Source organism: Lycium barbarum, chromosome 1, assembly GCF_019175385.1.
Source record: "Lycium barbarum isolate Lr01 chromosome 1, ASM1917538v2, whole genome shotgun sequence".
NCBI classification, from domain to species: domain Eukaryota; kingdom Viridiplantae; phylum Streptophyta; class Magnoliopsida; order Solanales; family Solanaceae; genus Lycium; species Lycium barbarum.
Window position 1 is genome coordinate 101,634,745 of NC_083337.1, and position 72,089 is coordinate 101,706,833.

Sequence of the window (72,089 nt, forward strand, 5' to 3'; positions counted from 1 at the left end):
AAAGTCCTGTGGCGCAACAATAATCGGGAGGAGATGACTTGGGAGGCGGAGGACGAGATGAAGAAGAAATATCCCCACTTGTTTCCGACATCCGCAGGTAATCTAATTTCTTTTTCAGTTTATTGTGTTGATTGATAAAATGAATTATGTATGTCATCATTTTAAAAGGGACACTCCTGCCTTGATCATAAGACCTTATAAGATTAGTTTAACATTCGGGGACGAATGTTCTTAAGGGGGGAAGAATGTTATGTCCCGTGATTTCGTATAATGGGAAACTGAGAAAACAATTACGACTTGTGTGTTATAAGGACATAATTTGATTTTAGTGAATATGACTATGTTGGTTATGGAATTATTAATGTTAAGACCCCGGGGAAGGCCGAGGATAAATTTGGAATTTCGGAAATTAGTTTCGGGAATTACAAAACGGGACTTTTCTCGAATTGGGCCAAGAAAATTCAATACAAAATAAGCCCAAGAGTTGTAGGGTGGCCGGCCCCTTGTCATTGGCCCAAAACCCATTTTAAAAGGGTCATGTGCTATGCACATGACCCCTAAGTGGATATATATGAGAATACACTTAGTAATATTCAAGGAAAAAAATCACAAATCAAGAACACCCCAAAGAAGGGCTTCGGCCGAACTCAAGGAGGAAGAGAAAGAAAAATATTCCAAGCTTGTGTGGTTACTCAAAAATCCTAGTTTCTATATATTTGTGGAGTACTCAAGACGCTCTCCGACGTGGTATAATTAGTTTGGCACGAGGACGACGTTTTCGACAAGTCGGGTTTTCAAGAGAAGGTGAGAATTCATACCCTTTTATGTTATAGAATTGATGGGAATGTGTTAAGCATTGGAAGTAGATGGAGATCCCGTAATTTTTAACGTAAATAGAAAGTCGTGGGTGTGTGTGTATAGTGTGTTGGGCCGTGAGCCATAGAGAGGAAAAAATGATGTGAATTGATTTTGTTTAAGTTGGTATAATGTGTTGTTGTGACCCTTATGTCGTAAATGATTAATTGGTGAATGAAATTGGCGTTGAAAAATGATTTTGGATATTATCGGAAAGCGTATACCCTTGGTATCATTATGTATATCATTGTATATTTAGGGTGCTAGATACTTTAGATATGAACTTATAATGATGTTAATGAATTCGGAATGAAACGACGTGAGTTCGTCGTGAACTTTTGATTGTTTTGAAGAATTATGGAACATAATGGATTTTGGTGTAATTTCGGGTATGGCTTGAATTGTAGTTAGGTTGTGATTGTATAAGTTTGAATGTGGAAATGAATACAATTATGTAGATGTAGAATTGGAGTTTTGAAAGTTTGAATGGAAGTTGCCAACTTAGATAACAAAGTGGAATTTTGAAGCTAGAATGGCTTGATTGTTGTTTGTGTTGTTTGTTGATGTGTGGGCTGTTGTTGTTGTTGTATTTTGAGCCGAGCTAAGTCTCGGGGATGTTAGATTTATAGGGGAAGTGCTGCCGAAATTTCGGTAGGCAAAAATTGGAGTTAAAGGCATTTTTAAGCCTAAGAATCTCAATTGGTAACTTTGACCATTTGCAGATTTTTGACGAAACGGGACTGGACTTTTGGAAGGGCTTACGACGTCTGTGAGGTATGTAAAGCTTCCCAATTCTTTATTTGGCATATCTTAGTGTGTTAGTTGAATATGAGACCTTCCGGAGCATTTCTGCTCCTCGAAACCCGTTCCACAGGAAAGTTACTATTCATTCAATTCGATTGAAGCCTAAAGGCTCCCTTTTGGCTAGAATGCCATTATTCGTCCGAAACCTATCGAAATGTGGTCGGGTAACCTAGAAATGATTATGTATGACCCTTGGCATATTACTGCTCGAAAAAGAATATGTTCGCCACCTCACTTCGACTCGAGGTGGGTCCGCTACCCCAAAATGCCTGATTTGCCCTTCGGGCCATCTTTGAGAATAGAGTTGAACGTACCACTTCTGATCTTTGGAACATCCTTCCACGGGGTATGTTTGGACTATTCGATGCACTAATCCAGGTTTTGAACTATATGGACCATTTTGGAATCGTTTTGCAAAATGAAACCTTATGTCGACTAAGTATTCGACTATTTTGTAATAGGATATGATTTATGAGTTTACTTTGTTTTGAAACACTATTTTGAAATACGATTTGCATTTGTTTGCTCACGACTCCGCTCGTGCCTTATTATGACTTCGTTCACCGGTTCCCGGGCCGGTTTTGATTCGTGCGCCTTATGACAATTCGGCCGTATGCTGTGTTACGGTTCCCGAGGCTTCGCCATAGGGCCGGGTTCCGTTTGGAGTTATGCTGTGATATGGCTCGTGATGCGATACGCTCACCGATGATTATGATTATGTTCGGGGATGTACGGAGATTTGAAACCTTCTGGTGTTATGCTGTGTGTGGCGCCAGCGTCGGAGTGGCGACCACGTTCTTAAGCGTTTGCATGATTTTGTTTGCATAAAATACATGTATATGATTTCGATACAGATTCTGACATACCAGTTTGTACCCCACTTTGACATTTGATTTGCTTTCGGTTTTGCTCTATAATTCTGCACTCCGTGCTTTACATACTCAGTACATATTTCGTACTGACCCCCTCTCTCCGGGGGCTGCGTTTTATGCCCGCAGGTGCAGACATCGGTGATCCTCCGCAGTAGGCTTCACTTCTTGCTTTTCGGAGTACTCTTACTGGGTCCGGAGTCCACTCTTGGTACAGACTCCTCTACTCTGTATATACTTTGTATATTTGACTATCCGGGTACGGCGGGGCCCTGTCTCGCCATATGTTTTTGTTTTGAGTTCGTAGAGGCCTGTAGTCATATATGTGGGGCGAGGGTCCTATGTGTTTATTGTCTGATTTTGCTTTCGGGTCTTAAAGCGGTTTGTTTGATATGATGGCCCCAAATGGCCCTTTTGTATATATTTGTATTTTGACCGGCGATGTCTATTCCGCCGCTTTGTTTGAGTTTGATTTGATATGACCGCTTAAGACATATTCTCGATATAAATTATGTTTGATATAACTTCGTGAAAATTCTGAAATAAGTTTGGATTCGGAAATGAATATGCGATTTGGTCTGGGTACCCAGGTAGGGTGCCAGCCGCGGCCCATGGGGCTGGGTCGTGACAGTTTGGGTGTGTTTTAGGGTTTGAAATGGGTGAAGAATGAACCCAAATGAGAGAAAAATGAATATAAAGCTTCACTTAAAATTCCACCGACATAAAGTACGCCCTACATGTACGGGCCGTACATTTTTGTACGTCCCGTACATTCATCCCGTACCTGGGATGTCAATTTTTCAACTTTCTGCCAACTTATGGAAAATGAGGTACGGGACGTACAATTTTGTACAGGTCGTACATCATCCCGTTCTTCTCAGATTTGCGATCTGTTAGTTGCATCGAAAAGAAGACTTGCTGAACTTGAATTTAAATAGGTTATGCATTTCATAAATCTTCATATTCTAGGAGATATACTTCTCTCAAGTTGGGTGAAAAATCATGTCCAGAAATCTGCCAAGTTTTCTCAAAGTTTCGACAAATTTAATTTCTTTTATTCGATTGATTCCGAAATCTTTAGACACTTGCTTAGCACTTGTTAAAAGTCTTCCTTAACCTTATAAGGGTCCCATGACGGGCACCCGGAGCTATCACACCGAGCACCTTCAAACATGCATCTCATAATCATTTTTGGGTGGACCACTAAGATAGCTCATAGATATCATAATCTATAAGGACATATATAAAAACATAAAGACACATCTCTATAAAATCTTCAACAATTATGTCCATCACACCAGCCGACAAGGCTACTAAAATATTATACAACAATATGAACCGGTAGGTGTCACGACCCAACTAGGGGCCGCGACGGGTACCCGGAGCTAGATACCGAGCACCGCTCACTCTACTACTCATTTTACTCATTTAATGATCTTTTGCCAGTTTTACGCATGAAAGAATAGGAAACATAATTTGTATCAAAACATAAATACTTTATATACATATGTCTCTTGGCCATCAAAATAATATACATATAATAATAGCATCTTTTGAGACCACCTGACCCACACTACGTATCTACGAGCCTTTACTGTCATAATGAATACATAGACGGAACAAGACTTCGTCGTGCCCAAAATATATATACATATATACCAAAGAGAAATCATAAGCACCTCCGAACAATGGAGTGCTCTCAACAGCTGACAGCTCCTAAGTATCTGGATCAAGCTCGCCTCCCGGTCTACATGTGGGCATGAACACAGTGTCCAAAGAAGGGACGTCAGTACGAATATTATACTGAGTATGAGAGGCATGAACAATGAAGAAAGGCATCAATAATATAATGAGAGCATCAATATAAAGCATATGGATCTGACCGATAATCATAAATGGAATAATGCATGCTGTCTTACTCATACTTATCATCGTAACATGTATGCATCATATGCAAGCTGCCCGCCCATGTCGGAACGGTGTGATAATCAATAATATAAGCTCGCGTCCAGGCCTCCCGCGTCCGGGGTACCATCTCATGCCGCCCACTAGTGGTGTCTGCCCACGCCCGAAGGTCGTGGTGTATCCGTATCGCCTCCCGCCGAAGCGGTGTCTGCCCGGCCAACTAGGCCCGGTATGCAATGCTCATGCCATGCTTATCATAAAATAATCATAATAATGTACTCATTGTAAAATACTTATCTTATCATAGCACATGCGTAAGGTTTGAGAACAACTTTACTCTATCGGGGTGACGTAAGGTCGTGACCCCCCGCTTACTTTATGGAGCAATTACGGACATTCTTCCTCACCTTGAAAGGACTAGTACATAAGGTGAGTGTAGGCAAGGAGTAACATCATCATCATCCTAGCATCATCATATCGTATAACTTATCTCATATAGGTTTTTAACTTTTTGGAATGTAGGAGCTCATGGAAAGATGGTAATTCGGACTATAAGATTCATGCCATTGGAAAGAAAGGACTAGCCTCACATACCTTGCCATTTAGCTAAGTTTTTGTCCACTTATTCTCCTTCGATACCACGTCGTCACCTTCATGAGAGAATTCGTATTACATTAGTTAATTAACTACAAGAACGGATCGCTAGTTCTAGGAAAATTTGGGCAGTACTTCCTTCGTTTATACTACTTTTCCCATGTTCTATATCTACCCCCAACATTCACAATGCTATTCACAATATCGCAATCAAAATCATCATTTATGCACCATTAGCAAAATCCACCATTTTCCTCCAATTTTCCCATATTTCTCCCTATAGCTCACCTTAGTGCTTTCGTGCATTTACTACTTGTTTCACGTTATAAACATCATTTACATCGTATTTGTACTCACAACACTTCAACATTCATGATTCAATTCCACTATCATTCATTTATGTCACTATTCACTCAATAATGACCCATTCCTATGTTCTTCTACATTTTAAGTATCTAAGCCTTCCAATATCTTGAATCACGTGGTATAGTCATGAAACATACCTTAAATGATGATTGAACAGGCCTTGAGTTGAAATACTTCACTTAGCCAAAACCCTAGTTCCACCCTTTTAAGGATTTCTTGACTTAGATGATCCTTTGATGTGTTCTTACACTTGTTTTCATGAATTTAGTGGTGTTGATCTCGATGTTCCCTTTGATTCTCTTGAATTCTTATGGAGGAAATATTTGGAGAGTTCTAGAGCATTCTTGAGTTGTATGGAAGAAAAATGAAATGAAATGAAGCCTAAGTTCCTTTTAATAATCACAAAACGGATCTTTAATGAAAACTTGTCGGGATGAACAGTGGTCGTAAACCACAGTTTACGGACCGTATTGTGGTTTACGGTCCGTCCTCCATGATTGTTTTTAATCATCCCAGAAACAGAAAGTTTGGCTGAGGGACATGGCAGTTTACGACCGAGGTTTACGGGCCGTCCTCCAAGTCGTGTTTAGCCATTTCAACACTTGGCAGAAACTTTGAGATTTTAGAAGGCTGGAGGACGATTGCACTATACGGTCCGTAAATCACTTTACGGGCCATATAGTGCCCTTTACGACCACTGAGCTGAAAATTTTTCGCAACCTTCTTATTTCCAAAAATTCATAATTAGCCATTCCCGACTTAGTAAAACATCTTACACTCAAGCCCTTCATTGTTCTACTCATCACACAAGTACGGAAAAATTTCCGAGGTGTAACATTCTTCCCCCCTTTTGGAACATTCGTCCTCGAATGTTCGACACTCGGGAATTCTAGAAAATTTTTGCCAGAGTCTCCTTTGTAATTTGACTCTACCAACCTGTCACAGCAACCCACAATATCATGGCCTTACAGGGCTATATCACACTATCAACACATCCATGGCCACACACGACTAAAAGCATAATACTAAAGTGTACATACCTTACATCTTCGACATTTCATCTTGAATTCCCTTCCGGGGGTTGGAATAAATGCGGGTATTTGGATTTTATCTTTTCTTCCGCTTTCCAACTCATTTCTTCCCGGTTGTTGTTTCGCCATCGAACCTTGACCGAAACGACTTCTTTATTTCGGAGTCGTCGCACCTGTCTATCTAAAATGGCAATATGTACTTCTTCATATGTCAGCTTCTCTGTCACCTGCACATCGTCAACCGGGACTATTCTTGTAGGATCCCCGATACACTTGCGGAGCATCGAAACATGGAACACCGGATGGACTGATTCAAGCTCCGAAGGTAGGTCTAATTCATATGCTACCTGTCCCACCTTATGGACAATTTTATAAGGTCCGATGTATCTTGGACTCAACTTCCCTTTTTTGCCAAATCTCATCACCCCTTTCATTGGCGATACCTTCAGAAATACCCAGTCATTTACCTGGAATTCTAAATCCCGTCGGCGGTTGTCTGTATAAGACTTTTGGCGACTTTGAGCTGTTAACAGTCGGTCTCGAATCACTTTAACCTTTTCAACTGCTTGTTGGATCAAGTCGGGGCCTATCAATTGTACTTCTCCGGTTTCAAACCATCCAATTGGAGATCTGCATTTTCTTCCATATAAGGCTTCATACGGGGCCATTTGAATACCGGAATGGTAGCTATTGTTATAAGCAAATTCAATAAGGGGTAAATGCTCATCCCAACTACCCCCAAAATCCAATACACACGCTCGGAGCATATCCTCCAAGGTTTTAATGGTGCGCTCGGCTTGTCCGTCAGTTTGTGGATGAAATGCTGTGCTGAATTTGACTTGAGTACCTAACCCTTCTTGAAAAGATTTCCAAAACTTGTTTGTAAACTGTACCCCTCTGTCTGTAATAATGGTCAAAGGAATTCCATGAAGTCGCACAATTTCTTTTAGATACAACCTGGCATAGTCTTCTGCCGAATACGTGGTTCTAACTGGGACGAAATAAGCTGCTTTCGTGAGCCTGTCCACGATCACTCATATAGAATCGTATCTGCCTCGGGAGCGGGGTAATCCCACAATAAAATCCATATTAATCTCCTCCCATTTCCAGGTAGGAATTTTCATTGCTTGCAATAAGCCCCCTGGCTTCTGATGTTCTGCTTTCACCTGTTGGCAGTTCGGACATTGCGCCACGAAATCTGCTATGTCTCGTTTCATGCCATCCCACCAATATAGCAATTTAAGGTCATGATACATTTTGGTCGTACCTGGATGGATGGAATACCGAGAATGGTGCACTTCCTCTAAAATTCGCTGGCGTAATTTTGCCACATCCGGTACACACAGTCTGTCTCGGTATCTAAGAACCCCATCTCTGGAAACTGCAAATGGAGACTTCTCTTTCCCACGGGATACATCTCTTTCCAACCACCGCCTCTGCCGTAGGTTCAACTCCTTCTGCTTAAAAATATGTTGAAGACTCTTGTGATCTGTATAGATATCGACGTGCACACCGTACAGATAATGCCTGCATATCTTTAAGGCATGAATAACCGCAGCCAATTCGAGATCATGAGTCAGATAATTCTGTTCATGTTTCTGCAACTGTCTCGAAGCATATGCAATAACCTGGCCATGCTGCATCAGCACACATCCTAGTCCCACACCGGAAGCGTCACAATACACGAGATTACTATCCGGCCCTTCTGGAAGTGTTAACACTGGAGCTGAGGTCAATCTATCTTTTAGCTCTTGGAAACTACGCTCACAAGCATCATTCCACTGAAATTTCGCTGACTTCTGGGTTAGCTTCGTTAATGGGGCTGAAATAGATGAAAAGCCCTCTATGAATCTTCGATAATAACCTGCCAAACCCAGAAAACTACGAACTTCTGTAGGTGTCGTAGGCCTTGGCCAAGTCTTCACAGCTTCCATTTTCTGAGTGTCGACTCGGATGCCATCATCTGAAATAACATGGCTTAGAAATGCCACAGAATTTAGCCAAAACTCGCAATTTGAGAACTTCGCATATAATTCTCGGGCTCGGAGAACGCCAAGAACAATTCTTAGGTGGTCTGCATGTTCTGACTCTGTGCGAGAATATACCAGAATATCGTCGATAAATACTATCACGAAGAGATCCAAAAATGGCCTGAACACATTATTCATTAAATTCATGAACACCGCCGGGGCCTTTGATAATCCAAACGACATCACTCGGAACTCGTAGTGACCATATCTTGTCCTGAAGGCAGTCTTAGGAATATCTACTTCTCTAATTCTCACCTGATGATAACCCGATCTCAGATCTATCTTGGAAAACCAGTTAGCGCCCTGTAACTGATCAAACAAATCATCGATTCTGGGAAGAGGATATTTATTCTTTATTGTCACCTTATTCAGCTGCTTGTAGTCGATACTGTCACACCCCGACCTTACTAGGGTGTGATGGGCACCCGACCCTTACTTAGGGCCGAGCGAACCCTCAGACTCTTGCTGCACATAAAGTTACGCCAAACTTTTAAACCAAATCAGATAAAATACATAGCAAATTTTTTTTTTTCAGAAATATTCTTTTCAGAAATTTTCCTTCTCGAATCTTCCAAGCGAACACATCTGTAGTCATACACAATTCAATACACAACACAGACCAACATATCGGCTGATGGAGCCGCTTACAGACTGACACACCATACCCACGACGCTGTCTGCAAAGCCTCTAACATCATACAGAAACCATAACACATATACTATACCCTGACTTGGCAGTCCTCCAGGAGCAAATGGAGTTCGCCACCACTGCTGAAATATCTTTTATAGTGTCCTTATCTCGTCCGGGAGTACCTGCGCGGCATGAAACGCAGCCCCCAAACAACAGGGGTCAGTACGGAATATGTACTGAGTATGTAAGGCATAGAATGCAGAAAACAGAACCATAATCGAAACAAACAGTACCAAGGGTGAGCATATTATCCAGATTGCCGAATTACTTACTTCTCAGGCACAGATCATACAGACCAATATCGACCATACAGACCGACACAGACCATACCGACCAATACAGATCATACAGACCGTACAAATCATACAGAGCGTAACAAAATCATACAGAGCATACCGAATGCCGACATACTTACTTTCCAGACACAGATCGCACATACCGATACCAGATGTCAGAAGGAGTGTGGCAAGTACAGAACGCACAGATAAGGTCATACGTCAGACGGAGTACAGAACGTACTGAATACTCAGATGATGTCATATATCGGACGGTATACAGAACGTACAGATTACTCAGATGATGTCATATACATGACGAAATACAGAACGTACAGATTATTCAGATGATGTCATATATCGGACGGAATACAAAACGTACAGATGATGTCATATATCGGACGGAATACAGAGCGCACAGATGATGTCATAGATCGGACGGAACACAGAACGTACAGATGATGTCATATATCGGACGGAATGAAGAACATACAGAATACTCAGATGATGTCAGAACATACAGAATACTCAGAATCGTATGTCACATATGCGTATAACAGAACCCGGCCCTGTGATAAGGGACGCGGTAAACAGAATCATGATATATCAAATTCATGTATCATATATGCATATATCAGAACCCGACCCTCCAGTGAGGGGTGCGGTAACAGAGCCCGGCCCTCTAGTACGGGACGCAGTGAACAGACAGATCATATACCATCCTGGCCACCACCCCATATCATCATACCATATAACAGAGCCCGGCCCGCCTATGAGGGACGCGGTGAACAATGCAGAGGAATGCGCACAATAACAGAACCTGGCCCGGGACGCAGTGAATCATATCGTAGCGGACACACGAGGACATAACAGAACCTGGCCCGGGACGCAGTGAAAGATACATTGAGTCATGCACGAGCAGAGTCGTGAGAAACCACATGCATAGGAATCAAGACTCGACAGACCAGTATACTTACCGATACCTGGGGGCTCGGAACAGATTTCAGGTCAATCCGACGTAGTATGAGAAAGTTACGTGCGTTCGAAGTACAGAACGCTTTATAAGCGTTTCAGAAGCCTTTTTCGGGGAATCAGAGTCATAGTCATATCAGACACCTTCAGATGTCCTTACGAATCAGATCAAATAGAGATTTTGGAACCATACTTACGTATAAGAAAACTATAGACGTCTTGATACAGAAACCTCTTCGAACATTTCAGAGCAATCCGAGATCGTATACGGAAGTTAGGGACATTAAATCTTACAGAAGTTCTCGAACCAGAATAAACATATCAGAATGCTCTTATCAGGATACTGATTTCAGAATTCTCATATCAGGATACTTATATCGGAATACTTATATCAGCATACTTACATCAGAATACTTATATCAAAATACTCATATCGACACACTTATATCAGAAGACTGATATCAAAATGCTTATATCAAGACACTTATATCAAAATACTTATATCAGAATACTTATATCAAAATACGTATATCAGAATACTTGTACCAAAATACTTATATCAAAATACTTATATGAAATACTTATATCAGCATACTTACATCAGAATACTTATATCAAAGGATGAACTAGGATCACAAACTCAGGTCAAGAAGTGAATTAGAATCATAATCAGACTCAGCATCACAGAACAGAGTTACCCCAAGGCAGCATATCACATTATACCTTACTTGGCTATAGGACATGCCAAAGAAAGAAAGGGTAAGCCTTACATACCTGTGCCGCGACCAACTAGTTACGCTTGTGCATCCAACTTGTTTGCCTACATGCAAGAGAGTTCATCCATTCATTAGTTCCTTCGTCAAGTACTTGCCTCACCCTTTCAATACATTCATTTATATTCTGTCGAAATTTCGGCAGCATCTCCCCTGTAAATGTTCCAACCCCGAGAATATGGCTCGGCCCAATTCAACAACAACCCAACCAACAACCAAGCTATGGCATCAATAATCAATTCAAGAATACATTCTAACATTAAACGCTCTTTTTACATAATCCGACAACGTTCACAATATTCCAACTAATATCAACGTTTATGCATTCGATTACTAATCCAAGACCATTCAAACAATATTCACGAATGCTTTAAACAATTGACACAATTTTTCAAACAACCCAACAATGCACCATGGAACCCGAAATCTTCCAACTTCCATAGGAACCATCACAACACATTTCTTTCTTCAAACTTCACAAACTACACCAACAAACCACACTTTAACAACATTATTATCATGATTACAAGAAACTACATTTGATTCAAATTGGCTTCCAAAAACAGCCCGCAACAATTACGACACCATCTTAGATCATTAAGCTCTCATTTACATCACATAATCCACAACACAACAACCCAAACATACTAAATAAAATTAGTTCATTCTTTGACATGCAAAACAATCCATTTTCGGCCAGCCCTTCAACACACACATTCCATAATTTTCATCCATTTTTTGCACATCACAACAACACATAATCATGCTAAATACACTTAATTCATCATTTCTACACATCACACACACACACGGCTACACACACTAATCTCAACTCCAACTTGAATCATCAAGTTCTCATTTTCATCATAGGATACTTATCAACAACAATCATATTACCATATAAAAAGTATTCCATTTTTTTTCCTACACAACATGTACACACACGGCCAAGCCTCCAACATGCATGTTTTCATGCTTCTCTTCCATTTCCACATACCACAACATACACAAACCATTTATAACATATAAAAGAGGATTAATTCTTACCTTTTCCTCCCAATTTATTTACTCAACCAAAGTGCGGAAAACAATGAAACGGATGGCCTATCTTCCGAAACAATTATACCACGTTGTAGAGGACCCTTGAATTAGTAGGAATACCACAAGAAAATAATTTTAGGAGCAAAATTTCAAGGGGCAAAAATTGGAGAGCTTGGCTGAAATGGCCATGGTGGTGGCTCCCCTTCTTTCTTTGTTTCCTTTTTCTTGAAAATTCTAGAATTAAAATGAAAATTTTGTCTTCCTTTCAAGACTTAATCATATATATATATAAGGTCCCAACATGTGAGGGGCACATGCCCCTCTCTAGAGGTTTCTTTCATTTTCATTTTTTTTTTTTTGAATTTTCCTTTAAAGTTGGTCAAAGAAGACCATTTGTCTTCTTAAGCAAGTTTTGACCCCTTCTTCTCTTTAATTCACAAATAGCCCTTATAGTTAATAAAATTTGGACATGCACCATGCATGTCACACGGCCAACATGGCCATTTCATGAACTTCTTGGACCTTGCAAAATTCCCATTTTGCCCCTATTCTTTCCGCAATATTTCCATAGGCCATTTTGCGAATTTCTCTTCTTGTCCTTAGCCTCTCACAATATTTCCATACTAATAACAGTCATAAATAATATTTATAACAACTTGTGCATTAATATAATTTTGAAATTGGTTTCGCCCTTTACTTCCCACGACGACTCTGAATTATCCAAACGTACAAAGTACGGGCTATAACATCCTCCCCCCCTTTAGAACATTCGTCCTCGAATGTTCAACTGGCCTTTTGGGGACTCGTAGCACTTCGGGAGGGGGTTTCTTTTATAGTTGCCCGTTTCTCCATGCCCATTTCATATAATCGAGTCTCTCCATCCTTATATGGGTCCTTATTCTGTGCCATGAGTTTTCTAATCCGCTGGGCCGGCATATTTTCCTTGTCTTTCTCAGGTCATCTCTTTTCTGTTACTGTTTCATGACCGTATCTTAATAAAAGTCACACTTTTAGATTCTTACTACAACTCTTCCTTAGTCTCTTCTCGTATCTCTCGATACAGGCATACTTGTCTTTGACTTCATGTGGTGACGCTCATTTCATTCATCGCTATTCCTTGTAAGCCTAATATGGCCTCCCCCCCTTTAAGGGGCTCCTTATAAGCCAACAGTTCTTCTTCTCAACTCCGTGCACAACATAGCAAAATTCCTTATCATAAGTTTTCCTTTCATTTTCCGTCGATATACTGACATAGGAGATACCATTCATGTTCATATACATATACACATATAATTAGTATCAACTGACCCACAAATTACCTTCAGACGCTATTCAAGCCTATCCAAATTCCAAAACTGCACTGCACTTTCTGTTTCTTTTCTAGTCTAGCCTGTCGCATTCTATGTGACCTCGTATGGTTTCCCAACCATTCCGTATACATTAAATTTCTCTTGGATTACTCCAGCTCCTGACCTGCTACTCACATCTGAATTTTACAAAATTTTTAGAAAACTTCCCAGGGGGTCACCCATCATGAAATTGCCCCCGCCTGAGCACGCTTAACCTCGAAACTTTGATGGATTTCGGTGCCTTAGGGCCGATATAATCGCTTCCACTTTCCCTTATAACCTTTATTACCTGCCGAGCAGATCAAGGTCTCACAGATTTCGAGACATTTCTGTAACCCGTTCTATCCTTGCAACTACCATTTTACCCTTTTCCAACCCTTACTATTCGGAATTCACTCACACACTACAAATATCAACAACATCTCACGGATTGTACATATATATAACATGTTCCAGCCGGCCAGGGCCTTTATATATCGTTTCACATCGTATCATATCATATTGCCTCATATCAGACCATATCATGTCATATTATGTCATATCATGTCTTGTTATATCATATCATATCGTATCGCATCATATCATATCATATCGTATCATATCGCGTCGTGTCATTTCATATGGGATCATATCATATCATACCAAATCACTGTCGTACAGGGCTTCCGGTTTCTGATAACAGAACGAACATGTCAAAACTTACCTCCGTGGCCTTCCATATCATTATTCACCTTTTTCCCAACGTATGTAAGGCTTACATTTGGGGTCTCGTTTCCCTATATCGGGGCTCTATCGCACGATCTATGGCACAAAGAAGGTCAACAATTCCTAGATACCCCGTAGCCTCCTGTTTATAAGTGTGGCGCGCTACACACCCATAAACAAGACTCTACCGGGCACGACTTTGCAGACAACCCTTAGACCGACCTGCTCTGATATCACTTTGTCACACCCCGACCTTACTAGGGTGTGATGGGCACCCGACCCTTACTTAGGGCCGAGCGAACCCTCAGACTCTTGCTGCACATAAAGTTACGCCAAACTTTTAAACCAAATCAGATAAAATACATAGCAATTTTTTTTTTCCAGAAATATTCTTTTCAGAAATTTTCCTTCTCGAATCTTCCAAGCGAACACATCTGTAGTCATACACAATTCAATACACAACACAGACCAACATATCGGCTGATGGAGCCGCTTACAAACTGACACACCATACCCACGACGCTGTCTGCAAAGCCTCTAACATCATACAGAAACCATAACACATATACTATACCCTGACTTGGCAGTCCTCCAGGAGCAAATGGAGTTCGCCACCACTGCTGAAATATCTTTTATAGTGTCCTTATCTCGTCCGGGAGTACCTGCGCGGCATGAAACGCAGCCCCCAAAGAACAGGGGTCAGTACGGAATATGTACTGGGTATGTAAGGCATAGAATGCAGAAAACAGAACCATAATCGAAACAAACAGTACCAAGGGTGAGCATATTATCCAGATTGCCGAATTACTTACTTCTCAGGCACAGATCATACAAACCAATATCGACCATACAGACCGACACAGACCATACCGACCAATACAGATCATACAGACCGTACAAATCATATAGAGAGTAACAAAATCATACAGAGCATACCGAATGCCGACATACTTACTTTCCAGACACAGATCGCACATACCGATACCATATGTCAGAAGGAGTGTGGCAAGTACAGAACGCATAGATAAGGTCATACGTCAGACGGAGTACAGAACGTACTGAATACCCAGATGATGTCATATATCGGACGGTATACAGAACGTACAGATTACTCAGATGATGTCATATACCGGACGAAATACAGAACGTACAGATTACTCAGATGATGTCATATATCGGACGGAATACAAAACGTACAGATGATGTCATATATCGGACGGAATACAGAGCGCACAGATGATGTCATATATCGGACGGAACACAGAACGTACAGATGATGTCATATATCGGACGGAATGCAGAACATACAGAATACTCAGATGATGTCAGAACATACAGAATACTCAGAATCGTATGTCACATATGCGTATAACAGAACCCAGCCCTGTGATAAGGGACGCGGTAAACAGAATCATGATATATCAAATTCATGTATCATATATGCATATATCAGAACCCGACCCTCCAGTGAGGGGTGCGGTAACAGAGCCCGGCCCTCTAGTACGGGACGCGGTGAACAGACAGATCATATGCCATCCTGGCCACCACCCCATATCATCATACCATATAACAGAGCCCGGCCCGCCTATGAGGGACGCGGTGAACAATGCAGAGGAATGCGCACAATAACAGAACCTGGCCCGGGACGCAGTGAATCATATCGTAGCGGACACACGAGGACATAACAGAACCTGGCCCGGGACGCAGTGAAAGATACATTGAGTCATGCACGAGCAGAGTCGTGAGAAACCACATGCATAGGAATCAAGACTCGACAGACCAGTATACTTACCGATACCTGGGGGCTCGGAACAGATTTCAGGTCAATCCGACGTAGTATGAGAAAGTTACGTGCGTTCGAAGTACAGAACGCTTTATAAGCGTTTCAGAAGCCTTTTTCGGGGAATCAGAGTCATAGTCATATCAGACACCTTCAGATGTCCTTACGAATCAGATCAAATAGAGATTTTGGAACCATACTTACGTATAAGAAAACTATAGACGTCTTGATACAGAAACCTCTTCGAACATTTCAGAGCAATCCGAGATCGTATACGGAAGTTAGGGACATTAAATCTTACAGAAGTTCTCGAACCAGAATAAACATATCAGAATGCTCTTATCAGGATACTGATTTCAGAATTCTCATATCAGGATACTTATATCGGAATACTTATATCAGCATACTTACATCAGAATACTTATATCAAAATACTCATATCGACACACTTATATCAGAAGACTGATATCAAAATGCTTATATCAAGACACTTATATCAAAATACTTATATCAGAATACTTATATCAAAATACGTATATCAAAATACGTATATCAGAATACTTGTACCAAAATACTTATATCAAAATACTTATATGAAATACTTATATCAGCATACTTACATCAGAATACTTATATCAGCATACTTACATCAGAATACTTATATCAAAGGATGAACTAGGATCACAAACTCAGGTCAAGAAGTGAATTAGAATCATAATCAGACTCAGCATCACAGAACAGAGTTACCCCAAGGCAGCATATCACATTATACCTTACTTGGCTCTAGGACATGCCAAAGAAAGAAAGGGTAAGCCTTACATACCTGTGCCGCGACCAACTAGTTACGCTTGTGCATCCAACTTGTTTGCCTACATGCAAGAGAGTTCATCCATTCATTAGTTCCTTCGTCAAGTACTTGCCTCACCCTTTCAATACATTCATTTATATTCTGCCGAAATTTCGGCAGCATCTCCCCTGTAAATGTTCCAACCCCGAGAATATGGCTCGGCCCAATTCAACAACAACCCAACCAACAACCAAGTTATGGCATCAATAATCAATTCAAGAATACATTCTAACATTAAACGCTCTTTTTACATAATCCGACAACGTTCAAAATATTCCAACTAATATCAACGTTTATGCATTCGATTACTAATCCAAGACCATTCAAACAATATTCACGAATGCTTTAAACAATTGACACAATTTTTCAAACAACCCAACAATGCACCATGGAACCCGAAATCTTCCAACTTCCATAGGAACCATCACAACACATTTCTTTCTTCAAACTTCACAAACTACACCAACAAACCACACTTTAACAACATTATTATCATGATTACAAGAAACTACAGTTGATTCAAATTGGCTTCCAAAAACAGCCCGCAACAATTACGACACCATCTTAGATCATTAAGCTCTCATTTACATCACATAATCCACAACACAACAACCCAAACATACTAAATAAAATTAGTTCATTCTTTGACATGCAAAACAGTCCATTTTCGGCCAGCCCTTCAACACACACATTCCATAATTTTCATCCATTTTTTGCACATCACAACAACAATAATCATGCTAAATACACTTAATTCATCATTTCTACACATCACACACACACACGGCTACACACACTAATCTCAACTCCAACTTGAATCATCAAGTTCTCATTTTCATCATAGAATACTTAACAACAACAATCATATTACCATATAAAAATTATTCCATTTTTTTTTCCTACACAACATGTACACACACGGCCAAGCCTCCAACATGCATGTTTTCATGCTTCTCTTCCATTTCCATATACCACAACATACACAAACCATTTATAACATATAAAAGAGGATTAATTCTTACCTCCCAATTTCTTTACTCAACCAAAGTGCGGAAAACAATGAAACGGATGGCCTATCTTCCGAAACAATTATACCACGTTGTAGAGGACCCTTGAATTAGTAGGAATACCACAAGAAAATAATTTTAGGAGCAAAATTTCAAGGGGAAAAAATTGGAGAGCTTGGCCGAAATGGCCATGGTGGTGGCTCCCCTTCTTTCTTTGTTTCCTTTTTCTTGAAAATTCTAGAATTAAAATGAAAATTTTGTCTTCCTTTCAAGACTTAATCATATATATATGTAAGGTCCCAACATATGAGGGGCACATGCCCCTCTCTAGAGGTTTCTTTCATTTTCATTTTTTTTTTTTTGAATTTTCCTTTAAAGTTGGTCAAAGAAGACCATTTGTCTTCTTAAGCAAGTTTTGACCCCTTCTTCTCTTTAACTCACAAATAGCCCTTATAGTTAATAAAATTTGGACATGCACCATGCATGTCACACGGCCAACATGGCCATTTCATGAACTTCTTGGACCTTGCAAAATTCCCATTTTGCCCCTATTCTTTCCGCAATATTTCCATAGGCCATTTTGCGAATTTCTCTTCTTGTCCTTAGCCTCTCACAATATTTCCATACTAATAACAGTCATAAATAATATTTATAAAAACTTGTGCATTAATATAATTTTGAAATTGGTTTCGCCCTTAACATCCCACGACGACTCTGAATTATCCAAACGTACAAAGTACGGGCTATAACAGATACACATTCGTAGAGATCCGTCTTTCTTCTTTACGAACAAGACTAGCGCTCCCCACGGCGATGAACTGGGTCTTATAAACCCCTTCTCAAGCAAAACTTTTAGCTGTTCTTTTAGCTTTTTCAGTTCTGCCGGAGCCATTCGATAAGGGGGAATAGAAATAGGCTCGGTGTCTGGTAATACATCGATAGAAAAGTCGATTTCCCTTTCTGGAGGAAGACCTGGAAGTTCATCTGGAAATTCATTTACTACCGGGACATATTGGAAAACTGGTGGCCTTGCCTCCGTATCATGAACCCGAACTAGATGATAAATATAGCCCTTGGCTATCATCTTTCTCGCCTAGAGGTAGGAAATAAACCTACCCTTAGGGGATGCTGTATTACCCTTCCATTCAAGTACGGGCTCTCCCGGAAACTGGAATCGAACCATTTTCGTTCGACAATCAACATTTGCGTAACACGACGCTAACCAATCCATACCCATTATTACGTCGAAGTCTATCATTTCCAGTTCAATCAAATCGGCCCTTGTTTGTCGGTCACATATAACGACTACACAACTCTTATATACTTGCCTCGCTATTATGGGATCACCAACCGGGGTGAACACCTCGAAAGGTTTAATCGGCTCGGGTTCCACCCCGATACAATTAGCAACATACGGGGTAACATAAGAGAAAGTAGAACCCGGATCAATCAAAGCATATACCTCACGGGAAAATATAGTCAAGGTACCTGTGACAACATTGGGGGAGGATTCAAGATCCTGTCGCCCTGCCAAAGCATATACGCGGGGCTGAACAACACCTGAAGTAGATGATCCCCCTCTGCCTCTACCTGTTGTAGTCTGAGAAGTCTGTGCTGTCGGACGCACTGAAGAAGAACCCGCTGCTGAACCTGTAGGCTGAGTCCCTGCTCTATCTCTCACCAAAGGGCAATCCCTCATCATGTGACCAACTTGCCCGCAGGCATAACAAGCACCGGTACCCTGACGACACTGTCCAGAATGTAATTTACCGCACTGGCTACACCGCGGTACTGGGGGTCTCCTCTGGCTAAAATCTCCCTTGAACTGAAAATCGGAGGCCCTCGAACTCTGGCCTTGTCCCGACTGAAAAGAACGATCGGACCTCCTGTCTGAGAACCTGGGAGGCGCACTGGTCGCTGATTGACCTGAGTGCCTATAGTGCGTCTGCCTCGGTCCCCCTCTATACTCGCTACTCGCTCCCATCGATCTAGCCTTCTTACCTTGTTTCCTATCACCGTCACGCTCACTCCTTTGCTGTTGTTGTAGTTCCTCAAGAATTTGAGAGTGAGCCTGTATCCGGGAAATATCCATCCCATCTTGCAAAGAGGCCGTCGAACAATCTCTAAACAAGTGGGGTCCTAAACTACTCACAAATCTGTAGACTCTATCTCCCATGTCGGCCACCATAGTTGGAGCGTATCTGGCCAACGAATTGAACTGCATACTATACTCTCAAGCACTCATGCTTCCTTGCTTTAAATTCAAGAACCTGTCCGCTCTAGCTCGGCGGACCTCAAGCGGCAAGTAATGATGAATAAAGGCATCTACAAATTCTTGCCAAACGGGAGGTGGTGCATTCTCTCCTCTTGATATCATCCAAGTTTTGTACCATAGCACCGCTACATCGCGGAGTCTATAAGAGGCCAACTCTACCGGTTCGGTCTCAGAAGCATGCATAAGTTTCAGTGTCCTCAACATCTCATCAACAAAGCCTTGGGGGTCCTCATCCGGCTTCGACTCGAAAAATTCCGGAGGATTTAAAGTCAAGAAATCACGGGCTCTCGTACTGGCGGAACGGTCACTCGGGCTCTCGTACTGGCGAAACGGTCACTCGGGCCCTCATTCGGCCGCTGTGCCTGGGCGGCAACCAATTGTGTCAGTAGGTGTATGGCCTCGGTCACTTGTTGACCCAAAGAAACTGGCGGAGGAATTGGGACTGAGGCTCCTCCCTGCTCTCCTACATTAGGCGAGGCCTCATTCTGTGATTCACTTTCCTCTACATTCGCCGGAGGCTCCCTTTCTGCCCGCTTCTTCGTCGTAGCTTTGCCTTTCTGGGCAGCTGTAGCTTTTCCTTTCGGCGGCATTTTGAAATCACAACGCACTTTTAGGGAAGGATAAAATCCTATGCATGGCTCTATCGCACGATCTAGTAAAAAGAAAGATGGTCATTTTCCTAAATGCCCTGTAGCCTCTTGTTTATTGATGTGGCGCGCAACACACCATAAACAAGACTCTACTAGAAACAGCTCGTAGACACTTCCTAGGACGAACTGCTCTGATACCACTTCTGTCACGACCCAACTAGGGGCCGCGATGGGTACCCGGAGCTAGATACCGAGCACCGCTCACTCTACTACTCATTTTACTCATTTAATGATCTTTTGCCAGTTTTACGCATGAAAGTATAGGAAACAAAATTTGTATCAAAACATAAATACTTTATATACATATGTCTCTCAGCCATCAAAATAATATATACATAATAATAGCATCTTTTGAGACCACCTGACCCACACTACGTATCTACGAGCCTCTACTGTCATAATGAATACATAGACGGAACAAGACTCCGTCGTGCCCAAAATATATATACATATATACCAAAGAGAAATCATAAGCACCTCCGAACAATGGAGTGCTCTCAACAGCTGACAGCTCCTAAGTATCTGGATCAAGCTCGCCTCCCAGTCTACCTGTGGGCATGAACACAGCGTCCAAAGAAGGGACGTCAGTACGAATATTGTACTGAGTATGAAAGGCATGAACAATGAAGAAAGGCATCAATAATATAATGAGAGCATCAATATAAAGCATATGGATCTGACCCATAATCATAAATGGAATAATGCATGCTGTCTTACTCATACTTATCATCGTAACATGTATGCATCATATGCAAGCTGCCCGCCCATGTCGGAACGGTGTGATAATCAATAATATAAGCCCGCGTCCAGGCCTCCCGTATCCGGGGTACCATCTCATGCCGCCCACTAGTGGTGTCTGCCCACGCCCGAAGGTCGTGGTGTATCCGTATCGCCGCCCACCGAAGCGGTGTCTGCCCGGCCAACTAGGCCCGGTATGCAATGCTCATGCCATGCTTATCATAAAATAATCATAATAATGTACTCATTGTAAAATACTTATCTTATCATAGCACATGCGTAAGGTTTGAGAACAACTTTACTCTATCGGGGTGACGTAAGGTCGTGACCCCCCGCTTACTTTATGGAGCAATTACGGACATTCTGCCTCACCTTGAAAGGACTAGTACATAAGGTGAGTGTAGGCAAGGACTAACATCATCATCATCATCCTAGCATCATCATATCGTATAACTTATCTCATATAGGCATTTAACTTTTTGGAACGTAGGAGCTCGTGGAAAGATGGTAATTTTCGGACTATAAGATTCATGCCATTGGAAAGAAAGGACTAGCCTCACATACCTTGCCGTTTAGCTAAGTTGTTGTCCACTTATTCTCCTTCGATACCACGTCGTCACCTTCATGAGAGAATTCGTATTACATTAGTTAATTAACTACAAGAACGGATCGCTAGTTCTAGGAAAATTTGGGCAGTACTTCCTTCGTTTATACTACTTTTCCCATGTTCTATATCTACCCCCAACATTCACAATGCTATTCGCAATATCGCAATCAAAATCATCATTTATGCACCATTAGCAAAATCCACCATTTTCCTCCAATTTTCCCATATTTCTCCCTATAGCTCACCTTAGTGCTTTCGTGCATTTACTACTTGTTTCACGTTATAAACATCATTTATATCGTATTTGTACTCACAACACATCAACATTCATGATTCAATTCCACTATCATTCATTTATGTCACTATTCACTCAATAATGACCCATTCCTATGTTCTTCTACATTTTAAGTATCTAAGCCTTCCAATACCTTGAATCACGTGGTATAGTCATGAAACATACCTTAAATGATGATTGAATAGGCCTTGAGTTGAAATACTTCACTTAGCCAAAACCGTAGTTCCACCCTTTTAAGGATTTCTTGACTTAGATGATCCTTTGATGTGTTCTTACACTTGTTTTCATGAATTTAGTGGTGTTGATCTTGATGTTCCCTTTGATTCTCTTGAATTCTTGTGGAGGAAATATTTGGAGAGTTCTAGAGCATTCTTGAGTTGTATGGAAGAAAAATGAAATGAAATGAAGCCTAAGTTCCTTTTAATAATCACAAAACTGATCTTTAATGAAAACTTGTCGGGATGAACAGTGGTCGTAAACCACAGTTTACGGACCGTATTGTGGTTTACGGCCCGTCCTCCATGATCGTTTTTAATCATCCCAGAAACAGAAAGTTTGGCTGAGGGACATGGCAGTTTACGACCGAGGTTTACGGTCCGTAAACCAGTTTACGGGCCGTCCTCCAAGTCGTGTTTAGCCATTTCAACACTTGGCAGAAACTTTGAGATTTTAGAAGGCTGGAGGACGATTGCACTATACGGTTCGTAAATCAATTTACGGGCCGTATAGTGCCCTTTACGACCACTGAGCTGAAAATTTTCCGCAACCTTCTTATTTTCAAAAATTTATAATTAGCCATTCCTAACTTAGTAAAACATCATACACTCTGGCCCTTCATTGTTCTACTCATCACACAAGTACGGAAAAATTTCCGAGGTTTAACAGTAAGGTTATGAAACGTCTAACTATACACACATGCCTAACTGTACACACATGTCTACGAGCCTCTACATAGAATACAAGTGACCATGAAGATCGATGCCAATAGACTGCAGCTCCGAATTAAGTGGAGTGCTCCTTAGAATCCGCTGATAAAGCACCTATGGGTCAGATCCATCTACCTATCTACCTGCGGGCATTAGCGCAGCGTCCACAAGAAAGGACGTCAGTACGAACAGTGTACTGAGTATGTAAGGCATGAATAACAACATAACAAAAAATACATAACATAACATGAGATAAGGATAACTTGTACATCTGTCTGCATCTTAAGGCGGATACCATGCATGCTTAGCTTTCTTTGTAAAAAAAATATTCCTCATATATATATAAATAATAGTATTGTGGAACGTGCAGCCCGATCCATATATCATATCATCATTATATATATTGCCGCGGAACGAACGACCTGATCCATTTATCCATATATCCCGCGTCTGGGACGATATCATAATATACCAACTGATCAGGTGGTTATGCGTATATAACGCCTCACCTTTCCCCATATCCCATATATATGTTTAAACATATATACATCATATTCATATATAAAACAAGTAGCATGCATGAGAGCCCAAATAAAAGCTACTACTTTATCGGAGTGACGTAAGGTCGGTAACCTCCGATTCATATTATGGAACAATCGTTATCGCTATATCTCACCTTGAAGGAACGAGTAACATAAGGTGAGATCAACAACAATGAATAAAATCTAAAAAATCATGAAATAAGCTCACTAATCTCATAATAGCATTAAAATCATAAGCTTTGGAATTTGTAGAATTAAAATCATCATCATCATGTTCATCATAGAAAATATCTCATCGTTGGTTTTATAAGAAGCTTATAAGAATCATGAACTTCTAACTTTTGGAAGTAAGAAGGTTATGGAAACATGTATGGAATCATAACATAGGAATCATACCTTTTGAAAGAAAGGGACTAGCCTTAACATACCTTTTTGGTCTTCTTAACTACTTAACGCTTGTCCTCCCAAGCTCGTAATCTACATTCAAGAGAATTCATATTATTGTTAGGCTTGTCATCATATGCTTATCTTAAGCCTTCAAATTAAACCCCTTTAGAATCTGCCGAAATTCGAGCAGCATCTCCCCTATATCTTCTACTCCCTCCAATCTTCAAAACAACTCCCAAAACACAATAAAACATCAACAATTCCATAATCAAAAGATTACATTCAAACTATACTCAATTCAATCCCAAAACTTCTTTTCATAATCAATCCATAACAACAACTTCATACAACCCTTTATATACTCGTATACGACAATTCCTTAACATCATTATTATTCCTCATAACAAGATTATGCTCAAAACATACTAATAATTATAACTCAAGTTATTTCACAACTAAAAATATCATCAATTGCGTATTTGAACTTTTCCTCCAATTTCCTTCTCCTGAAATCTTAGCATAATTACCAAACAAACTCATAATCATGAAACTAATATGAAATCTTACCTTAAAATTCAAGAAAACTTTAATTCCATGTTTTATCAACCTTAAAAATACTCACCCTAACATCTTCAAGAAGAGGAGACAAGTGTAGACCTCACTTGGAAACCCTTAACCACTTTAATCTGTACTTTGATCATTGGTTTGAGCTTGGAAACATGTTGGAATATATTTAGAGAAATTTCTAGGACTTGAGGCTATGTTGAAAATGAAATAAAAATGACCCAAAATTGTCATATAGACTTGTAGGAGTATTTGTGCATGTTGTAGAAGTTGGAAGAAGGTTCTAGAGGATTTGGGATAAGTTTAGAGAGGTTTGGAGATTGGATGAATGTTGTGGAAGATTCTAGAGAGGTGTGGAGGTGAGAGATTGTGAGTAACTGATGAAAAATGATGAGTTATATGACTTAAGGGGTATATATAATAGTATTCCGAGGTTTTGGGCTAATGGGCCGAAATTGTTGGGCCTTTTTAAGTGGTTTCTAGAATTTTCACGTAGGTTCGTGGGCTTCTGACAGTCCGTTTTAACAAACGGTTTGTAGCGTTGGAAACTAGACTTCCCGAACTTCAATTTAGGCTTTTGAAACAACTTAAAACTCCTGATATACCCAGAGATATACCCCTCCAAACATGACCCAAAATTTCTGTCCAAAATCCTGCCAACTTTTTCCAAATTTTCGTCAAACTTATTTTCTTCGATTTGCTTGATCCTGGAACCTTTAGAAACTTTCTTAACACTTTTTAAGAGTATTCCTTAACCTTATAAGGGTTCCATGACCTCTCCAAACTTAATTTAGTTTACTTACAAAGCAAACGACGCGAAATTTTTTAGAGGTGTAACATGATATCTAGGGAATCCATCTTGCTGAGATACACCTTTCCTGAATCATCTTTCGAGCTTTGGTTTATAGAGATATACCATATCTAAGATACTATGTATTTACTGAGGTTTCCCAACATATACCATATTTTTCTATTACTATCCTCGGCTATGCTACGCTTCACCAGTTGAAGCTCTATAGTGATCTTGGCAAGCTTCTCATATACTTATATCATCTCTGCGGTATATAATTCTATACCGTTCTGCTACCTTCCAGAATAAACGTATCCAATTCGGTGTTAAATCCATCCTTATTCATTTTAATGCAATGAAGCTATCTTACACGAACTTACTCCTCATTATCCTATTAACTACCGCTACTAGACTTTAGTTCCTCATTTAGGTCCATCTTATTCCATTTACATACGATGCGACTTTAATTCTTTTACGTCCAGAATATTCTATGCCTGGAATTCTCGTATCATCATAAGCTTGTGCTTCCATATAATCATACACATTTATTCTTTTTCATCGCAGGCTGTTACTGTCAAGTACTCGCGTTCCTTCAAATAGTTCATTTATTTTCAACCCTCTTCTATTGTTAACTTCGCATCTTTCCCTGAACAAAGACGTTACTAGATTCTAACTCGAATGCTTTTGCCTTTAAAGCTTTCCCTGTATAATGCTTTCCCAACCGTTCTGCGATGATAGAACTTTGTATCCACATGACTAGCTCATGAATTCCTTACTTGGAGTGCTATCTCCCAACCTTTATTTAGTCATGCATATGACTGACTGGTTATGTTTATCGCCAAATCGTTCGTACACCTTATCAGCCTGCTAGCGTAATTATCCCTCTGAGGTGGTTTCTAATTCCTTTTTGCTATCATTCTCACGACCCAACCCCGTGGGCCGCGACTGGTGCCCTACTTGGACACCCAGACAGACAAACATATCAATTCGTAACACACTTATCCAAATCGAATCACATACAGATAGCATATATTGGCACAATTGTCACACGCTGCCTTAAATTATATCAAACTATCTCAGACACATTTCAGCACAACCAGATGCATATATATAAATATATATATATATATATATATATATATCTATATCAAAAAGCCGGCAAGGCTATCAAATGTATCAAAAGCCGACAAGGCTATCAAAAGTATCAAAAGCCGACAAGGCTAACAGATGGCGCAACGGCCCAAAACATATACAAAGTGCACGCCGACAAGGCTGCCATAACGAACAGGGTCATACAAACACATATGTACAGAAGTAGGCACACACACCCACAAATACGTCTACAGACCTCTAAACAGACCAACAGAAACATATGGCGGAACAGGGCCCCGCCGTACCCCGAATAAACACATACATATACAGCAAAAGGGATTTACACCACAAGCTAGGCTCCGGAACAAAGGAGCACTCCAAAGTAGCTGAATAGATATCCTAAGATGGCGGATCTCCAAAACGAGTGTCTGTACCTGCGGGCATGAACGCAGCCCCCCCGAAAAAAAGGGGGTCAGTACGGAATATGTACTGAGCATGTAAAACATGAAATGTAGTAATAGACTCATAAGGAGACAAAGTATGTAGGACCCAATGCAACAATCAGAAATTCATAAAACTTGCCTTTGGACATATTTCATCTGTATCATTCTCATATCAATATCGTTATAGAGTTTTGTAATCAAAGCTGCATAATCATTCTGTATATAACATATATATAACGTGTCCCGACCCTTTAATGAGGGACTTGGTAATTAAAATCATAGCATCATAAACATAAACATAGACGTGTCCCGGCCCTTTAATAAGGGACTCGGTAATAGGGAATATGCCCTCCTGGCCACCATCTCCATATCATCATGTCATCATATCATCACATCATCATATCATCATACCATCATATCATCATATATATATATATATATATATATATATATATATATATATATATATATATATATATATATATATATATATAACGTGTCCCGGCCCTCTAGTGAGGGACTCGGTGATTAATATAGTAAATATGCGCACGAGAACGTGTCCTGGCCCGGGACTCAGTGAAGGATATAGCGGTAAGCACGAGCAGAATAATAAGCAACCACATATATGCAATTCATCTTTTGAGACTCAATAGATAAGCAACTAACCAGCTCTAAAGTATTGGGATAATAATCATATTCAATTTTTTTCAACTCTCATTATAAGTTATAGCAAGGAACGTTTCAGCTTTCATGTACATGTATCAATTTCCATGATGTAGTTTTTGAAAGTCAAGTATGCTTCTATTCATGCCATTCTTTTAAGAGTAAGAACTTTTATACATCATTCATTAGTCAATCATGTAGTAGGCTCGTGACAATAGCATTACGGAAATATAGTATCATAAGCCATGTATGGAACTAGAGAATAGAATTTACCCCAAGGTTCATATCATTTCATACTTACGTCTAGGAAATGCCAAGAAAAGAAGGAATAGGCTTTACATACCTTTAGCGTTTAGTCGTATTATAACTTGTACTTGCTGCCCAAAAATACTTATCCTATATCAAGATATCAAGAGCTACAATTAGTCTACAAAGGAATTTAATACGTATTTTGACGCTCACAATCCTTTTCTAACATTTAAACGACGTTTCGTTCGCATTCAAACCAACTAGTGCTACAAGCTATCATTGCTAATCATTCTTTCATATATCAATCCAAACTTGTTTAACATGACTTAGGGGACTTTGGACAGCTTGTACATCATTCAAATCAGTCCCAAACTCACGGCCAAACAGCACATACCACAATACCATTTTCACTTAGCAATTTTCCAGATTTAACTTACAACGACAACAACACGTTTAGTAACATTACTTTCACGATTCTTGGAACTGTTTTAGCATCATTTTTATTCTTACAACAGCCCACAAATCATTTCCATTTCAACTTGAATCATTTCACTTCACTTTCACTATATGTTCATAACAACATTCAACATTCAACATACACTAAATCACTTCTAACCTTAAAATACTCCACGGTTTTGAACTGCTTGTATACTTCAACATGATTCGTTTCTTTAACACCTCAATTCACATATTCAATATGCATACAATACACCATAATGTCCATAAGAACAACAATCAAAATATGACACAAAACAGTCCATAAATTCCCCTAAAACAGCCCCCTACACGGCTTCAACACAACTATAACATCCTCATGATTTTCATCCATTTATCCATATTACAACACATTCAATTCATTCCCAATACATGTACAAGAAGATTAAGCATGATTCCATCTAAGTCTAAAACACACGACCCCCTTCAATTTCAAGAAAAACAGTCCAATACCAATATACAACATCTTAAACAAACTTCTTACAATCTTTAATCATTTACATATGTTGACACACATTCAATCCATCAACCATACATGCAAAATGAGACCAACCACGGCTTCACCCAAGCTCACAGCTCACCTCAACTTTAACCACAACAATAATCCAACAACAACATGCACGAATTGTACATTCAAATCATCATACAACACAAGAAAAATAATCATTCTTACCTTACAATTTGTTCTTCAACCTTGGCCGAATCTTCTACCTTATTGACATGCTACACCTCCTTGTTTCTTTCCAACAACTACTACACGTTCTTATGCACTTGATGAGGAGTTGATTTGATGGAGAAACTGATTTTTTTTGGTCTAACTTTAGAGTTGATTCTCGGCCAGCCATGGCCGAGACCTTCTCTTTCTATTTCTTGGTTTCTCACAACTTTGTGAAGGTGAAATGGCTAACTTGTTGAACCATGAATCAGCATTTTTTTTTCTTATATATGCAGTCCACAAGTTGGACATGTGTCCACTTAAATTTTTGGATCAAGAATCTTTGACCATTTCACTATAATGCACGACCAAACATGGCTTAGAATAAGGGACTGATTTTTGTTCCCAATCCCACTTAATAATTTAACCATTGTTAATTTAATCCCATTTTGCTGCCAAAGAAGGCCTTACACGTTCCCCCAACTAAGCATCGGCAAAAATCTGATTTTGTCATGTGTTTGTGGGGCCCACACGGCCACTAGTGAAAAATTTGTGAACATTTAAGTCTTAATACTCAGCCCAACTTGCATCGTCCATATCGCCTTACCCCGATATCATTTTGACAAGCGGTTTGTTGCATTGTAAACTAGACTCGATGAACTTCATTTTAGGCTTTTGAAACATCTTAAAACTCCTCATATACTAGGAGATATGCCTCCTACAATATAGGCTAAAATCGGGTCCGAGATTTTACTGAAATTGTCCCGATTCATTTCGTTTAACTTCTTATCCTCTTCCAACCTCATGTAACCTCTTATACATACATATACACACTTATATACATCAATAAAAATCCATATACACATCTCGAAGGGTCCGGAGAATCACAATAACCTTAAACATAACTAGAGAACTCACAAAGCTTTGACGAAACTCCAATCGCAAAAGTATACTCATATCTTTTGTCCATCCTCTATATCATTACTAATAATCTCAAATACTTTAAAAGGTCACTCGCATTACCTCATATACATACTCATAGCGTGATTTCAAATCCTTTAGGTAACCGTGTCACCTTGGGATACTTAAGGAAACCATATATATAACGATATTCTTACTAACTCGACTAACTTTCCTTGAACCTTCTTAACTCATTCTTTCTTGTTTTAATACAAGTATCACGAATTATTATGGAGTGTAACATTATTCCCCCCTTAGGAACATTCGTCCTCGAATGTTACATTAGTGTTGTATAAGCATACTTAACCTTTTACCCTTCCTAGTAAATCTTATGCTTCACTACCTCACAGCTTGTCTTACCAATACATTTGCATCCGTCACAATTCATTTTCCTCTGTACTCTCATCTTAATCATACTACTACTTCTTTTACTATAAAATCATCATAATTTATCCCTGCTTATCAATTCAGTCGGTACCTTACTATAACACTTTATCAAGATTTGCCGGTCTTTTCTAAATCATCTCTTAGTATCATAAACCCTTTCCAAATTCTTTTTTTTACCATATCGAAATCGACTTCCTAATTACTATTTCCATCGATTCGACAGTCGGCTTATTTCTCGAGGTCAGCCGTATTGGAAACTTAGTCAAATCCTATCCTTACTATTGACACAACCCTTCAAAACATATTACAAACCTATATCTGATTCTCTTTTTCAATTTCTGGGAAAATTTGGGCAGAGTTTTCTCTGTACTTCTTACTATCCCAAAACCTGCACGCAGAAAATACCAACAATGCCTCACAGGGCCAACATTTATACGTACATATATCATATCGTATCATAGCCACACAGGGCTCCCAATATCAACAACAATATGAAAATGATGAACATACCTCGTATGCCCAACTCAAACTGCACCTGTTAGTTTCTCTTTCAGTTTTCAACTTTACATTTCAATCGTACTTCCATACCTTACTCGACATATACCTTTCGTACCTTTGCTTACCTGCGTACTTTGGAACTTCCAATATCATCAATCACTTTCTTCCGTCGATGCTGCTCTTCAGCTGAAATCAAGGGTTAGCATAAAGAATTGCACTTCCTATGGATTGGGCTCTATCGCACGATCTAAGATTCAAAGAAAGGTAACACCCTAAATGTCCTGTAGCCTCCTGTTTATAGATGTGGTGCACAACACATCGATAAACAAGACTCTACTAGACACGGTCTGTAGACACTCTGAGGAAGGACCACTCTGATACCACTTCTGTCACGACCCAACCCCGTGGGCCGCGACTGGTGCCCTACTTGGACACCCAGACAGACAAACATATCAATTCGTAACACACTTATCCAAATCAAATCACATACAGATAGCATATATTGGCACAATTGTCACACGCTGCCTTAAATTATATCAAACTATCTCAGACACATTTCAGCATAACCAGATGCATATACATACATATATATATATATATCAAAAAGCCGGCAAGGCTATCAAATGTATCAAAAGTCGACAAGGCTATCAAAAGTATCAAAAGCCGACAAGGCTAACAGAAGGCGCAACGGCCCAAAACATATACAAAGTGCACGCCGACAACGCTGCCATAACGAACAGGGTCATACAAACACATCTGTACAGAAGTAGGCAGACACACCCACAAATACGTCTACAGACCTCTAAACAGACCAACAGAAACATATGGCGGAACAGGGCCCCGCCGTACCCCGAATAAACACATACATATACAGCAAAAGGGAGTTATACCACAAGCTAGGCTCCGGAACAAAGGACCACTCCAAAGTAGCTGAATAGATATCCTAAGCTGGCGGATCTCCAAAACGAGCGTCTGTACCTGCGGGCATGAACGCAGCCCCCCGAAAAAAAGGGGGTCAGTACGGAATATGTACTGAGCATGTAAAGCATGAAATGTAGTAATAGACTCATAAGGAGACAAAGTATGTAGGACCCAATGCAACAATCAAAAATTCATAAAACTTGCCTTTGGACATATTTCATCTGTATCATTCTCATATCAATATCGTTATAGAGTTTTGTAATCAAAGCTGCATAATCATTCTGTATATAACATATATATAACGTGTCCCGACCCTTTAATGAGGGACTCGGTAATTAAAATCATAGCATCATAAACATAAACATAGACGTGTCCCGGCCCTTTAATAAGGGACTCGGTAATAGGGAATATGCCCTCCTGGCCACCATCTCCATATCATCATGTCATCATATCATCACATCATCATATCATCATACCATCATATCATATATATATATATATATATAACGTGTCCCGGCCCTCTAGTGAGGGAATCAGTGATTAATATAGTAAATATGCGCACGAGAACGTGTCCTGGCTCGGGACTAAGTGAAGGATATAGCGGTAAGCACGAGCAGAATAATAAGCAACCACATATATGCAATTCATCTTTTGAGACTCAATAGATAAGCAACTAACCAGCTCTAAAGTATTGGGATAATAATCATATTCAATTTTTTTCAACTCTCATTATAAGTTATAGCAAGGAACGTTTCAGCTTTCATGTACATGTATCAATTTCCATGATGTAGTTTTTGAAAGTCAAGTATGCTTCTGTTCATGCCATTCTTTTAAGAGTAAGAACTTCTATACATCATTCATTAGTCAATCATGTAGTAGGCTCGTGACAACAGCATTAAGGAAATATAGAATCATAAGCCATGCATGGAACTAGAGAATAGAATTTACCCCAAGGTTCATATCATTTCATACTTACGTCTAGGACATGCCAAGAAAAGAAGGAATAGACTTTACATACCTTTAGCGTTTAGTCGTATTATAACTTGTACTTGCTGCCATAAAACACTTATCCTATATCAAGATATCAAGAGCTACAATTAGTCTACAAAGGAATTTAATACGTATTTTGACGCTCACAATCCCTTTCTAACATTTAAACGACGTTTCGTTCGCATTCAAACCAACTAGTGCTACAAGCTATCATTGCTAATCATTCTTTCATATATCAATCCAAACTTGTTTAACATGACTTAGGGGACTTTGGACAGCTTGTACATCATTCAAATCAGTCCCAAACTCACGGCCAAACAGCACATACCACAATACCATTTTCACTTAGCAATTTTCCAGATTTAACTTACAACGACAACAACACGTTTAGTAACATTACTTTCACGATTCTTGGAACTGTTTTAGCATCATTTTTATTCTTACAACAACCCACAAAACATTTCAATTTCAACTTGAATCATTGCACTTCACTTTCACTATATGTTCATAACAACATTCAACATTCAACATACACTAATTCACTTCTAACCTTAAAACAGTCCACGGTTTTGGACTGCTTGTATACTTCAACATGATTCGTTTCTTTAACACCTCAATTCACATATTCAATATGCATACAATACACCATAATGTCCATAACAACAACAATCAAAATATGACACAAAACAGTCCATAAATTCCCCTAAAATAGCCCCCTACACGGCTTCAACACAACTACAACATCTTCATGATTTTCATCCATTTATCCATACTACAACACATTCAATTCATTCCCAATACATGTACAAGAAGATTAAGCATGATTCCATCTAAGTCTAAAACACACGGCCCCCTTCAACTTCAAGAAAAACAGTCCAATACCAATATACAACATCATAAACAAACTTCTTACAATCTTTATTCATTTACATATGTTGACACACATTCAATCCATCAACCATACATGCAAAATGAGACCAACCATGGCTTCACCCAAGCTCACGGCTCACCTCAACTTCAACCACAACAACAATCACTACAAGAAAAATGACCATTAGGGACAGGAATTCTTGTCCCTAAAGGTCTAATTTTGGTCTCTAAAAGTCAATAGCGACCAGAAATATCTGGTCGCCACCCGTCGCTATAGGCTCCGCCGCTAAAAGTATATAACGACGAGGTTGTACATCTGGTCCCAAAAGGTATTTAGCGACCAGTGATATTCTGGTCCCCATACAGTTTTAAGGACAGAATTGCTGGTCCCTAAATATGGTATTTGGTTACCTTGTTGTTGCATATAATTTATTGGCGACCACTTTTCCTGGTCCTCAAAAGATTAATGTCCGTACTAAATTTATTGATTAGAAGTTGCTATTCTTAAATAGTACAGGAAATCAATTGGATTTCAACAAAATGCTCAATAATATCATTTTTATACATATAACTACTTTCAAAATATGGATTAACATCTCATTAATGTCATTGTACGACTATGATACAAATCAGTATACTGTTTACACAACCTCTTAGCTAACATCCTTAGGAAAAAAATATAAAATTGTCTAGCAGTCTTTATAAAATGATAACTAACTTGTCAACTTGCATGAAGTCTTCAAAACCTATATCTTTACTTGTAAACTCAAGTCTCCAAAACCTACAAAAGATATAAAATACTTTAGACTATAAAAATAATAATGACGAAGTAGAAAATTTGTTGAATAATGAGTTAAATCCAATAGCAACATAACCACTGACGTGTCAAATATATCAAGTGTAGTTATATGCACCTCTAAGGTTTGAAACATCAATGGAAAAGGGGCTGCAAAGAATATAAATAAACAATGGTAAATGAGAATGTCAACCAAATAATATTAAGAGTAGACGTAGAGATTCTATTTAAACTAATATACGATAGGAATAGAGCAAAACTTAATAAGCTGGTCATTAAAAGCTAAGACACATGAAAATAAAATTTAACACGGTTTTGATCAAATAGATCCAATTCTAGTATATGTATAATGCTGAGATGAAGTATTTAAAGCTAAGTTCCAAATAGTATCAAATGCACAAACTTTATGAAAAAGCATCTTCATATAAATTGGACCAAATTTCAAAATCAAATCAAAAGACATAACAATTTTGTAAGATGCACAGCCAAACTCCAGTGCCCAATTCAGTACATATCTAGCAGCAAACTGATTTTCATTCACTAGGTTGTAGGAATCACGGAACTTGATCGAAAACTGGAAATTCTAGACATAAATAGTTTGCTGAAGTTATATTTTTGTTTTTTTGGTACTTCTAGAGTTCTGTAGCTGTTGGACCAAGCTAGACAGTAGTAAGGTTAAAAAACAGCACATGATTAGTCACAGGTACAAGAAACTGTGTAAGAAAGCTGAGACTGTGCAATGCAAAAGTTTCTCTGCGCAGATCGGTTCCTACCAGCTTGATGATTCAGTTGAATCCAAAGCAGCCCAACTGATTTTCAGAAAGACATGAACAAGTTCTTACACCCAATTCAAATGCAACTCTTAAGTTTTCACTTCAGCTAACTCATCTCTCTTATTAAATAGTTAAAAATCAGTTCATCAGAAAAGGTCTTGTTCATGGTGGTACGTGAGGGGATTTAGTAAAGGGATAATGTCGCTAACTTGTTGACAAATTTCCAAACAAGTTGCAGATTTCAAAACTCTAAAATAACAGTAAACAATAATTAATAGCTTTTAACTGTAAATGACAATCCAAACATAGACTATTGACCAATTTTTAGCTCTAAATTTCAGCTCAATTGATGAATCAATAAATCATTCTTCCATAGCAAAAGCTAAACAATTTTACAAGTAATCCAACAACCAAGAATAAAGTCTCTTCGAAAATCAACAGTCACTTTCTACCCTTTGTTTTTAAGGTATGTTATGCAGATTCTTGAATCCATTATATATTTTTTTTTGATTAAGCACCGGGTGTCCGGGTCTCTTAGAGCCCCGACTAATCCCGGGGGTGCACAGGCCCTCGGCAAGGAGTTTCCCGCAAGTGCACCACGGTTAATTCAGGTTTTACCCAGTCCGATGGCCCTCAGAAATTGTTTGCACCCAGTGGGTTTCGAACTTGAGACCTTGAAAGGGAGCACCCCAAGGCTCAAGTCAATTGCCACCAGGCCAACAATACATTAGATCTCTAGCAACAATTAGAGAAGTTATGTTCAGTCAACTGCTAGCTTAATATTTCCTAACTCAAGATGAAGCTCCAAGTATCGTCAATGATGGATATTTAATTTCACCTCATATTCGATTATAAGCAATAAAAAAATGGTATTCAAACGTCCAACTGAATTTGATTCACAACAGAAAGAGCAAAGATGAATTTCAGGTACTGCAGTTATCTATCCTTGGGGTTTCAGAAAAGGGAAAATGTTCCTGATTTTCCATGTCCATTTAAGATTTCAAAAGCACTTAATGAGGCATTATAGTCAACCCTGGAATACCGAACAACTAACAAATTAGCTAGAAACTTTGAAGCTACATGTGATTCAATTAGTGCCATCCCTTAATTTCTTCATAAGATTTTGTAAAGCTCCAAATGGTTAGTTTGTGGATGATTGGAAAATAGCTAACTAAACTGTATTAGTGATTATGTTCATAACCAATCCTATAGTGGGGAAAGGAAAGATTCTTACTATATTCTAGAGTAACAATGGTAAAGAAATTCCAATTATACAAAGAAAGAGTCTTACTGTATTCTACTACTCAAATGCTTAAAATGCAATGTCATTCTTCAACATTATATGACATTATATTAAGACCAGTAGGGTCATCATTCATTAGTTAGTCATTAGCGCCAGCTCATAAAATGCTTCAACATTTAGTATCATGGTTAAATAAAGATATTCTGAGAAATCTAAGGAAGTATTTTTCACTTATAAAGACCTATTTGTCTGTAAAGAAGAGATTCATTCAAACACTGGCCCTTCAATATACATCATTGAACCAACTTTGTCGGGAAAATAAACTAAAAATTGATATTTTTAAAGAGTATGAAAAATGGAACTCATAGAAAGGGGAATTCTGGGAGTGAAATCATTGCATGCCAAATTTCTATATCCACCAAAAAATGAAGGGATGTTCATGAGATATTGATTACTTTCTTGCTCAGTATAAGAAAACTAATTGACAAGGAAATTAATCTTAAAAATCTCTGAGATATTCGGGGACTTGTTTAGTATCTCAAGTAAAATGATTGGAAGTAAGATCTACACAAAATAGAAACTATATCCAAGATTCTATGTTATCATATCTGAAGTGATATGAAATGAAATAGCTTACAGGTGCTTGAAGTATTGTAGACTGACAAGTTGATCTTCATGATTACCAATGAGACTTAACACTCCATGTTTGCTGCAAAAAAACAAAAAACAAACAGAACACACACGTTTTTTTATAAGTAAAGGTACCCAAAGAACAGGAAAGTCAATTAGCTAATATTGTTAGTGAGTTTAGTATTGTGGGTAAAAAGTCAATAGATTTATTTTTTCAGTAAACTTCATATATCGGTAGCACAATACCTCGGTCCCTAACTCTTCATAAGGATCAACTCCTTCTGATTACCAATTCTTGTGGGTAGTAATTATCTTCTTCTATCCAATAATTGAATTCGAAAGCAAAAAACTTATGGTTAGTCTATCCTTCATAGAGAAATAGGTTAAGTTATTGGTATAAGTTAAGGACAAGAATAGATTTTAGAGATCTGAAATACAAAGATTTCTTTTGGCTCTATATGGTGAAGAAGTTTACCCAATGTCACTACAATATATCCTCAAACATCAAAGGGAAGTAATAATTTAAATTAACTTGCAATCAACTATCGTACCATGACTAATACCATTCAATATTCAATCTCAATTCTTTCTCATTTTCATGACTTGTGCAAGACTTTTAGAATCCTCTTGGGAGATTGTTTTTCTCAATAATTTTACTATATGTCAAATGCAAGTTGAAATGATAGACATTTCATGTAAATATATTTCAAGCACACAACATAAGAAACTATGTTTTCCTTAACCATAAATTTAATGGCAAGCATACATAACCATGGAAATTCATCATCTTCTAGAAAACCCATTAAACAATAAGGTAAACCACTCTACCTTCTAATCTTAAAATATAACTATAAACTCTTCAGTTTGAACCCTATCAGAAGTTTCAATCATTTAACTTTTAGATTCCCAAAATTAAATCTCTAAATAGAAAATAAAAAGGTTTTCAAGGGCAAGAATAAAACTAAGAAAAATTCACCTTGAAAAATGTCTACTTTTATTTCTCAATACTGAAACCACACACAAAATACATACGAAACTTTAAAGTATCATAAATCTCCAAAAACAATCATATTAAACGTACATAATATTGATAATTATGCAAAACAAATTACAGAAAAGCTTATTGTTATACTGTTTCTTTGTTTCCCTTTCTCTAAAGGAGCTCTAAGTCAGAACAAAAACCTATATAAAGGGTGAGGATGGAAAAAACTAACTCAATATTGAGAGTCATAAAAGGGTATCTCTAACCAATCAAGGATGAAGTAAAGGAGAGAAAACATTGAAAAATCTAGTCACTGACTTCTTTGGGCAAATAGAGAAGACAGAAATTTATTCTCCTAAGGGGATATCTCATTAGATCAAATCCTTATACCCATTTTGATTAAAACAAACATTTGTAGTAATATTCACCATGAAATTGTGGTAGCATTCACCCAAGCAAAAAATATAAATCTCGTTGTACTTTGATTCGTTGGACTTTTCACAAACAACTGTAGGATCCTTCTTGCTTTTATGCACTCGATCCTTCTTGCTTTTATGCACCAAATTAGCCTAGTGAAAAATTGGAAGAACCACATTCACAATGACAAATTAGAAAATTCGAATTTTGATTTTTAGTTGAAAAAGAAAAGGAGAGAAAAAATTTACAGGTGAAGGACTTACTCCTAATATCATTGAAATCCGTTCAAGGAGATGACAAATTTCTAAACAAATGTGAGCCTTCAGACGAGTGGATGAAAGATTAGAGTTTAGTCATTCTTACCTGCTTTGAGAACAATGAACCAAAGTTTCACAAATTTTAGATTTCTTTATTTTTGGCATTATCTTTATTTTTATTGGGCTTTAGCTAGTGGGCTTTAATTGGTGCCCCAATTTTGAGTATTAGAGACCAATTACTCTTTCTATTAGGCACCAGCTTTAGTCCCATCGCTAATTAAGAGCGCTTCAGGGATGAGAAGAAGAGCTGGTCCTTACCGATATACTTTTAGGGACCAAATTTTCAACTCATCCCTAAATTCTCGTCGCTATTGCCTAGTTTTCCTGTAGTGAATCCAACAACAACATGCACGAATTGTACATTCAAATCATCATACAACACAAGAAAAATAATCATTCTTACCTTACAATTTGTTCTTCAACCTTGGCCGAATCTTCTACCTTATTGACATGCTACACCTCCTTGTTTCTTTCCAACAACTACTACACGTTCTTATGCACTTGATGAGGAGTTGATTTGATGGAGAAACTGATTTTTTTTTGTCAAACTTTGGAGTTCATTCTCGGCCAGCCATGGCCGAGAGCTTCTCTTTCTATTTCTTGGTTTCTCTCAACTTTGTGAAGGTGAAATGGCTAACTAGTTGAACCATGAATCAGCATTTTTTTTTCTTATATATGCAGTCCACAAGTTGGACATGTGTCCACTTAAATTTTTGGGTCAAGAATCTTTGACCATTTCACTATAATGCACGGCCAAACATGGCTTAGAATAAGGGACTGATTTTTGTTCCCAAACCCACTTAATAATTTAACCATTGTTAATTTAATCCCATTTTGCTGCCCAAGAAGGCCTTACACGTTCCCCCAACTAAGCATGGGCAAAAATCTGATTTTGTCATGTATTTGTGGGGCCCACACGGCCACTAGTGAAAAATTTGTGAACATTTAAGTCTTAATACTCAGCCCAACTTGCATCGTTCATATCTCCTTACTCCGATATCATTTTGACGAGCGGTTTGTTGCATTGAAAACTAGACCCGATGAAATTCATTTTAGGCTTTTGAAACATCTTACAACTCCTCATATACTAGGAGATATGCCTCCTACAATATAGGCTAAAATCGGGTCCGAGATTTTACTGAAATTGTCCCGATTCATTTCGTTTAACTTCTTATCCTCTTCCAACCTCATGTAACCTCTTATACATACATATACACACTTATATACATCAATAAAAATCCATATACACATCTCGAAGGGTCCGGAGAATCACAATAACCTTAAACATAACTAGAGAACTCACAAAGCTTTGACGAAACTCCAATCGCAAAAGTATATTCATATCTTTTGTCCATCCTCTATATCATTACTAATAATCTCAAATACTTTAAAAGGTCACTCGCATTACCTCATATACATACTCATAGCGCGATTTCAAATCCTTTAGGTAACCGTGTCACCTTGGGATACTTAAGGAAACCATATATATAACGATATTCTTACTAACTCGGCTAACTTTCCTTGAACCTTCTTAACTCATTCTTTCTTGTTTTACTACAAGTAGCACGGATTATTATGGAGTGTAACAATCATCTTCCCATCTTCTAACAAGGCGTACTTCTGATCCCATACTTGTTGTTTCATCTTCCCCTTAATGTGTTAAATCACTACTCTATATTTCACATCACATTTAGCTATCCCTTTTCCTGCAAGTACATACTCCCAGTAATTTCCGCGGCTAATCTTAGCCGTAACTGTTCGTCGTCTGAGTCTCTCTGGTCAGTTACACATACCTTGAAGCTATATTTATCTCACACATTCGTGCGAAACAAATCATGATTCATATATCCTTATGCTCGTACTTCTGTATAACGTCCTTGCTAATATACTCTAAACGATAAGAAGGCCCTCGTCATTATGTAGCTCATTGAGTAACGTACATCGTTCTTTTACCTCTTCTAACCAATCATATCCCTTTTTAACATTCGAACAATAACTATCCTTGGCGAATCTTACATTCCGTGTCATATCCCCTTTAGACATTAGGCATCACCATCCTTATAACTGATACTCTTCTTCGTTTCCATAATTCTAGTTTTCCTCTTTCTGCTCGTAAATCATTGGGGAAGTTAAACACATATGTATCCTTTCCATGTCTTACCTCGAGGGGAAGTTACAACTCCCATCTAATCATATCGATGTCCCATTAATAAAACACTTCTAAGGTTGCTAAACACTCACAGTATAACCACAGTCGTTTTGCTATTGCCCAACAGAAAATCCAATCAAACTTCACTTCTTTTTAAGTCCCATCAGTAATACTCCAAAATTTATCTTAACAGAATTGCACATAATATATCAATACAACCCTCAAGGGCGTATAAACATTAATACAACATTAATTGTACCTGGCGTCATCACTCATCCCCTCATACTGTACTATCTCCTCATACTTACAAGTCATTCATATCCTACGGATTCCTCTTGACAACTATTATTCATAATTCTATATATATAATTTCTCCGTCGAACCATGTCTTATATATATACTTTTCCTGTCTAATCATACAATTACAATATTACCAGTCACACTCTTAACCTGTCGTCTGACCATAGATTCCACTCAAGGTTCCTCTTTAATATTACTCTTTTTCCTTTCCTTAATGTAATCATTGGTGTTTTACGACTTACCGTCGTTGCATAACATAAAACATCTCAAAATCATACTTGCTGAATTTTTTAACACTTTATCAAAGCGACAAATATACCTTCCATCATTAGTTGCTCTGGTCCTGAAACTCCGACAGATGTAAGCCCCTCCATGGCCCTACTCTAGAACCCTGATCTGGCAGGAATCGCTCTAACATGGGTTGGAAACCTTCTTCTTCCTAATGTGCCCATATCGGTTTATCACCGCCACCTGGAGCTTCCATGAACTTACCAACTATACTGACCTACCCGGTCTGGCCACCACCTTTATTTGTCTAGCCGCCACCTTCATTTGAACCTTGCTCCAAAGATGGCATCAAGTCTTGGTTAATAGGGTCCTCAGGCTGCAAACTCCTCAGTTTCTTGGAAGGCCCTACACTCTCCGCTGGTCTACCATAATAGAAGCTTGGGGATCAACTCTCGGCATTTACTTTTCCCTTCCTTTCCCAGCTATGACCAAAGGTTAAATTGATAACATCGGAGCTCTTTTTGGCTCTTCTACACTCATGAAAGTCAATGATACCTGTAGCACTGATTCATCCTGAATCTTTGACATGTCTGATTCTGTCACGACCCAATTTCACTAAGTCATGAGGGCACCCACCTTTCCCACCTCGGTAGGCGAACTCTTAACCCAACATTTCATAAACACATAAATAGATAATAAATAAGTGGAAGAAATAGAATAACGGAAGTCTCACGATAATAATATAAGGAAGCAGAATAAGAGAAATACACTCCAGTATCTGGTCTGGTCATGCAAGTGCATCAAACTAAAATCTACAAGTTTGGAAGTAATAATAATACATCAATAGTCTCAATATGTCTCAGAATAGCAAAGTAAGACATAATAAAAGTAGAGTCTCCGGGTAGCAAAGCGTCCACATGCTCACCCCAACAAGATTCGAAACAGCAACCTCGAACTCTCAGCCACGAGGGGTAGACGTCAATCCCACCTGGTACTCTGCATTCATAAAAGAACACACCAAGTGCAGTTCAGTACAAACAACACGTACTGGTAGGTATCACAGGCCGACTAAGACTAGCTGACATATATAAAGACAACAAAGCAAGATAAACACATAACCAACAAGTATATGTTAACAATAAGCCATATCCATGGTACAAGTCATCACCTATGTTGTAGCATCTAAACCCAACTGTGCCATGTCTCAGTATAGCAGTCTTAATCAGTACATCACAGTAGTATCACAACAATCAGCAAAAACCAAGATACAATGCAATGCAAAAATGTATGTAAGATGAATGCAATGCATATGCATCTTTGCACAACCTGTCCCAGACGGAATGAATCCATGTCTTGGCGATCATGACCCATAGGGGACCCGCGAAGTCCATGTACCACTCGCTTCGGAATACGACCTCGGATCACAAGCACACTCTCATGATCCCGGCAAAGACCTCGGCCATTGGACACTCCATCGTTCCGGCAAGAAACCTCGGGCAACGAATACTCATCTCACTTTTAAGCTCTCCGACAGAAACCTCGGAGGCTACACTCTCTCACATATCATCATCAGTACCAGAACCATGCATATGTCAATGTATCATGGAAATGCGTATGAACATGATGAAATGTGATATGAACAACTAATGTAATCCAAAACAGTACCACACATGGCACACAAGTAACATCAATAGTAAGGCTACACAATAAGCCAAAATGAATCACCATTCTCCTCTTAGTATCGAACGAGTAAGTATCGCAATATCAAATCCATGATATATCACTAGCCATAATTACCAATGTCTCAACGTATCAACGAACCAACAAGTAAATAGATCAAGATGAGTCAACAACACAACGGGGTGGTTAGCCCCAAATCATACAACAAGGCCCAACCTAAGTCAATATCCATCCCAACTTCGTACTCGAAGGCTTACATGCATTCTCCGATAATATCATCTAAACATACGCTTCGCTAATCGAAGTCTTGCTATAAGGTAAACCATAACCTACCTGGAAGACCGAACAACAAAGTGTCCAAAAATCACACGTTAGTCTTCCCTTTCCTTTGAGCCTCGAGATAATGAAAGTCTAAAATATCCGAATCATGAAATTAGAATCAAGAAGAACATCATTCAAATCCCCAACCTATGGGATAGGGTTTATGAACTAGAAAGGTAAAATTAGAAATCTAAAGGTCTTAACATGAAATAAAGCTCTAGGTGATCAATTCCCATCAATATCAATCTAGAGGAACCAACAATTTACTCAAATTCGGATTCTAGGAAAACCCCCCAAATTTATAATTTAGCCACTAATTAGGAAGGAATTATGCAATAATAGGTTCTAATAATCAATTCCATGCTTAATGAAGCTAACCCGATCGGTAAATCAAGATTTAGAAGCCTAGAAAGAAGAACTCATTGAACCCTCTTTTAATCATCAAACCCTTAAGAAATTATCATGATAAAAAAATCCTCATGTAATTATGGAAAATGGAATAGCAAAGAGGATAGAAGAACTTACCATCAAGAGTTTCCCCCAAGAATCACCTTGAAAATCTCTCAAAAACTCTAAAGTTGAAATAATAAAGAATGAGGGACTTAGGGATTTTTAATACTCAGTTAATGAAATAATCAGCTCGATACCATTTCTGCGACAATGAGATCACTGTGGCGATCCCGCCTCGATGATCTCTCAGACTACTGCGGCGGTCAGCCAACATTACACTATGCCGCTGTGGCAACAAGTCGACCGTTATAGCGGTGCTGTTGATGCGGTACTGGTGCCGCTATAGCGGGCACCAGAACCAAAATTCCCTAAATAATCTCAACCTCAATCACAAAATCCTGAATATCACCCGAGGCCATCTGCTCACATACCACATACACAGATACACAGAAAAATATGCACTCGTGGCCTTGGAATTCCTAACGGAGGTCTCGCTAACCGAGTCACCCCCCGATACCTCAAATCTAACTTCCCAACCCAAGTCCCAAAATGCACCCGAGTGCATTGGGAACCGAACCAAATATTCGCACAAGTTCTAAAAGACCATTCGAACCACTCGAAATCAACGGATTCCCGAAAAGGGTCTGTTTACCCAAAAGTTAACTTTTAGTCAACTCTTTTCCTCTTTAAGAAAAATTTCTCAAAAGTCTCCCAAATCCTATCCAAAGACCTCGAGAAGCATGTTAACGGTTACCTCGAGTCAAATGTGAGCTAAACAAGCTCGGGAAAAGGACAAAAGTATCGAAAAGGCTATAACAACCAAAACCATCGCTCGTCCTCGAGCGACGAAGAGAAAAGAATGGAGAAGTACCTGAATCGAAAAATAACTGAGGATAACGGCTACGCATGTCAGACTCAGTCTCTCAAGTGGCCTCCTCAACAGGACGATGCTTCCATTGCACCTTCACAGAAGCAATCTCCTTTGATCCCAACTTTCGAACCTGTCTATCCAAAATTGCAATAAGCTCCTCCTCATCAAGAAATACCGAGTCCCAACGAACAATAAATGTACCATCGACATGATACTTCTTCAGCATAGACACATGGAAAAATGGATGAACTCCCGCCAAGCCTGGCGGCAAGGCCAACTCATAGGCAACATCGCCCAGACGGTCAAGAATATCAAATGGCCCAATATACCTCAGACTCAACTTACCTCTCTTCCTAAACCTCATAACACCCTTCATGGGTGAAATCTTCAATAGAACCTAATCACCAACTGCAAACTCTAAGTCTCGAAACTTTCGGTCTGCATACGTCTTCTATCGACTCTGAGCTGCCACAAGCTTGGCCTAAATAACCCTCACCTTCTCAAGAGACTCTCTCAATAGATTCGTACCCGCTGGTCAAACCTTAAAGACATCATGGAGATCTACATCTCCTACCATACAAAGCCTCACAAGGTGCTTTGTCGTTACTCGAATGATAACTAATGTTACACGTAAACTCTGCCAACGGCAAGAACTGATCCCAATGACCACCAAAGTCTATAACGCAAGCTCTCAACATATCCTCGAGCACCTGAATGGTCCGCGGGACTGGCCATCGGTCTGGGGGTGGAAAGCTGTACTAAGATACACTCGGGTACCCAACTCATCATGAAAAGCTCTCCAGAAATGGAAAGTGAAGATAGTACACCGATCAGATATGATAGAAATAGGAACCCCATGCAATCTCATAATACCACGAATGTACAACTTGGCTAACTTCTCCGCAGAATAAGAAACCTGAACTGGAATGAAATGAGCGGACTTAGTCAACCGATCAACTATCATCCAAATCGAATCAAACGGATGAGTGGTGATCTGATCTAACAAGGACGATCTCTCCTCAACACAAGCTAAAACTCTGCTTGGGGCTAAAATTTCAAGACGAACAAAACTGTTGGCCAGAGTCTGAACCTCCATGGCCAACGGACTCTCAGAAACAATCAAACGAGCTAAACTCCACATACTCATGGCCTTGCGACTCAAGGCATCAGCAATAACATTGGCTTACCGTGGATGATAAAGAATAGAGATGTCATAGTCCTTCAGGAGCTCCATATATGGGCGCTGCCTAGAATTAAGATCTCTCTCTGTAAATACGTGTTGAAAGCTATGGTGATCGGTGAAAACCTCACAATTGTCACCGTACAGATAATGCCTTCAGATCTTCAAAGCGAAGACCACGGCCAACAAACGGGAAGCATAGGCTATAACTCTACCCTCTTGCATCAAAACAACACCTAAACCCACACGAGATGCATCATAATAAACTGAGAAATCCTTACACTCCACGGGTAATGCTAGAATCTGGGCTGAAGTCAAAAGAGTCTTGAGCTTTTGAAAACGCTCCTGACAATCATCGGACCACTGGAAGGGAACATCTTTCTGAGTCAATCTGGTCAAAGACGAAACAATAGAAGCAAACCCTTTACAAATCAACGGTAGTAGTTGGCCAAACCCACGAAACTACTGATCTCAGTCGCAGTAGTGGGCCTCGACCAATCGCTCACAACCTCAATCTTCTGAGGAACAACCATGATCCTGTCCTTAGACACAACATGGCCAAAGAAAGTCACAGACTCCAACCAAAACTCGCACTTCAAAAACTTAGCAAACAAGCTATTCTTCTTCAACAACCAAAGTACAATGCGAAGATGGTTCTCATGCTACTCTCTACTCTTGGAATACACCAAGATATCATCAATAAACACAATCGTAATGGAGTCAAGGAATGGCCTAAAGATGCCATTCATCAAAGTCATGAATGCAGCCGGGGCATTGGTAAGCCCAAATGACATCACCAGAAACTCATAATGTCCATATCTCGTCCGAAAGGTTGTCTTAGGAATATCCTCAGCTGGTGGTAGTGTGAACGCAAGTCAATCTTCGAGAACACTGAAGCACCCTGAAGCTGGTCAAATAAATCATCAATACAAGGCATATGACATTTGTTCTGAATAGTAACCTTGTTCAGCTGACGATAATCGATGCACATCCTCATAGATCCATCTTTCTTCTTCATGAACAACACAGGAGCACCCTAAGGGGAGACACTTGATCTAATGAATCCTTGCTCAACAAATCCTGTAACTGCTCCTTAAGCTCTCTCAACTCGGCAGGTGCCATCCGATATGGCGGAATAGAAATAGGGCGAGTGCCCGGATCTGAGTCAATACAGAAGTCAATATCGCGATCGGGTGGCATACCCTGCAGGTCGGACGGGAATACCTCCGCGAACTCGCTCACAATGGGAATGGACTCAAGGGGTGGACATACAACAATAGTGTCATGTACATGAGCCAGATAAGCTAAAAACCCCTTGTTGACTAATTTCTTCGTCTGAAGAAAGGAAATAATCTTCTTCGGAGCGGGGCTAGGAGTACCCCTCCACTCAAGTCTAGGAATGCCCGGCATGGCTAAAGTGACTGTCTTGGCATAAAGGTCCAAGATCGCATGATAAGGAGAAAGCTAGGTCATACCAAAGATAATATCAAAGTCCACCATATCAAGTATCATCAAATCTACCCAAGTGTCATACCCCATAAAAGTAACCAAACACAACCGATAAACTCGATCACCAACAACAAAATCTCCGATTGGAGTAGACTTTGATATTATCAACGGCATGATATGCAGACACATATGAATAAGTGGATCCAGGATACTGCTCTATGTCGAAAAGAAATGGTACCTGCTATGACAACATCTGAGACATCTGCCTCGGGTCTACTTGGGAATTAATAACACTGGGCCCCACCACTTCAAGACTATGATCCACCTCGAAAACACTGGGACCCATCTCTACTAGCCTGGGATCCACCTCTAGAAACCTGATGACCACCGCGGCCTGACTATGTGCTGCCCCTTGAAGACGCACCACCTCGGCTACCTGAAGATGCCAGAGTCCTCTGGGGCTGATAACCCCACCTGGGTTATAGACAATACCGAGCAATATGACCAAATGATCCACACGTAAACCACACCTTAGGAGGTGCAGACTAATAGATCGAAGTTGAAGACCCGGCTGGAACAACTGCTGACACCTAATTTTTGACCTCCTGTAATTTATTTCAATCACTTAGAGTCTGCGGATAATAAATAAATGAGCTGAGCATTTTGAAAGCCTTAAATGACTTTTTATAAATTGTCCGAGCAAATATTTCTTTCCCTTGAATTAAAAAAAAAAGGAAGGATTTTCATGCGTCATTAGTTTATTTAGAAATTAATGAGTATTTTCATGATATTTTATGAGATTTTGTTAAATTTAATTAAAAAGGAAAAAGAAGAGAGTGGAAGGGTTTTATTTATCGGATTATTAAAATTGTTAAGAAGTCAAATTTTGCAAATACTTCATTCTCTTTTTAATCCTTGAAAGTTTGAGTAATTTAAACAATTTAAGTAATTAACTATTTAACCCTTTCAATTTCTAATTTTTATGTAATTTTCATGATTTGTCAAAAATAGGCATAATTTCCCAAAATGTTTCAATTAGGTTACTTAATTAATTAAGTGATAATTACTGCAAAATTGATCCTTTTAAATAAATATATTTTTTTCCTTGGCCATAATTAATTAAGCAGCTCATGATTTACAGCTTGTTAATATTTTATTTCAAATAACTAGTTTAATTTAATTTCAAAATTGCGAATTAGGCCAAGCAAGGCCAGAGTTGAAATAATTATGCTAGGCTAATTAATTAAGGAAATTTAGGCCCATTAACAATTTGATCGACTTTTTAAATTATTTTAATAAAATAATTACGGCCTAATTGTTCCCATAATTAAAACTTCTTCAATTGTAATATTTTTTTTCTAATCATTTGTTTTTATGTATTAGATATACTAATATATACACCAAGTATATATATATATATATATATATATATATATATATATATATATATATATATATATATATATACAAGTCCATAAGGCCTTTTTAATTAATTCCAGAACTTGGACGGAGTCCAGTCCAAGACCGGGACCCGGCCCAATTCGTTTAATGAATAATAGGTGTATCACCAACCCCTTTATTTCATTTTCATCTTTTGTTTTTTCAAAAGAAGCCCCACCCCCTACCTCTCGACTCTCTCTCTTCCTTTTCTCGTGAAAGCCCTAGTAGCCGCCATGTTTTCTCTCGCCTCTCTCATGCCAAAAATGGCAAGTTACAGAGATTTTATTGACATGCACAGCATTTGCATGCTCGTTGTGGTGAAAATATCAAAAGTTCACTCGATTCCATGAATTCTTTTACCCGAATATGGTATAAATCCTTTGTTTACTCTTTATTTTTAGATTTTGGTCAAAGTCGTCATTTTCTTTTGCTTTAAAGTTTATTTTTCTCGCATTTTTACTATTGGTTCATGTTTATTGGGTCAGATCGACCCAAGAAGGGTCAAATCTGACCATATGTTGGCTATGTATTAGATCTGGGTCGTTGATTTGTTGTTTTACTGAGTTTGATTGTGAAAAGGGGTTTTATCCCACATCGTTGTTGATTAGTTTCAGTTTAACTTTTAGGGATCTATAAATAGAACCCAACTTTCTTACAAAGGGGAGGTTTGAAAAAGTTTTAAGAAAACTTTTGGAAGGTCGGAAAAAAAAAAGTAGAGAGGAAATAGAAGAAAAAATTGAAAGTAAAGAAGTGGAAAAACTCAGATTTTTTGAAAACTTCTCAATAAAAATAATTTTAAAACCTAGACTGAAATAGTTGGGGTTTTCCTAGTTAAAACATTTGTTCTTACTTCATTTATCTTCGCGTGGGGCTGAGTCGCTGAGGTTTGGAAGCACAAAGGCTCCCAAATTCGATCTTTTCTTGGCTGCGCACACAAAAGGTAACTCCTTATTCATTTTAGTTTGTTTTTTATATTTTGCCTAGTCTAGGTTTATTTATATTATTCAAGTTGGTTTGTGATTAATACTTGTTAATGGTGGTTCCTACTGCTAAGGGGTTGCCTATTTGGTTCTGTGCTTAACTTTTGGATTTGTTTGAGGTATATATAGTAGAATTCGTGTGAATGCTTGTGTTGGAACTCACTTGGAAATTAGGCTGTTTGAACCTCCTATTGGTTTGTTTGTTCATGTGATTCTAGTATTCCTATGTTTGCTGTGAAAGGATGTGGTTGAAGTACTTTAGAAGTTTCATGTATTTCCTCCTTTTTTTCCTTCCTTATTAAAGTCACATTAGTTTGCTAATTATAATCCTAGGTAGGATCAATGTATTGAAGTCTAATCCTAGGTGTTGTTTAAAGGAAATAAGGCAGTTTATATGTTGGCTTGGATGGATATGAATGGATTCCCTACAGCGTGTGCTGGTGCTTCTAATTTGAATCACATCTTCTTCCTAAATTAGTCATGAATTACTCTCTCTTGTGAAACAAAGTCTCTTATATGGATTTTCTTAACAACAGATGTTTTGGTTTAACAAATTTGTTCAGATACAGTTCATGGTGTGTTCTCTTCTTTTAAAAATGAATAAATACTTAAATGTAGGTTGAATCTGCTTGTTGGTTCCTGGAAGGTGTAACAGTAGATGACTTTATTTTTCCTTTCCTTTTTCTCTTAAATAATCTTGCTCACTTAGAATAGAGTTAAGAAAAGATAAATCAATAGTTTGTTTGTTTTGTCAATTGATACTAAGATTAAAAGGGTATCAAGTTCAGTTTTAAGTTTGTAGATTGATAAACTGTTCACGGCAGTACCTGTGATTATGATCTCACCTAAGGTAGGCCAGATTGTGTAATTGTCTATGGTCCGTGGTAAATGTGTGCTGGTTGTCTATGACTTGTAACCAATGTGTGTTAATTGTCCATGACATATAGCAAATCCTAGAACCATTATGATTAAGGTATTTGAGTGTGAATTCTGTTTCCATTTTGGTTTGGTCAAGGCTTGGCTTTCTTGTCTGAACTTGGGGCTTAAACCTGCAGAGTCCATAACTTGTTCTGTGTAGACCATGTCATAAGCCCCTCACCTGAAAATATTATTCCTAAATGTGCAGAGTTTGGTAAAAAGGGGAAAAGTGAAAATGAAAGGAACAATTTGGTTTTGATTTGTCCAATCTTAAACAGTTTGGGGATTGAGGCTTTTTGTTTTGAGATATGGAATTCTGTTCTTTTTCCTCTGTGCATAAGTGAAGAGTATGGTGATGATAACTTATGATCCTTGGCAGTCTAGACTTAAACGATGAAAACAAATAGGAAAGATCCTATGATTCTAGTATGCATGAAAGAAGAGGATAAAAGGGAAAAGAAGAGAAAAATAGTAGTGGAGAACTTAAGAAAATATTTGTCTTTGATCTGTGAACTGTCCAGTCTCTTTTGGTATGTGCTAAAGGGAAATAAAAGGGTCATAAGTGTAGAGGTTGAGGTTGAAAACCACTTGGCTAGATGGGGAAGGTCTTTTAAAAGACATATGAGGAGAGGATTGAGAAAGGGTCAAGCATTGCTGGACCCATAGTATCTTTTCTCCCAAATGAGAGATTGTCATGGCATCCATCACAAGCATATGGGGTATAACCTCATGCCTTTGCACCTTTGGTGTTTCCTTGCCATTTTGTTAAGTTCATTAGGTCCTAAAAAATGAAATTACTTGTGCATCTACTACTTGTTCATTAGGATTGATAGCCTGGCCTTGCTGTGTTTGTTTTTGATGTGTCTTAAGAAAAGTGGTTGGACTAGTGTAGGTGATGTGTGTTGATTTGAAAAATTGTAATAAAACTGGAAAGAGGAAAAGCTTTTTTTTCAAAAGAGAATACTGATTGTTTTGATAATAAGGTAAAAGAGTTTTATGAAGATGATATGATAACATGTAATAGATTCTTTAACGTTTGGTTAAGTTAGGATCATGATTTAGACCTTTATGTGGATTTTGTATGCATTGATGTGGGTCCAACTTGTGCTTGAAAGATGGTAAGTTCTCTCCTTATATCCTAAGTCATAATCATATCTTTAAAAATAAGGAAGGCAATGGTTTTCATTCATTAAAGGTGGCAGTATAGGTTGCGGGGTATCGTTGCCCCTTTCCTTTGTAATACTTTGGACAATGTCATGTTTTCTTTCCTTTTTTTTTTTTGAGATGTGTTCTGAGCTTATTAGTCTAAAAAGGTCTAAGAAGATAAAGAACTTAATTGGTCATGTTGGATAGGTGTATTTTTCCCTCTAAACAACATTAAAACTAGTTAAGGAGGATCATCCAGACTTCGGAACATAATTTCTAAAAAGTGACAAGCATCTTCATTTGAATTGTCGACAAAATGTCTAGGCTCGTTTGAGGATTCTACTTAGATAGTTTTTACATGCATTTTGTGAAGACCAAACCTGTTGTGATGGTACCATATCTAGAGGCTGTTTTTTTCCTCATCCTTAGGTGTCTTTATACTCTGCCATATCTACTTGATTAAACATTGTAAAGACTTGTGTTGTCTACATGTGAATGCCTGTGTTGTAATTACTTGGTTTAAGTTTAGTCTGGGCTATATTATGTTCAGACAGGTCACTTTTTTTTTCCATGTTTAGGACATAAGTGATGTTTTGGCTTTGGTTCATTAGATTAACCTGCCTATTATATCTATTCATACATTCTCTCTTTGTCCCATCTGTTTTTGTTGGCTTTTAATTGCCCCTATATACATGTATATTGGACTTATACTATTTATTCTAAGCCATGTGTGTGTATGTTGGATTTGTGTCTTCCATGTTTGCTATTGGTTGAGAGGCAGTTTAGGTATAGGGAAGTCTAGTTTGAACCCTTCATTGGTGACCAGTCATGCCGGAGGTTCATGAAACCTCTTCGAACTTGTGCGGCATCAGGAATAAGGGGAGGGGGAGGGGGTGAAGACTTGGCCTTCCACCACCTAGTTTGGGGTTTGAGCTTAAGGACATGGAAAACACATATGCCCATCACATGAGCTTATGAATAAATTTGATATGTTGCTGGTATACATGTATATTGATATATAGAATAGGACTTGTAAACAGTAGTGCATTGTGTATATTGTGTGCATATATCATGCATATGATAGGAACAGTAAAATATAAACTAACCGGTGTCGTTTGTTTTTCCCCCTCTCCACTGCATGGCCACTTGGGCCGAGGTCCAGCCACCCTATTGGGTTAAAAGCCCAATAGGGAAAATTCATTCATGTTTCGTCGAGCCAAAATAAAAAAGAAGAAATGGAAGCTAATATATTGAAGGCCCAGTCATGGGTAAAAATGACATGAAGGCCCAACCATGGGTGAAAATGATTGGAGCTTGGTGCACCCCAATTTACTTTCTTCATTATATTTTTCTCCACTTGTTTGAAATTGTTTTCTTGTATTGTATTCATTATTTGTAAAACCCACAAACATTATTGGAACTATTATATTGTGAATTAGGCATCTTAGGCAAAACGGTGCATATGCCGTTTAGATTGACTTTAGCACCTAAAACGATCTTTTTGAAAAATCTGGAAAAATGCGTACTTATTTTGAAGATTAAAAAATGGAAAGACAAAACAGCTTTTAGTCTTGATAAATGGCTAACCAGAAAGTTTTTTTTCTTTTTTTGATAAAATAGAGATGGTATAACGTGTGAAAGTGAGTAAGTTAGGCGAAAAACATTGATTTTTTTCAAAACTGTTGAAGTGTTTCCTTTTCTGAGCTTTGAGTTGGCTAAAAAAATGTATACTTCTGGGCCATAGCCCATCTGAGTTTTCTCAAGAAAAATGTCCATCGAAAATTCTTTGGGCCAGAGCCCGCTTAGTTTGGTCTTTTGAAAAAATCCAAATTTACATAAGCCATTATTTGGGTTGGAAATCCCGTTTGGTTTTTATATATAAATCTGTGATTGAAAACATGGCTAGAACCCATATTTTAAATGGCTAGAGATAAGACATATTTTGGGCTGAAGCCCACGCAGTTTCCCCTTAAAAGAAAACCCAAATAAAATTATTTCTTTGGTTAAAATCCACTTGGCCTTCTCTAAAATGATAAAATCATGGTCAATGTTTTTCTGGGCTAAGGCCCGCAGTTTAAATGGACAAAGAAAAGCATTTTTTCCTAAAAACATAATCGATTTTAAATAAAGATCTCAGCTCTTAAAATAAAATTCGGACTTTTGTTATAAAGAATAGATATGTATGTAGCGAGTGCGTTTTTTAAAGGGGGAACGTATGCGTAAGTCATTAGATCATTAATATGATACATTTTTCCAAAAGGGTAAAACGTGCAAAAAATATAAAGAGTCCCTTTTCTTAAAAAATCAAAAAACTCCAATTTAACAAAATTTAGATAAGGGTATTCTAAAACGTGCAAAAAATATAAAGAGTCCCTTTTCTTAAAAAAATCAAAAAAATCCAATTTAACAAAATTTAGATAAGGGTATTCTAAAAATGTGTTAAACGGATTAACCTGGTCCACGTGTGAGTAAAGCATGAATAGAACTTGTTCACTCAAATCAATAAAAATAAATAAACGTTCTATCTTTTTTCTATATGAAAAAACTACTATCCTTATATATAAAAGGAACTAATCATACCCGGATATCATAAATCCGAATCTAAATACCCTAAATAAAAAGGGGATATACTCAATTTTTAATAATGATATGCAACATGACAATCTTTTTTACGGGAAATAAACACTAAATAAACAGTTAATGCAAATGCTCACACACTGGAATTCAAAGGTTAACCTTATAGTACGGATCCTTAATACTATGGTGCCTAACACCTTCCCTAGGGAATCACCAGAACCCTTACCTAGAACTTTGGATTAAGAAGGTTTTTTTCACAGCGTATGTATAAACCCTTAAAAAATGGTTTTCCTAATTTCCTAAAAATTATGGCGTCTCTTTTAAAATAAAGTCCGAAAGAGCACCAATGATTTCGAAGTAATTTTTTCCTAGCGCTAACCCCACCCGCAAAAATGATAACTGTTATAGATGGAGACTCCGCTAGGGACTTAAAGGTTCTAGCCATAAGGGTTCCAATATTATGTGGGTATATTTGCTTTAACTGTTTATGTGTTTACTTTCCTGCAATTATCAACTGTCATTGCATGCATATCATAACTCCGTCACTCCTGACATTTATTTTACATTTTATTCTAAAGGCAACTTCGCGAAGCACGCGGTCATACCTTCACTAAAAAAACTAAAATGCTTCCTTTGGAACCGTTATGAGGCGGAGTTGGTTTGTGGTCGTCCAACAGCCCTAACGGTTCAGCCCCAGTTGTCTGCTCGGGTTTTCGGTCTTTAGTTAAAAACCCACACCAGTAAAACTTGGATAGAGCAAAGCCAAATCCCTGCTGAACTAGAGTATTCATACCTAGATGAGCTTGGGGTATTTCAAACCTACATAAAGCTCATTAAGAGAGAACACCCTATGTTCGAACGGTCTATGACCCAAAGAACCCTGCATCTCATTTTTGTGCTATGTGGAAGCATGTTTGGTGCCTATGTGATGAACCATTGACCCTGTGGGGATGGGGAGATCCTAACTATGTTCTGTTTTATAGATGGAAAGCCGCATCCGTTTTGACGTAATCATCGAGGCTCCGGATTTATGGAGGGTTTTGTGGGCATGGTTAGGTGATGCTCACAAAAAGACGATTAGTTGCACTCTAGGTCACCTACCAGCTATCATGACGATGAAGGGTCGAAACTAATAGAGGTGTTAGCCGGACATTGGGACAATAAGGAAATGTTGTTCTGCTTAGGCGAAATTGAGATGACTCCCACCTTAGAGGAGATTAGGGACGCCATACACATTAATGAAACCTGTCTAAGGAGGTGTTTGAACTTAAGGCGTCGTTTCCCATTTAAAGAGAAACATGCTACTGCTAGAATATGTTCCCAACTAATATATGTTCCCAACTAAAAATTTTCCATAAACTGTAGATGTTAAGTCTCTTGTACAGCAAGAGACTCTTCTTACATCAATATATGTTTCTTTTAAACTTCCAGTAAATTCTCTTATACAGCAAGGAGAACACCAAACCAAGAATTTGCAGAGAATAGGTTGCAGTTGGAGAAAAGAATTGTATGGTTATATAGAGATAGAAATAGGGTTGGAATATTGGAAGTTTCTGGCACTGGTGGTGAAGTAGAATATTCTGCAGCAAGAACTTCAAAGCACTTGTTTGAGATTTTGGTTAGAAGTACAGCTAGCCTTTGTTACTGTACATCTGCAAAAATTTCAACTAGTATGGAGAAGAGGAGGATTCTTTATCACCATGTTCGAGTCCTATGGAAGGAGAACATGGTCGTAATTTTTACTAACTATGTGTTCTTTTTTACAGGTGTTGTATATGCAGGGAAGATCATTTTTACTAAACCTGCAGGATGTCTAGAAACTACATGTTGCGCCTTCATGTGGGTGCAGACTGGAACTGGCATCATAAAGGAATACAAGGAAACCAGCAATTCAGGCACATATTCAACAAGTTCAACATAGAATTTCTGTAGGAAACTAGGAAATTGTAAACATGATTGTACTATTGGCTTAGTGCGTGATTCCTTTAATTTTGAATATACAACTGCTACCATTGATTCTATTCATCTTAGAAATGATGTGGTGCAGGTGTGCTCCATCTTTGAAGCTGGTTCTCTTCCCATTGATCCTACAGTTAGAGGAAGTGATATGGGAATTTCTGGTTATTCATCAGAAAGAGAAACGCAGGTTGAAAGGGTGCAGACTAGCAGCTGGGCTTTAGGATGAATACACTGTATTTATGCAGAAATTGTCATGAAACACAAAAATACCTAGTTTTTGGCAGGAAAGAGGTGCTGCACTTCAGGCAGCAAAGGTTTTGGTTATCATGTTATTGGGTTTTGGTCGTGCAGGTGCAAAACACACATGATCCAATTGATGAATCTTCCTCAATGGGTGGTATTAGGACCTAGTGCTCATTCCCTTGAGGGAATGACAACATATGGTAAAAGTAGTGGTCAAACATGGCTTACAAATTCTTGCATTCTTTATTAAGTCATTCTGGCTACACTTGTAAAGACTCTTTATTTCTTTTCTTTTGAGAAAATTAATAAAATCATCCCTAGGACAAAAGCCTAGTGGAACTTATTTAAAAAAAAAACAAGTAATACTGTCAACTCTTTCTGGTACCAAACAAGGAATCACAAAAATTAAACTGGAAACACATTAAAAGGATCAGCAATAAAACTTTTCCCATTTGGTAGTAATTTCTCTTTTATCTATCTTCAATAAACCTTTTTCCATCATCACAACAACAATTGCACCTTCTCTTACAGTAAGTCCCTAGAGCTAGAGTTAGGAGTGTTCACGGCTCTGTTTTCTATCTTTATAACTGAAGTTTGGACAATAAAATAACTACTATGTTCGTGTGAAATAAACAACAAATGTTATAGACTTTGAACCGAGATTGCCACAAATATATAGGAACTGTGAAACGGATAACATTAGCACCATCTATATATAAAAGAATAAAGGAGCTTTGAACTTAAAAATGTAGCAAATTAACGCAAACCATGCAAAGAAGGCTGTAAATCAGTGTAAGATTAGAAATTGACAATACGCAAGTCAACAAATAGATTAAAAAGTCGGGTATATTGTTACTAACTTGGTCAGCAGAAAAAAACATTGGTCATTCGGATGAAATAGGAGATGTCATAGGCAGGACATATGATTGTTGAGCAGTAAAGAATTCTTTCATTTTCTTAATTCCTTTCATCTCATCTTCTAAGGCAGACAAGCGATCATTCAAGGACTTGTTTTTCTCATTCAAGGATTTGTTTTCCTCTTGAGTTGAACGTAGTGCAGACAGTAATTCAGTCTTTGAAGAAGTGCCACCTTTCAAGTCTTTCGCCTTTACTCCACCCCCAAAGCCAAACACATGGCTACAAGTTTGAGGCCCACAACATTTTTCCAAAATCTCTATGATAGATAGAGATGGCTCTGATTGAACCATTTCTTCGATTTGAGCCTACAACAGGCTATGGAATGGCGACAAGAAATGATATAGGCAGTGACGCATTGTAGAGGAAGAAATATGACTACTGAGATATATATAATAGTACTAGCTGGGAGCATCTACTATATCTGGCAAGAGAGGAATAATAGGTTCTTTCAAGGTAAGAGAAGAATTGTGCTTACATTGATTAAACTCATTATCCAAGAGATGCATTGTAGAGGAACTAAATGGCATAGGTTGGGCCGCAGGTTGCAGGAGCTAAACTGCTATCCCGATGTTTAGTATACTTTGAGGTAGTAGTTCGTAGAAGAACAGTTGTTTCCTGAGTTTGTGCATGGCTGGGACTTATGTCCAGACCTGCCAGTTTTTTTGACTCGAGCTTTTGTAAATACTACTTGGTAAATAATAAAATCGTTACTTACCAAAAAAAGAAACAAAGACTCTCAAACTACTGCACCGTTCAAACTAATTCTTAATAGAACCTTTGCATCTTAGTTTTTTATCAACTCATCAACACACTATTTTTAGAAGTAACTCTTTATAAAACCTTTCTTATTTCGAGATTAATTGGAAAATCACAGTTAAAAGATCTATACACATTCATCGAAAAAAATATCTATGCACATTTTTTCTTTGAAAAAGTTAACAGTAATATATAAGTTTATATCAAGTTCAGATATAGTCTTTAAAATCACGAATCCGCCTCTGTTAGGAGCATATAACCCAGCAAAAAAATGGCATTTCAGAAACAAAGACTCTCAAACTAATGCACTATTCAAACTAATTCTTAATAGAACCTTTGCATCTTACTTTTTTATCAACTCACCAACACACTGTTTTTAGAAGTAACTCTTTATAAAACCTTTCTTATTTCGAGACTAATCAGAAAATCACAGCTAAAAGATCTATACACATGCTTCTAAAAAAGTATCTATGCACATTTTTTCTTTGAAAAATTTAACAGTAATATATAAGTTTATATCAAGTTCAGATATAGTCTTTGAAATCACGGATCCACCACTGTTAGGAGCACATAATCCAGCAAAAAAATGGCATTTCAGAAACAAAGATTCTCAAACTACTGCACTGTTCAAACTAATTCTTCATAGAATCTTTGCATCTTAATTTTTTATCAACTCACCAACACACTGCTTTTAGAAGTACGTCCTTATAAAACCTTTCTTATTTTGAGACTAATCACAAAATCGCAGTTAAAAGATCCATACACATTCATCGAAAAAAAATACCCATGCACATTTTTTTTTTGAAAAAATTAATAGTAATATATAAGTTTATATCAAGTTCAGATATAATCTTTAAAATCACGGATCCGCCTCTGTTAGGATTACATAATCCTCCAGAAAACTGGCATTTCAGAAACAAAGACTCTCAAACTATTGCACTGTTCGAACTAATTCTAAATAGAACCTTTGCATCTGAATTTTTTATCAACTCGCCTACACACTGTTTTTAGAATTAACTCCTTATAAAACCTTTATTATTTAATCGAAACCTTTTCAGATGTAAAATAAATATATTTTTAATAGTTGTAACAGGACAAGGTCCAGGTTACCTCGCGAAATCTCAACACGAGACACATTAAAATGATATGACATTCATGAAGAGAGTGCTGGTATGGGTAGAATGAATGCAAAAGAAAAGGTCCAAATGTACAGACTCTTGACTACAATAGTTGCCTCAATAGCTGCCCACATGTGATTCAACTTTTCTTGCTTAATGTCATTCCATGATGATACTCCCAATGGACATATATTACGATCATGAACTATTCTTCCCAAGTGCCTCGAAAACAGATTGCTATTAGTTCCAACCGTTCGATTATTGTAAAAAGTTAACTTTAGCTTTTGTCCAACTTCAAGTGATGCAACTTCTTTGCACTTGTTCCTCCCTCGAACTCTTTTTACCTTTCTAGGATTAGATGAACCTACATTTGCATATTTTGGTAAAAACTACAGCAATAAATTCAGTCCTACAAATTAATAACACATGGATTCAAAATGTCATACCTGTTTCAGCAGTTTGGGAGTGTTGCATAACTTGATCAGTAGATAGAGGCACTGAAATATTTGTTTGCATATGCTCTTTCTCAAGAATCAAGGGGTTTTTATCCATTGTTCGCATTCCTTGACTAGAAGACATGGCAGAATTTGATCTTGTGGTTTTAGGAGTATGCATACATTGATTAGCATAAACAACATTTTTGTGGAATGATTTCGCCTCATTTTGCATACACAATTTTTATGTATCATTCTCATTCCTTGACTAGAAGACATCATAGAGTTTTTATGACCCGATCCTCGTCCCTTCCCTGTAGCACCTGAGGAAGGAAATCATATTACTAATACAAAAGCATTGAAATTCAGTTACGCAAATTAAAAACATTAGATTAATTTTCAGTTACGCAAATTAAAAACAGTAGATTAATAAAAATTCTTACTTGTTTCAATTTTTTGGGTGTAGTGATTAACTAGATCAGTAGATGGAGGCAATAGACTATCAATTTGCATATACTCTTCCTTAAGAATCATGGAGTTTCGTATATCGCTTCCATTCCTTGACAAGCAGACATGGTAGAGCTTTAAGCCCTTGTCGTTGTCCCCTCCCTGTAGCACCTGGCAAAAAAGAAATCATATTAGTAAAATCTTTAGCATTTAGTTTCAGTTATATATGCACACAGATTTAATTTGGAAAAACTTACTTGTTTCAACTTTTTGGGTGTATTGCTTAACTTGATCAGTGAATGGAGGCAATGGACTATCAGTTTGCATATATTCTTTCTCAAGAACCATGGAATTTTTATGTATCATTTTCATTCCTTGACTAGAAGAAATCGTAGATTTTATAAGCTTTTGTCCTTGTCCCTTCCCTGTGGCACCTGAGGAAGAGTAATCGTGTTACTTATACTTAAGCATTGAAAGTCAGTTACGCAAATTAAAAACAACAGATTAATAAATATTCTTACTTGTTTCAATTTCTTGGATGTATTGCTTAACTACGTCACTAGATTGAGGAAATAAACTCTTAGTTGGCATATGCTCTTTCTCAATCAAAGATCTAAGCCCTCCTCGTCCTTGTCCCTTTCGTATAGCACCTGGCGCGACGAATGCATATCTGGTAGTAGTCTTCATAGTTGATCCCACCTCATCAGTCTTTAATGGTTTCATATTGAACCTGCAAAGAGCAATAATAAAAAACAATAAGAGAAAATGCGTGACAATATAGTAAAAAAAGGAATCATGCCATCAGAATATGTAACAGTGTACTATTTCTTAAAGAGATACTTCACCTCATCAATTCTTTTTCGTTTCTTTTGAGAAGGATTTCCTAAGTCTACAATATCATCATCCATTTGTTTCATAATCTCATAGGAATCACGAGGTTGAGTCTTCCTCACTACATGCCAACCTTTGTTGGAATTTTCATTAGCATAAAACACTTGAGATGCTTGCTCTGCTAAAACAAAAGGCTCATTTGTTTACAAAAATCTCCTTGGATTAACACTCACAAATTCATACTCATTTTTTTAACTCCTTTTATTTTATCATACACATCAAACCGATTACATCGAAACAAAATCACTCTTATATGCATGACAAATTGTAATTCAATCACATCTGTTAAAACTCCATAGTAATCAAGGTTTTCATTGTCTTTATCATTCTCACCAACAACAACAACACCACAATTTTGAGTCCTTAAGTTTTTATCATGATCTTCTGCATGAAATCTGTATCCATTGACAATGTAACCATTTCAATGTGTCGAATATCAGGTAGGACCACGTGAAAGTGAGAGCAAATCTTCCATGATCCGACTATTATCTCCTTTACGCAATTGTGCAACCTATGAACAAATTAAGTTTAATATTTTAGAATGAGTAATACAACATTAAAATGTCAAATTTAATGTTTTATGTATTACTCACCCTAACTTTAAACCATTCAATAAATTTTCTGTTCGATTCTGCATCAGTCAAGTGTTGCACAGTATCCACATGAGTTTGTGCAAACTCTACAAATTAAAGTGGACCATAAATGCCATATAGAAAAAAATTATCCTAAAGGAAATAAGGAAAATAAGACGATATGAAAGAACTCTTCATACTCGAGATATGGTATGACTTCATCACAGTTCTTCAGTATGTATATATGTGCTTGTTCCAATTCATTTTCTTCAAGATCACATGGATCTTTAACTCCCAAAGTACTTCCAGGGTGACAAAACACAGTTAAACCTCCATTAGATTTTTTTAAACCCCCATCATAATTTCGTTCAGGCCGATTGAATTTAGTGTCGATCCTATGTAGATACCATGGACATAAGGTCATACATTCATTTGCGATGTAGCCCTCTGCAATAGAACCTTCTGGACATGCTCTATTACCGATGAGAGATTTCAAAAAATATAACCATGGTTCCACATGATACATCCACCGATAATGAATAGGTCCAGCAATCTTAGCTTCACTAGCCAAATGAATAGGCAAGTGCATCATAACATCAAAAAATGAAGGAGGGAAGACCTCTTCTAACTTGCAAAGTGTTATGGGAATTTGCGCTTCAATATGTTCCAGATCATCAATTCTCAGCTCTTTTGATCCAAGCACATTAAAATATAAAGATAACTCAATAAGAGGTTCACAAACTTCTTTGGACAACATACCACGAAGTGCAAGAGGAAGTATATGTTGCAAAAGAACATGACAATCATGACTCTTCAACCCAGATATCTTGTGATATTTCAGGTGCACACATTGAGAAATATTAGATGAAAATCCATCAGGGACCTTTAAGTTCTTTAAGAAAAGGCATAATTCGTGCTTATCTTTAGGAGGCAATGTGTAGCATGCAGTTGGGACTTCGACTTTCTCCTCTCTTTGGATAGGGTGCAATTCTGGCCTAATGTTCATTTCTTGCAAGTCTAACCGAGTTTTAACTGTGTCCTTGGTCTTTCCTTTGACATTCATGATTGTCCTCATAATATTATCACATATATATTTTTCAATATGCATAACATCCAACTTATGTCGCAACAAGAGAGAGTTCCAGTATGGAAGTTCAAAAAAGATACTTTTCTTGTTCCAATTATCCTTTCGATTTTCATGTGATATCTTCTTCCTTTTCTTTGGATCCTTTTTTAACTGTAGCCCTTCAAGATCTTGCACATGATTAAGTATCTCAATACCGGAATGCATTTTTGGTGGGAGCCTTTTCTCTTTTGTACCATCAAATGACTTTTCGTCATTCCTCCATTTGTGACTAAGAGGAAGGTAACACCGATGACCCATAAAGCACTGCTTCTTACTATTAGTCAATCGAATTGACGAAGTGTCTTTATTGCAACACGGGCATGCAAATTTTCCCTTTGTACTCCATCCAGATAAATTTCCATATGCTGGAAAGTCATTGATGGTCCATAACAAAGAAGCATGCAACTTAAAATTCTGTCTAGATGATGCATCAAAGGTCACAATACCAACTTCCCACAACTCCTTCAGTTCCTATATTAAAGGTTGAATATATGTATCAATTGCATCTCCTGGACCTTTTGGACCAGGAATAAGCATTGACAAAAAAAAATTCCAGCTTCATACACAACCAAGGTGGTAAATTATATGGAATAAGAACCATAGGCCAAATGCTATATGAGGTTTTCGAATTCTGAAATGGCTGAAATCCATCACTAGCAAGTCCAAGTCGAACATTACGAGGCTCGGCCGCAAATGAAGGATGAAGTTCATCAAATGACTTACATGCCATCGAATCAGCTGGGTGCCTCATTATTCCATCATAAACTCTTTTATTCTTATGCCATGTCATTAGAGTAGATGTCTTTCTAGACATAAACAATCTTAGAAGCCTGGGCTTTAATGGAAAATAGTGTAAAGTCTTTGATGCTATCTTTTTACCTTTTTTATTCCTTATTTCCCCGCTATGTGTATCTATTTTCCATCTGGATGCACCACAAACTTTGCAAGAATCGAGTAACCTATCCTCCTTCCAGTATAACATGTAATCATTAGTACGAGCATCAATCTTGATGTAAGATAGCCCAAGGTCTTGAATTATCTTCTTTGCCTCATAATATGAGTTTGAAAAATTGGCGCCATTAGGCAACAACTCCTCTTTTAACATTTTTAATAACATTGTAAATGATTCGTTACTCCAATGGCCCATACTTTTGATGTGAAGCAATTTAATCTAAGAGGACAGTTTTGAAGCTTTTGATTTTTGGTACAATGGCTGCTCAAAATCCTTCAATAGGCTGTAAATATTTTTCGCTTCAACATTTGGTTCCTCCTCAAGTAAATCATCACAATCAGTGTGCGTGTTTTCTCCATCAAGATTAGGATATAAATCTCTCAAAATTTCTTGTACTTCATCTTCACTCTCACATTCTTCTGCTTCATCACCGTCTTCATCTTCAGATTCTGATAGGGGCTCACCTAAAGTTTCCCTGTGGTGATACCAAAAAGTATAATTTTGAATTATTCCATAAACTTTCAAATGTGTCTCAACTGTCTCATGGGTTCCCAAAGTTTTATTACAACATTTGACACATGGACATCGTATTTCATATTCTTCTCCTATTTTCCAAAAAGCATAATCCAAAAACTTTTGCACCCCGATTAGGTAGGCTTCTTCGAGCCGATTATAAACAAGTTGCATCCATTGCTTACAAGGTTCCATAACCTTACAGAGTACATAACAATTAGATTAAGAAAGGGAAAGGATAAGAAAAAATTAAGAGGCACACAACTTGGTATGATCAGATGCACAAAACTAGGTTGAACTCTAAGGTCGCACTTTCTAGTGGATCTCGGCTCCTTTATCCGTTAATGCATTGCACTATACAATCATATGGTGTTAAGATGTATAAAATATTAAAAATTAACTTGTAATTAAAATGTTGGTTCCCGAAACATGAATGCGTTCCTTTTTCTTACTAGTTTGAATTGTTTTAATTCTGGTTTAACAATAATTCTAATTATCGATGCATTTATTCTTTAGGTTGTAACGTATTGTTTAATTATCCTTAATAAAAGTAAAACAAAAATTGTGGGTTTTCTTCCCTTTTTGTGCATGGGTGTCAAAAACTAAATTGGATGAAGCAAGAAGTGAATTCCAGTAAACAAGACAAGAGTGAGGTGATGCCAAATTCTGTAAATACCAATTGGTAGAAAATGATGGAACTGTCCAATTTCATATGCTATCCACTAAATTGTGCTCTATAATGACTATCATAGTGTAAAAATGCAACAAAGTGATTCCACATAGAAAAATAAAATAAAGTAGCTCCAAAACATAACAGCAACTTAGAGGTCACATGTCAACTGATAATGAAGTTCAAGACACCATGCTAAAATAATGTTTTTTTTTTTAAGTTTTTGAAAGCATCATCTTTGGAATTTTTATAGAGAAAAAAAGTAAGAAAGTTAAAAGTCATCTCCCTCCCCACTCAACTTCATAAACAAATCCCAAAAAACACATCTAAAATTCCCCCACTCTCTCTCACATAATGCCCCAGGATCGAAGTACTTACACCAAAGAAAAAAGCACATAGTATACTTTACAACCCAAAAAAATCAAACTCTGGCATACATAAAGTTTCTAAAAAGAGTACTGCCTTTCTTTTATAAAGTAAAGATTGTAGTAAATGGTACCAAGATGGTACAGGAGCAGAAACAAACAATAGCATACAACAATTTTCTTCCTAGCATATCCAAGAAAACCACATTGGTTCAAACTATCTATTAAGCTACTTTTACATCAGAAGTTTAAATTTTGTAAACATCTATCCTTAATGAGTACTGCTTGTTGGTAGGTAATGTGAGATCATGAATCCCTGAATTCTTAACATGTATTATGAGTCATGTCTCTGCTATTTCTTTTTTCTTACAGAACACCCATATTTCTCTTGCTAGTTATATGGAATAAAAATATCTAAGAATACACTGGTAGTTGTATGTTTAACATTACTTGGCTCATAAACTAGCTTCTCCTTATAGTTCAGTACGCTACTCTCAATCTCAAACTAATACATGATGAAAGAACAAAGAAAAATAAAAGCCACTAACATTGATAAACATACACCAATATATTCATCTCATTATATAACATCACCCTTGCCTTTGAGTAGAAAAATAGTTGTTTACATGTTACATCGGCTATATTTCCAAACTCCAGAACATTATTGTAAAAATTAATGTTTATTTCAATACTAAAAAATTAGAAATTTCGACCATGTACTTAACCTCCTCATTCTTTTTAAAACAACGAGAGTAGTTTTTACAATTAAAAGTAATTTGAAAATTGTCAAGAAAAGGGAAAAAAGAAACTATGTAGTTATTCAATAACATATAAAATACAAGAAAGGAATATTTTATTTTATTTTTAAACTTTGGTGTTCTATGATTAGAGCTAACAGCAGTAGTGACTTCCAACTGTTGAAATCCTTCAAAATACTTGTGATTATTCAACTGTTCCAAGTTACAAATTGTACCTTTCTCTTTAAGAACTAATAGTTTTGTAATTTCTGTTAAAGCTAACTCGTTTGAGATCTTCACATTTACAGATACTCATAGTGGCATTTATTTAAGTTTGACTATAAAAGTTAAATTCACATATTTGGTTAGACCTTGTTTCAAAACATGGGTTCCATAACTTTTCCAATTTTTCCTATTGAGAGTGAAAGAGTTAAACACGACAAAAGGGAATTTCTATCTTCCCATATGCTATTATTTTCCAGGATGCTAAATACAAATGACAATAGAGACTAGATGGGCTATGAGGTATAAATGGATTTAGTCGAAACCCTTTCAGATGTAAAATAGAAAAATTGCAATAGGAGTAGTAGGACATGTCCCTATTTGGCTCAGAAAATCTCAACAATAATAAGGTCTTTCTGATACTAAGCACATACCCATAAAATAAATAGCATAAATTGTCGAAAACTAAACAAAGAGAAATTCATACAACCAAAATAAGCACACAAATCCAACTCAGCTTATACAAAGCTATAAAACGAAATCAAGATTGAGTTTTAAAATATAAATAGAAGGTTTTTCATATCATAAGCACATACCAAAAAGAATAAGCTCAAAATTTCAACTTGGTGCATATACAAAACATTGAAACAAAATCAGAAGGTTGAGTTTTAAAACAAATAGAAGGTTTTTCATACCATAAACACACAGACCCAAAAGAATAAGCTCAATAATTCAAAGATTGAGTTTTTAACTTTCTGATTTTTAAAAAGAAGTAACAGAACAAATAGCACAAATCACATAAAATAAAATAAAATAGGAAGAAGAAGCTATAATACCTTGAGGGTCTTTGATGAACAAGAGAAGAATATAAGGAGATGAGAAATCAATTTGTTGAAAGTAGGAAGAGCAGACGATGGGTTCGATGTGTAGAAACTAGGGCTAGAGTTGCAATCGACCACCTGTGTTTGAGAAGATAGAGAGTTGGATTTAATTTTTAGAATTTTTTATTTCAGTACGTATATACTACTTTATTATTTTTAGCGCCTTAATTTTTTGTGAAAACTAAAAGTTTTTATTTCACTACACTTGTTTTGGCGCCAGTTTTTTGGGAAATAGTAGTTTTTTAATATTATATTTGGTGGCATCAATCCTGCTCATGGCCTATCAATTACAATTTGGGACCAGTTACTAAATTCTTTTGGGACAAGATTTAATGCCTTCACAATAAAATATAGAATTAAGGACCGAAATAAAATCTCGTCCCAAAAAATGTACTTTCAGAGACTGAATTATTAACTCGTCTCTAAATGTTGGTCGCAAATAAGCCTTTTTCTTGTAGTGGAAAGCACGGATGTGCATTTGGCTAAGATTCTAGAGGAAACGGATCCGATGATAGTTAGGATGGAGATGTACCAAGCGCGGCTTCAGATTCAGACCACCCTTCGGAGAGTCAAGAAGGCCAGGACGAGCCAGGCCTCGATATTAGCCGCTGGAGAAGAAAGCTGTTGATTTACTACTTTTTATTAAGCCTCATGTCGGCTACATCATCTTTGTAATCCCTTCAGGGAAGATATTTTATTATTACTATTATATTATGATGATTTTTCGGGGCAATGGTTCACTTTCACAAATGGCACTTTCATGCTTCAATCGATTAGGAAAAGCCTCAACTCAAAAAGGCTTTAGGAACGCGAATAGTATAAATACCTGCAAATTACATGAATGCTTGCTACGTGCTTCACATGCCTATTTGCCATATGTGTTATCATATATTAAGGCTTGAATATATTTGATTCGACGGTCTAAAATTACATACCAAAAGAAAAACCCAAAAGCTTCAAACTTACCCAAATTTATTTCCATTAAAAGGTTGGCTTACAATGCCAAACCAAGGAGAACAACATATGCGGACTCTGGAAGAGACATCAGAAATGTCAAGAGACAAAGTGTTACAAATGGAGAAGCACCTCCAAGAGATAGGGTGGAAAATTGAAGAAGTGGACCGATTGCTAGAGATGGTTGGGAACCTGCCAGAGTGGGCATACCTTGGGAACGATACTATGAGAATGTCCCGAAAGGGGCAAGGGATTTAGTGTTGAACTATGTACCTTTAGAGAGAAGGCCTGTGATGCCTAGAGAGGAGACTCTGGGAGGAGCGAATGAAAGCCAAGGAGTTGGATCTAATCATTGGGTAATAGAGTCAGACCCGCAAGAGGAGTCAGAGCCTCAACGAGAAGCCTCCGAATCGGTCGAGGAGGAAGAACCAGAAGAGGAAGAGGAAGATCCTCAGGAAATAAAGGAGGAGGAATTAGAGCCCGTTGACATAGAGGCTGAGGGAGAGGAAGAATCCTTTGAGATGGTCCTTGAGTTGGCAGAAGAAGAGAATGAGGCAAACAAGGAATCTGAGGGCAGAGGAAGAGAATGAGGCAAATGAGGAATCTGACTACTATGCCCTAACCAACGAGGGGTCTGACTTTTATGCACCGTCGCCCACGATGGTACCTGCCACCTCCACCATGGTATCTGAGAATTTTGGAAGGGTAGGTCCTTCTGAACTTGCTTGGCGGAGAATCCCCTTCAAAGCCCATTCCTCCCCATTCAGGGTGGCTCCACAGCCTGTCACCTATAAGGAGGTATATGAGAGGATGGTTGCCACAGGAGTACCTTGCACCACTAGGGCTAGGTTGTCGTAGCTTGAGTCGGTGTACGCATACAAAAGATGCCCTTTTCACGGCAAACCAAACCTGTCATCACTTGAATGAGTGTCTGGGGTTGAGAAGAAGAATTTGTAGCCTGATTAAAGATAGGATCATTGGGACTTTATGGGGGCCACACACCCTACTGGTCCGTGACCTTTGATGGTATGGTTTCACAGTCTTCGAGGAATCATGTGCCCGTATATTCTTGACTTGGACTAGTCTAAGGATGATTAGACCTGTGGAACCTACCCACGAGCCCCCACCACTGGGGTCCAACAGGAACAAGTTTTGCCTGTATCACACAGGAGCTACGGGGCACGACATAGACGAGTGCTACGCATTCAAGCTCGAGCTCGAGCATAAGATCAGTACAGAAGAGATCTTGGTCATTTTACTACCACAATACTGAGAAGGAAGGAGAACGAGAGAGAGCGGGTTCATAAGGACAGCGACTCGCGAAACTGTATTTTTGGGTAGATAATAGGTGTCCCTATTTTGGCACATAAAAAGTTACCTCCTCCCTATAAATATTGTAAGGAACAGCGCCGACCTGACGTCCCTATAGAGGGATACGTGGGAAGCCCTAGCCGGGCCTGGTCTAGGGATGTCTTTAACTAGGTTTAGCTTAAAAATATTTAGGAAAATATATATCCTTCTTTTGTAAAATGAACTACGATAGGGCCTGGTTTCCGCTGCTGGGATACGTAGGAAATCTACGTAAGAGTTGGCCCCTACATAATATAAATTATAATTCCCCCCATTTTTTTAACTTCAGTAATAAGGAAGGGTTTGCTAGAGTAAGTCAGCCATAAAGCCCACTGGACCAAGATCCACCCAAACATCAAAAACACATAAACATCCGAACCTTTAGAACAAAGGATCAAAAGTGTTCAAGCTTAATATATGACTTTATGTGCTATGTGCGCTTTAAACACCAATATTTGATATCTTTATGTTGTTTTTAAGGTCAAGTAACTAAATTCATCTACCGTTGAGTTATGCTTGTCCTAAAGAATGAGGCCGATTAGCGTAGCACTGAAAGCTGGCATACTTCTCCAGATCCAGAGCTGCGTTAGCATCCCTCACAAACAGAGGCAAAGAGAAGATGACTGGTACCCTCGATAATGGAGCTGAGCTCGCTCTCCATGACGGAGATGCCCAAGACCCACAAAAGGTATCATCTCAAGAAAATGTTATTGCAACATTACTGACTGCTGTTGCGGAGCTCCAAGAAAAGGTAGCCAGGAATGAAGCCACAAAGAGGGTCAAGGACGCCTCGACAGAGAAACGAAGGCCTCCCCCTCCATTTCCTTCCCTAAGCTCACCAATACCCGATCTTTTCCCTATATACCCTCTTGGAACCATCCCACCTCCATTAAGATCCACCAACCCAAACCGTATTGGTCCTTCTTACCGCACTTCTCCACCAACAAAATACACTAAAATCCCAGGGACCACTCACTCAGTCCTTTCTTACTAGATTCCTCATCCCGCTCTTATTAATCCGACAAGCCAATTACGTGCTCCAACTCCACCAACTAGGCCTTTTTACCACTGCCCCGCTCAACTATACCACTCACCAGGTCTCATTCTTCACTCCCAACATCCCCAGCGAATGCTTCCCAGTGCATAAAGAGCTAGATCATTATGAAGAAATGGATAGGGCCTGGAGAGCCGAACAGGATAAGCGGGAGAGGGATATAGAGAAAAAGATGGAGGAATTACTGGAGAAATCCAACAGGTCTGCAAGAAAGGCTACAGGCCTGAGGTATGATAACCTGTCCATGCATCCGGATCTGGACTTGCCAGAAGGGTTCAAAATCACAAAATTTGAGATGTTCAATGGGATAGGGAATCCCAAAGCACATCTCCGATCCTACTGCCACCAATTGGTTGGAGTAAAGAAAAAAGAACCTCTAATCATGCCACTATTCAATTATAGCCTGACCGGAGAGGCCACCGAATGGTTCGCGACTCAAGAGATGCGTCAATGGAACACCTGGAGACATGGCAGAATCTTTCATGGAAAGATTTCGCTTCAATGTCTAGACAGTACCAGACCGCTATTACCTTGAAAAGGTCAAGCATAAATCCACAGAAAACTACAGGGAGTTTGCCAGCAAGTGAAAGGCCGAGGCAGCCTGTGTGCAACCACCAATGTGTGAAGGAGAACTAGTCTCTCTGTTCATCAGATCCAAGGAACCTGAATTCTTCGACAGAAAGTTGTCCATGGCTGGAAGGCTATTTGCCGAATTGGTCAAAACGGGAGAGGGTATAGAAGATGGTCTCAAATCCAAGAAAATAGTTAGTGTCTTTAACAAGGAATCTGCAGGAATCTTCCGCAAGAAGAAAGAGGACGTGGCGAGCATATCCCACATTCCGAACCCAAGTCCAAAAGAACCACAATCTACCCACATAACTACACCCCACATAAATTATCCAACACTTGTGTATTTCGCACAACCAAGCTTCACCAGCACTGTACCAGCTTACACGGCTCCGCCTAGTGTCCACGTGTCCACTCCCACTTACCAAGCACTACCTCAAGCAAATTACCGCCCAAATAACCCACCATAAGCATATCAACCACCTTAGAATCACAAAAATAAACCGCCACCCCCAACATACAATGTTCCACGTCTTACTTTCAAGAAGAGGCCGGTAAGAGAATTCACAACTCTCCTCGAGCCCAGGGCTCAGCTTTTCAAAAGGCTATTGGCTGAGGCTTG

The 72,089-nt window shown here is 38.2% G+C and overlaps 1 protein-coding gene and 1 long non-coding RNA gene across 38 annotated transcripts; both read right to left on the reverse strand.

Moving 5' to 3' along the window:
- Nucleotides 1-21,136: 21,136 nt before the first annotated feature.
- LOC132636538 (uncharacterized) lies at nucleotides 21,137-39,231 on the reverse strand. Of its 37 annotated transcripts, XR_009581327.1 has the most exons (9): nucleotides 38,996-39,231; nucleotides 38,744-38,884; nucleotides 37,341-37,412; nucleotides 34,774-34,837; nucleotides 34,610-34,672; nucleotides 33,050-33,102; nucleotides 32,001-32,088; nucleotides 28,210-31,296; nucleotides 26,770-27,194 (listed from the first exon to the last, which is right to left on the reverse strand). XR_009581327.1 is itself a non-coding variant. In XM_060353480.1 (6 exons), the coding sequence occupies exons 1-6, from the start codon at nucleotides 39,005-39,007 to the stop codon at nucleotides 21,334-21,336; spliced, it is 324 nt and encodes a 107-aa protein (XP_060209463.1). In that variant the 5' UTR covers nucleotides 39,008-39,211; the 3' UTR covers nucleotides 21,137-21,333. The 37 variants fall into 37 exon arrangements, 10 of the variants coding, with proteins under 10 accessions (XP_060209463.1, XP_060209454.1, XP_060209478.1 ...); XR_009581310.1 differs by lacking the exons at nucleotides 28,210-31,296; nucleotides 34,774-34,837 and having other exon boundaries at nucleotides 38,796-38,884; nucleotides 38,996-39,209; XR_009581328.1 differs by lacking the exons at nucleotides 28,210-31,296; nucleotides 32,001-32,088 and having other exon boundaries at nucleotides 38,996-39,151.
- A 21,643-nt stretch (nucleotides 39,232-60,874) lies between these two features.
- LOC132642748 (uncharacterized) lies at nucleotides 60,875-67,634 on the reverse strand. The gene is made up of 3 exons (XR_009583332.1): nucleotides 67,498-67,634; nucleotides 61,135-61,343; nucleotides 60,875-61,047 (listed from the first exon to the last, which is right to left on the reverse strand). It is a non-coding gene; the product is annotated as an uncharacterized LOC132642748 (long non-coding RNA).
- Nucleotides 67,635-72,089: the final 4,455 nt, after the last annotated feature.

What these genes read in the sequence shown, in the direction of transcription:
- LOC132636538 (XM_060353480.1), bottom strand. An exon ending in CTACAATACTTCAAGCACCT is followed by an intron (nt 34,673 to 37,340) that starts GTAAGCTATTTC and finishes TATCTTTTGTAG; the next exon opens with GTTTTGGAGACTTGAGTTTA. An exon ending in AATACGACTAAACGCTAAAG is followed by an intron (nt 21,369 to 33,049) that starts GTATGTAAAGTC and finishes TCATGCCCACAG; the next exon opens with GTAGACTGGGAGGCGAGCTT.